The following is a 72,089-nucleotide window of genomic DNA, read 5'->3' as shown; positions in this document are numbered from 1 at the left end:
ATAGAAAACTTTAGCACATTAGATATAATCATTGTTTTGTTCTTTTCTCATCTTATATTTTAATAATAATAAACTCTCCAAAATCCATCAGCACAAACATCCATTTAAGCAAGAATACTTAGGAACCAAAAAATGGTATAAGAACAATTGCAGTAGACAACCTTGAAACTAAATAAATGTATAACATAAGCAAGGGAACTTAAAATTTTGAACAACTTCAGCCCGCAAAACATTAGCAGCAACCTTCACCCCAGGACAATTTTGTACTACAGTTTGCAAGTCGCAACAAATTTTTTTTAGTTGTACTACTACTTACTATATATAATATCACAGCCTAAGTGAACTTGACTAGCTTTTCCCAACATGATAAAAAGCTCTCCAGTCACAAGATTTGCAACCCTCATATGGAAGATAGTTCTATTTCAACTCCCATAAACTTGATACTAATAAACTTGATACTAACAAGTCACATGACTACATACATCTTTGTTAAACACATGCACAGACACAGAAATGCTTGATACTGTAGCAACCCTCACCTTACTCTTGCCATACTTACATACATTCATGCATGATCTTGTCTTGTTATGTTGTTTTGCAAGTTTTGTCTTGCCTTGTTTTGTTTAAGTATTGCTTGCATGGTTTTGTTCCTTGCTTGGTGTGTAGCCAAGGTCATCTTGAGCTTAGTTCACCTCTGAACCTTTGTGCTTAGAACTGTTTTGGAACCCCTTGGCCGACCCCATCTTCACCCGGGCAGGTTTGCCGAGATATTTTGCACTTAGTGATCCTCGTCCTTGGGCAGGTATGGCCTAGACCGAGGTGTGGCACACCCCGGCCAAGGTGTGGCACAGCTTAGTCAAGTGTCGTCCTCCCTAGCCGATGTCTTTATTACCCTGTTGCCGAAGCTTTGACTTTAGCCGATGTCATTACTTGCCAATGTGTCTTGCCTTAGCTTGCTGTGTACGCTTTGTCATAGACTTGTCTTATCAATCAATCACCTTTTGAGTTGAACCAACCCAGTAGCGCCATGTGTTCGAGCTGATTGTTAAGACAGCCGGCAGACCTAAAAACAAATCATTTTGTCTCAAATCTTTTCCTTTAGAGAGAGAAGCTCTAGAGAAAGGAGGAGAAGTTCTTGAGTGAGAATAAATCTTCCAAGCTTGATCTTCGAGGGTTGAACCGTTGGATTCGAGTTTTGAGGTAAGAATCTTGATCTACTCGTGTTGTTCTTATTGATCATCTAACTGCATTGCATGATCGAATCTGTTTAGCATGTCATGCATCGATTTGAAGTTGGTTTCGGAAGAAAAAGATAGTATTCATGTGTTCTTGAAGAAAGTCTCGTTTTGATCCGAAAGTTTGGAACCAGAACCATGTTTTGTGTTTGTTCTTGCATAACCTTCTTGTATGGGTACCCAGGTCCATGTTTTGAATTCATGGCATGAAATCTCAGATTTTTGTAACAGGTTATGATCTTGCATTCATCTTCTTCATGATCATGTTCTTCATGTTCTTCAAAGGGAAACCCAGGTTTTTCCCGACTTTGTTTTGAATGAGGCCATCGGGACCACACCTCGGCAAGGAGGTGTGGGACCTCGGCAAAGACCTGGTTGGTACTCAGTGTATTTTCATGAGACGGGAGCAGTGTTTAAACTCCCAGCTTGTTTTGCTTTGTTATTGACTTGGATTTGGGGAGAATGCCGAGATCATTTGCATGCAAATAAAGCTTGTTTTGAGAATGTGATTGCCATGTGATTGTAGGTCCTTGATCTTTGCTTTGAGCCTACACCTGAGGAGATCTATGTGAGTGGTATTTCTAATAAAGCTATGTTATACTGTTTTGATAAATCTTGCTTTGCTTTGTTTTGACGAAAGTATTTGTTAAGCATGAATGAATAGCTCCGTTTTGATGTATCAAGTATAAGCTTTGTTTTGATGTCATTCTTGAAAAGTCCCTTGTACTAGAGGACTCTAAACTTTCGCAGTACCAAGTATAAAAAGTCCCTTGTATTGGAGGACTCTAAACTTTCACAGTACCAAGTATAAAAAGTCCCTTGTACTGGAGGACTCTAAACTTTAGTACCAAGTATAAAAAGTCTCTTGTGCTGGAGGACCCTAAACTTTCGCAGCACTAAGTATAAAAGGATACGGTCCTTTCTTGGAAAGACTATCGTGTTAAAACGGGGTACGAGCCTAAGTAACACAAGACCATCGTGTTAAAAAGAGCTACAGGCTTAAGTAACACAAGTCCCTTGTGCTGGAGGACTATAAACTTTCACAGTACCTTTGACTAATCAATTACGGATCGTGCAGTCCTTGTTTTGCCACTGACGGTTTACCGCATGGACTTGTTTGTTCGAAAAGCTCGATTTGTGTTTTGCCGATGTCAGTAAGCATCCCTTGAGATTTGTAAGACTTGATAGATGAATACGGTTCATCTCTTGTTTTGATAAAGTTTTGATATGTTTTGCTTTGAAAAGATCTCGGCTAATATTCGTATGGTTTTGGCATGTTTAATTTTGAAAGACTCGGCTATATTCATGCAAAACCTTTATTACTAGTACCATTCACTGAGTATCCAAGCTCACCCTCTCTATATATATGTAGGTGATGAGCAGGACGTCGGCGACGCCTAGAATGTGTTTTTGAAAGCTTGTTTTGGATCCATGATTTTGTCGGCTTTGTTTGTATTCACGTCGGCGATGTCATTTCTTTTATGTCGGCGAATCTTGAATATCATGCTTCTTGGCTTGTATTCATTGTCATTTTGTATATGTCGGCTCGAGAAGTCTTTTGATCAAGATGTAATACGTATTTTGCTTTGTTGTATTCAAGCTGTAAAGATGTATGCCATTTCATTGGACTTATGCACTGCTCTTATGGACCACTTGTATTTTGATTTATTACTTCCGCATTTGTGAGCCCCGTTTGTTATACTCTGATTGTGTTAAACTTTGAAAGTTGGCCTTCGGTAATTACGGATTACTGGCCATCACGGCACCAAACTACTAGGGGCGGTTTGGGGTCGTGACAGAATGGTATCAGAGCACGCATTCCTTATAGTACGTTATTCACACACTTTGAGTCCTAAAGAGCATAGGATTTCCCTTAGAAAGATGTTAGGATTGCATCATGGTGCTTGCTAATTGAACGAGGTGTGCATTGTCTTGACATACCTTTTGTTACTTGCCTACGTGGTCGTTTGCTTATTTGTTTTAAAGTCACACTTTGCATGCTCATAGCATCATGAGGAGAGGTAGACCTCCAATTGGCCGGAATCAGCCCGAAGACAGATTGAACAGACTGGAAAGATTAGTTGAAGGTTTGGCCCGCGAGTTGAGGCAAACCAGACAGCAGTACGCTAGTGCTACGTCGACTCAGGCCGAGCAGACCAACGGCCGAAATGTGGTTCCGCCTCCACCTCCTCCAGTTCCGCAAGTTCCTCCGCAGCCAGCCTTATATGGGGATGGCACGATAGCTTTGATCAGGGAGTTCAAGAAAATGAAACCACCAAGATTCTCTGGGGGTATAGAGCCAATGAAGGCTGAGGCGTGGGTTTTGGAAATGGAAAAATTGTTCGAGATCTTCCCTAGCACCGACGCCCAGAAGGTGACGTTGGCAGCATTCACGTTAGATGATGACGCTCGCAGATGGTGGATGATGGTTCGAGAAAACAATCCAGATCTGACCTGGACTCGATTCTTAGAGTTGTTCTACAACAAACACTTTCCCCTAAGCGTTCGAAACCGCAAGGCTACCGAATTTCAGACCTTGACGCAAGGCAATCGAACAGTGGCGGAATACGACCGCGCTTTTACCGAATTGGCGAGGTTTGCACCTCACATGGCCAATGATGAATACATGAAGGCCAGGAAGTTCGAGAGTGGACTTCGCGGACCGATTCAAGACCGGGTGAACTTACACAATATGCCGACTTACGCCGAAGTGTTGGACAAAGCCATTCAGGCCGAAGCTAACCTGAATCGATACCAGAGCTCAGAGGAGAACCAGCGAAAGAGACAGAACTATGACAATCGCTGAGCACAGCTGGGCACCAAGAAGAAGACGAACCTGGGCAGTGCTGGTAACCTAAGGCAGGAAAGTAATGCTAAACCGACGTGTTCGGATTGTGGGAAGCCACATTTCGGGGTCTGTCGTCGGACGTCTGGAGCTTGTTATGAATGTGGCGAAATGGGTCATTATGTAAGAGATTGCCCTAAGACAAAGGCTGATAACAACAAGAAATGTGAGAATACCTCGGGTTCCGTCCAGAAGGGTAATGTTGGAAAAGGGCAGATGAGACAGGGCAGAGTATTTGCGCTAGTACCAGGGGACACTCAGAATGCTGAGACAGTGGTGTCAGGTATACTCCTAATTTGCTCCCAAAATGCCTATGTGTTGATTGATTCGAGTTCTACGCATTCGTTTGTATCTGCTATGTTTGCCGAGAAGATTAATAGAGAACTAGAACCCCTAGATTATGTATTATCTGTGTCTACTCCATCTGGGAGATCTATGATTGTTGCATCCATTTATAGAGCATGTGTCGTTGTGATTGAGAATGTTGAATTGCTAGTAGATTTAATGCCTCTGGACATAACTCATTTTGATGTTATACTGGGAATGGATTGGTTAGTCGCAAATCATGCATCTATTAATTGTGTTTCGAAAAGTGTCACACTGAGACCCCCAAACCTAGCCGAGGTTATTTTCCAGGGTAAAGGGATAGTACCCCCACCTCACTTGATTTCATCCATAAAAGCTTGTAAGTTAATTCAGAAAGGGTGCCGAGGATACTTGTGTAGTATACTGAGTGATCAGAATAGAAGTGTTAATTTAGCCGACATCCCAGTTGTTAATGAATTCCCTGACGTCTTCCCAAACGAATTGCCTGGCCACTTAGCCGATAGAGAGATAGAGTTTACTGTTGATATCACGCCGGGAACCCAGCCGATGTCCAAAACACCTTACAGGATGGCCCCAGCTGAACTTAGGGAATTGAAACTGCAATTACAAGAATTGTTAGACAAGGGATTTATTAGGCCGAGCACTTCGCCATGGGGAGCACTTGTTTTATTTGTTAAGAAAAATGATGGCACACTCTGGCTTTGCATCGATTACAGAGAACTTAATAAGGTCACCATTAAGAACAAGTACCCATTACCTAGGATTGATGATTTGCTTGATCAATTACAAGGAGCACGAGTCTTTTCTAAGATTGACCTTAGGTCTAGTTACCACCAACTTAAAGTTAAAGCTGAAGATGTTGAGAAGACCGCTTTTCGGACAAGATATGGCCACTACGAGTTTTTAGTAATGCCTTTTGGAGTGACCAATGCCCCTGCTGCATTTATGGATTTAATGAACAGAGTCTTCAAGCCATATTTAGATGAGTTTGTAGTTGTCTTCATTGATGATATATTGATCTATTCCAAGAGTAAAGCTGAACATGAAAGTCATTTGAGACTTGCCTTACAGATTTTGAGAAACCGGAAATTGTATGCTAAGTTTAACAAGTGTGAGTTTTGGCTTCCTACTATCTCATTCTTGGGTCATGTGATTAATGAAGAGGGTATCTCGGTTGATCCTAGCAAAATTGAAACCGTAGTAAATTGGCCGAGGCCAAGTAATGTGTCCGAGGTTCGTAGTTTTCTGGGTTTGGCAGGTTATTACAGGAAGTTTGTGAAGGATTTCTCAAGGATTGCAATTCCATTGACGCAATTGACTAAGAAGGGAACGCTGTATGAATGGACTGAAGATCGGGAGTCAGCTTTCCAAGAACTGAAGACGAGGTTAGTTACAGCACCAGTACTCGTACTTCCATCAGGTAATGAAGAGTTTCACATCTATAGTGATGCATCGCATAAGGGTTTGGGTTGTGTATTGATGCAAAAGGGTAAAGTCATAGCATATGCATCTCATCAGTTGAAACCCCATGAGAAGAACTATCCCACCCATGATTTAGAATTAGCGGTCGTGGTATTTGCTTTGAAGATTTGGCGTCACTATTTGTATGGAGCTTCTTGTCAGGTTTTTACAGATCATAAGAGTTTAAAGTACCTGTTCACTCAGAAGGAATTGAATTTGAGACAGAGAAGGTGGCTTGAGTTGTTGAAAGACTATGATATGCAAATTCAATATCACCCAGGTAAAGCTAACAGCGTGGCCGACGCTTTGAGCAGGAAGACAGATGGAAATTTGGCGTGTTTGACCATGATAGCAGTGGAGCCGACTATTGTTGATGAGGTAAGGATAAGACAGTTGGAGGATAAATTCTTCAAGAAGATAGTCGAGGAAATTGTCACAAAGCCGAGATCAGGATATACCATCGAAAATCAAGTGCTCAAGTTTGAAGGAAGGTTATGCGTGGCCGACATCCCAGAGTTGAAAAGGATAATTTTGCAGGAAACTCACGGTTCCAAGTTTGCTGTTCATCCAGGGAACACTAAGATGTATCAGGATGTAAAACAGACGTTTTGGTGGCCAAATATGAAAAGAGAAATAGCCGAATTCGTGTCCCAGTGTTTGCATTGTCAACAAGTGAAAGCAGAACATCAAAGACTGGCGGGACTTCTTCAATCTTTGCCGATTCCTGAGTGGAAATGAGAACCATGGATTTTGTGATTGGTTTGCCGAAGACACGGAAAGGTATGGATTCGATTTGGGTTGTTGTTGATAGGTTAACTAAGTCAGCACACTTTTTACCTGTTAAGACTACCTTCAACGCCGATCAACTTGCCTTGTTATATGTGAACAAGATTGTTAGACTTCATGGAGTGCCGATGTCAATTGTGTCAGACCGAGATCCTAAATTTGTTTCTAGATTTTGGCAGAGTCTACAGAGGGCTTTCGGAGCCAAGCTGAGATTTAGTACAGCTTTTCATCCCCAGACGGATGGGCAGACAGAGAGGACAATTCAAACACTTGAAGATATGCTTAGACTTTGTGTACTAGACTTCCTAGGAAGTTGGGGAGCGCATTTGCCCTTAGTGGAATTCGCTTACAACAACAGTTATCAAACTAGCATTGGCATGGCGCCGTATGAAGCTTTGTACGGGAGAAAGTGTAGGTCGCCGATATGTTGGACCGAAATTGGAGACAGAGCTCTGCTTGGTCCCGAATTGATTCAAGTAACAACAGAAAAGATTAAACTTATCCAACAGAGGATTAAAACTGCCCAGAGCCGACAAAAGAGCTACGCCGACCAGAGAAGGAATGAGTTAGAATTTGAAGTTGGAGATCATGTATTCCTGAAAGTTTCACCAATGAAAGGAGTTTCCAAATTTGGGAAGAAAGGTAAGTTAGCACCTCGTTATATTGGGCCATTTGAAATTCTTGACAAGGTTAACTCCGTTGCCTACAGACTTGCTTTGCCGCCAGATTTAAGCCAAGTCCACAATGTGTTTCATGTTTCTATGTTGAGGAAGTACATCCGAGATCCACTACATATAATTGATCATTCTGGGATTACGGTTAATGAGGATTTGGGCTACGAGGAGAAACCAATGAGGATTATTGACAGGCAAGTGACGCAGTTGAGAAACAAATCGCTACCAATGGTAAAGGTCGAATGGAAGGAGCATTATGGCACAGAAGCCACGTGGAAAAAGGAAGAGGATGTGAGAATCCGTTATCCGGAGTTGTTTATAGAGCAAGGTAATTTAAGTTTGGGGACCAAACTTCTTTAAGGGGGGTAGACTGTAGCAACCCTCACCTTACTCTTGCCATACTTACATACATTCATGCATAATCTTGTCTTGTTATGTTGTTTTGCAAGTTGTCTTGCCTTGTTTTGTTTAAGTATTGCTTGCATGGTTTTGTTCCTTGCTTGGTGTGTAGCCGAGGTCATCTTGAGCTTAGTTCACCTCTAAACCTTTGTGCTTAGAACTGTTTTGGAACCCCTTGGCCGACCCCATCTTCACCCGGGCAGGTTTGCCGAGATATTTTGCACTTAGTGATCCTCGTCCTTGGGCAGGTATGGCCTAGACCGAGGTGTGGCACACCCCGGCCAAGATGTGGCACAGCTTAGTCAAGTGTCGTCCTCCCTAGCCGATGTCTTTATTACCCTGTTGTCGAAGCTTTGACTTTAGCCGATGTCATTACTTGCCGATGTGTCTTGCCTTAGCTTGCTGTGTACGCTTTGTCATAGACTTGTCTTATCAATCAATCACCTTTTGAGTTGAACCAACCCAGTAGCGCCACGTGTCCGAGCTGATTGTTAAGACAGCCGGCAGACCTAGAAACAAATCATTTTGTCTCAAATCTTTGCCTTTAGAGAGAGAAGCTCTAGAGAAAGGAGGAGAAGTTCTTGAGTGAGAATAGATCTTCCAAGCTTGATCTTCGAGGGTTGAACCGTTAGATTCGAGTTTTGAGGTAAGAATCTTGATCAACTCGTGTTGTTCTTATTGATCATCTAGCTGCATTGCATGATCGAATCTGTTTAGCATGTCATGCATCGATTTGAAGTTGGTTTCAGAAGAAAATGATAGTATTCATGTGTTCTTGAAGAAAGTCTCGTTTTGATCCGAAAGTTTGGAACCGGAACCATGTTTTGTGTTTGTTCTTGCATGACCTTCTTGTATGGGTACCCAGGTCCATGTTTTGAACTCATGGCATGAAATCTCAGATTTTTGTAACAGGTTATGATCTTGCATTCATCTTCTTCATGATCATGTTCTTCATGTTCTTCAAAGGGAAACCCAGGTTTTTCCCGACTTTGTTTTGAATGAGGCCATCGGGACCACACCTCGGCAAAGGGGTGTGGGGCCTCGGCAAGGAGGTGTGGGACCTCGGCAAAGACCTGGTTGGTACCCAGTGTATTTTCATGAGACGGGAGCAGTGTTTAAACTCCCAGCTTGTTTTGCTTTGTTATTGACTTGGATTTGGCGAGAATGCCGAGATCATTTGCATGCAAATAAAGCTTGTTTTGAGAATGTGATTGCCATGTGATTGTAGGTCCTTGATCTTTGCTTTGAGCCTACACCCGAGGAGATCTATGTGAGTGGTATTTCTAATAAAACTATGTTATAATGTTTTGATAAATCTTGCTTTGCTTTGTTTTGACGAAAGTATTTGTTAAGCATGAATGAATAGCTCTGTTTTGATGTATCAAGTATAAGCTTCGTTTTGATGTCATTCTTGAAAAGTCCCTTGTACTGGAGGACTCTAAACTTTCGCAGTACCAAGTATAAAAAGTCCCTTGTGCTGGAGGACCCTAAACTTTCGCAGTACTAAGTATAAAAGGATACGGTCCTTTCTTGGAAAGACTATCGTGTTAAAACGGGCTACGAGCCTAAGTAACACAAGACCATCGTGTTAAAAAGAGCTACAGGCTTAAGTAACACAAGTCCCTTGTGCTGGAGGACTATAAACTTTCGCAGTACCTTTGACTAATTGATTACGGATCGTGCAGTCCTTATTTTGCCACTGACGGTTTACCGCGTGGACTTGTTTGTTCGGAAAGCTCGATTTGTGTTTTGCCAATGTCAGTAAGCATCCCTTGAGACTTGTAAGACTTGATAGATGAATACGATTCATCTCTTGTTTTGATAAAGTTTTGATATGTTTTGCTTTGAAAAGATCTCGGCTAATAATCGTATGATTTTGGCATGTTTAATTTTGAAAGACTCGGCTATATTCATGCAAAACCTTTATTACTAGTACCATTCATTGAGTATCCAAGCTCACCCTCTCTATATATATGTAGGTGATGAGCAGGACGTCGGCGACGCCTAGAATGTGTTTTTGAAAGCTTGTTTTGGATCCATGATTTTGTCGGCTTTGTTTGTATTCACGTCGGCGATGTCATTTCTTTTATGTCGGCGAATCTTGAAAATCATGCTTCTGGGCTTGTATTCATTGTCATTTTGTATATGTCGGCTCGAGAAGCCTTTTGATCAAAGATGTAATACGTATTTTGCTTTGTTGTATTCAAGCTGTAAAGATGTATGCCATTTCATTGGACTTATGCACTGCTCTTATGGACCACTTGTATTTTGATTTATTGCTTCCGCATTTGTGAGCCCCGTTTGTTATACTCTGATTGTGTTAAACTTTGAAAGTTGGCCTTCGGTAATTACAGATTACTGGCCATCACGGCACCAAACTACTAGGGGCGGTTTGGGGTCGTGACAGATACTAACAAGCATCTAGTAACTAGAAAATTCTACAAGGATGAACTGCATGTGACTTGATAAACTCAAGTGCACTTTGATTTCCAAATGGACATTGATCATTATTATTGATAAGTTAGTTATCAGAATCTTATGATTCACAATTTGATTCATGATTCATACTTCATACATAAATCGATACGAATCTATGGATGAATCTATTTTGGAATAGAATCTATAGTGAATCACATTATTCACAATCGATTCGCTTTTTATGATTCATACAATTCTTAAAACTATCTTGTCCAATAGATTCCAACCATTTTTTGCCTCTTTGTTTTAGTGAAAATGACATACAACTTCTAGGGCAGTTTGGTACAAAATAACCAATACCTATGCATTATTTGTTGTTATTTTGGTAATCATATAGGTTCTTAATAGCATTCAACCAGATCTAATTAGACCCAACATTAACCATTTTTCATCATTTTTTTCCTAAAACGAAAATATCATAATACATAGATGTTTAAGACTAAAATAACTTGCTCACATGATGAATTATCTATTTCTTTTTTTAGTAAAATAAATATAGATCAAATTCAATATTACGTTGGTCAGTTCAACTCAATGGTCCCACAACTTTTCTTCTTCTACTTTTTTTGCTTAATAATTTCTTATTATTATACTCTATATAGGGTTCTGAGGTGCATTTTTTTGAATGTCACGAGAGATTATATTATGATTTTTGAATAATTTCCAATAAAAACGAAAATTAACGTATAATTCAGTTGACTCAGACCATTCTTTATAGCACAGGAACATAAAATTACAAATTAAAACTATCATAAGGTCACAATGATCAAAACAGCCATGTATAGAATATGAAGGACAAAAATTCATACTGACCTTCGTACCGAAAGGACCATCTGGATAGTCGATATCTAGAATTCTTCGTCCCTAATCAAAGCAAACCAGTAAAAAAAAAAAAAAGAAAAAAAAAAAAGCATTAACTCATAATCACAAACAAGACCGATCAAAACGCCGAATTCAAATAAACACGTAATAATTCAAACTCACTTGAAGCTCGGCCTCAAGCTCCTCGCGCTCGTGTCCAGTAGCAATAGGCATTACTTCTTCAACTCTCTTCTTCGAAACAACATTTTCTGCTACTACAAACAGATATACACAAATCACTATCGTACACAGACATTACAGACATTCAGATCCGATAGGGATTACGAAAGAGAGATGAGAAATTACCTGAATCAGAAGCGAATTGGCGAGAGAATGGAATGACGGCGGACCGGAACGGCGATGGAGAAGAAGATAGGTTGGCGGAGGAGACGAATCGGTTGAATTTGGAGGAAGATCGGGATGAGGCTAGGGTTCGGAGCTGAGAAGAGAGTGTTCTCCACATAGTGTTTTTGTTTTTGATCGCTTAGGGTTTTTGGTTTTTCTGATCTCAGGTCGCCTCTGTAGTTTGCCTAATTTTTTTTTTTCTCTCGCTCTAGAATTTGTGCTCAACTAACGGTATTCGGAGTGAGTGTGGCAATGAAATGGGAAAAAATGGCAACTTGGGAAAGGCCAGAGTAGTGTAGGGTGTCGTGGCGGGCGGCCGTAGCAAAGTTGCATGGCATGTGTCATGCACGTGCAAACTGGTTTAATTAGTTACTATTAAAGCCCCTATAGCAGCTAATTTTTTTATTTAAAAAAAATAAAAAAATTAAATGACACATCACATATATTAATCAATTATTTTTGAATAATATTAGAGATATTAAATTTTCTACTAAATAAATGATTAAATATCTCACATGACTGTGGGATCTACACTTTTATAAACCTCACACCTATATGAAATATTTTATCATTTATTTGATCGAAAATTTAAGACTTATAATATTTCTCATTATTTTTTCTTTCACAATTTAGGGATGGTCATGGATTTAATTTTGGACGAGTTTGTAGTAATTTGTTCCCATCCCTTAGCATAACGGAGCATGAACAAATCAAGAGTGGTAAGAATTAGGTGGGAAGACGAGTTAATTTTGTAAATTGAAAATGAAAATATTAATAAAAAAATTATAGATAATATAATTGATTAGATATAATGATTTATATTATAAAATATGAAAGAAAAAATAATTGAGAAAAAATTAATACTAAATATAATATTTTAATGTTTTAATTTTATTATAATAATAAAATAAAATAATATATATTATATATAAAAATATATTTAATAAATATAATCTGAGTGAAAGTCGAATAGAATAGGGCCGAGGGAAGCAAAATATGTCCCCGCCCCGCTACGGGACAAAAAAAATCATGCCTAGTGGGGTGAGGGATATGGGGGCAAAGCTGGACGAGAGAAAATGATCAACCCCCGCAACTATGTATTCAATTAAAAAAAACATTCAAAGCACGTGAACTTTTTTCACTTTATCTTTTAACCTATTATTGAAAATCCAAACTTTTCATTTGATAGGATTTTCAATGAATATCATATATGAAAAAAAAATTAAATTAATCTCATAATTATAACACTTTTATTTTATGACATTCATCTCCAAAAAATAGATAATTTTTTTTAGACAAATACAATAAATAAAAAAATATTACGATTATTAGATTGATTTAATTTTTTTCATGGATATTATACACGGAGGTCTTACAAAATGAATAATTTAAATTATTGAAACAGATTTTGTAATAGGTCCGTTAGTGGTGAAACCAGAAAAATAGTTCAAGGGGACACTTATTAATTACATGACAACCTTGAAATTTTTTTTTCTTATAATCAACGATCATTGATAATAATTTTTTTAAATTAATATTAAGCACAACATCTTAAATATTTTTTTTTTAATTTTTTTTTTTTCACGATTATCATAATTGAAAAGTGTTATTGTAACTAGTATATTATAGGCAATGAAAAAGATTTTTGTATGTCTTACAATAAACTATATAATAATATACAAATAATAGTGATACATCATCATTGATATATGGCATCACTAACTAATAGATGGTTAATCTCACTTGTCATATATAATTAACAATTTAATAATTCCTCTACATCTTTGTAGTGGGGTTAACTATTTTACATATAAGTGATTATGTGATATTACTATTACATTGAATTTTTTTTTTCAAAATTTTCATACATAATAATGTGAGTTGTTATAATTTTTTTCATTTTCAATACCATTATTTTCATAACTTGAAAAATGCCATTAAAAAATCATTCTAAATGTTATTTTTATATAAATATTTTATTTGTTAATTATTTTCCTTATATGCGTGCGCACACAAAAAAAAATTTACAAATTTGAAGGGGGCATCTGCTCCCCTAGTCTTTTCAAAAAAAAATTTACAAATTTGAAAGGGGCATCTGCTCCCCTAGTCTTTTCATAGATCCGCCACTAACACTCATGGACCTCTCAAATTTTCTTAAATTAAGTGTGACAGCAATGATGATGTCGATGGAGGAGAGGGCTTTAAATTAGACAAAAATACTTAGCTTTGGCAACTATAGTAGTGGTGGTGGTGGTTAGGTACATAATGCACTTTTCAAGGTCCAAGTTGAATATACTTTAGTATTGCGGTGTGAACTAATTTTACAATTGTATCGGCCAATTCCGTTATATATGGGATCGTAATTGTTACGGTGAATTGCTACATGTGTAAAAATGACCCACAGTCTATGGGTAGCTTAAAACTCGCTTGCAGCCTGGGCTCAAGTCCAATCCGAAATCCTGGGCTTGGGTTTGGGCTTAGACCGTCATTTTAAAGTTCGGATTGGCCCGTGGGCCCAGTCAACCTGTCCCAGCTCGTGGCCCAGCCCATTAGTCGACTCAAGGCCCACTCAAAGCCCGGTCTGAGACCTGGCCTACCCAAGGCCCAGTGTCATTTTTGATGGAAAAAAATAAAATTTTGGTGAAAAAAAATAGGAAAAAAAAAATGTTCAGGTTCGACCTAGCCCAAGCCGAAGCTCAGGCCTAGGCCCATCGACCCGGCCCTAGGCCCGACTCGCCGACCTGCCAAAGGCCCAAACACCTCCTAGGCTTGGGTCTAGGCCTAATTTTTTGGCCTGTAGACTAGCCTGGTCCATCCCGAATTTGGCGAGAACCCATGCGACCCGACATGGACAAGCCTGAACCTGGGCTCAAGTGGACCAAGCCGGGCCAAATTTACACCCCTAAGTGCGATACCTCATTACAGGAAGATACATCCTATTAATGATTTTTAAAATTTTATGACATTGACAACTGAACTATGATATATATCTGCCAATACTCTCAATATTGATACATTGCAATTAATACACATATTTTAAAATCGAGATTTAGAAACATGGGGTCGTGGTGGCGGGAGTTGGGTTCGATGATGACAGTAGTGACAGTGGTAGTGGCGGAATGCAATTGTATTTTAAGTTACATCCATTTAAAAGCATATTAAAATTCTATTTTGAAAATACAAATTCCATCAATTTCCATGGTTCTTCCAATCAGGCTGTAAAAGTCCAGTCGACTCGGGGCCTAATGTATCGAAGTAGTAAAAACGCGTCATGCGTACTTCTACTTCATTAACATGTTTTCATTATCCTAAACTCTCTCTCGTTCTCTCTACATATTCACTTTCTCAAGAGCTTTAATACTATAAATATTTACAAAACTTTACAACGCATCCAAGAAACAAGTGACCACTTTGCGAGTTCGAAGAAGTAATCTCATCAGTCATCTCATTAAGGTTGGTCAAATATGTCATTCCCTTTAATCTTTTTCCTCATATTTATTAACTTGTTTATCATTTATTATTATTGGTTATAACGATATTGGTTTTGATCCTTCTTTCATGATTTGCCACTTTGACTGGGCCAGTCAAGGGTCGAGCTGCCCAACTAGCTTGCGGGGGTCCAGGGGCAGCGCCCCTTGGCGGGTCCTAGGGCAGCGCCTTGGCGGGGTTGAGGGGCAGCGCCCCCAAAACAAAATTGCAAAATGCATTCAAAGTTGCTTATCCGCTCGAGCAGCCCTTTATGCGCTCGAGCCGAGAATGTTTGGTTTTAGAAGTTTGACCTGTTTGCAAAAGTATTGGGTTAGTGTATTTGACATTCGAGTGGGGCATTCCACGCTCGAGCGAACAATGTTATATTAGTTCGTGAATCTGATATTTCATATCACTTTTTTCAATCCTCCCTTTCTCTAAAACTCTCCAGAATTCCAAATCGGGGGCTTCTCTCTCTAGAAGTCATCTTCTCTCTTTGATTTCTCCAAATCCATTGGGATTTAGACCTAAGTTCTTCACCAAAGTTGGTTATCATCTCGAGGGCTTCGTTGTGTGCGGTGAAGATTGAGTTTCGACACCGTTGATTTTGAGGGTTTCATCTCATTTCTTCTTCAAAACTTGAGGTAGGGATTTTCTTAGAGTTATATATATGTTTTTATAAGATCTATATGATTTTCGAAATCATCCTTTGATTAGCTTTGAGAAATTGATTGTTGATTTTAAAAAGATGAGTGATTTTGAAATAGGGTTTAATTTCTTTTCCTTTTAAAATAGAAATTGAAGGTTTTGAACCATATTGATTAAAGAAATATGATTTTGGGGAGATTTTTCTAAATATCTTGGAGATGAATGGTTTTGGTGAGAAAATCTAGAAATTGGGTCATTTCTTTGAAAGATGTTGAAAATCCTTGGAAGATGTTGTCATATTTATTTTGTGTACCAAAATAAATGGATGTTCTGAAAATTGTTTATTTATATATAAATGACGAATTTTGTGAAAAAAAATGAGAAATGTTGTTTATTTTGGAAATTGTTGTCAAAATGTTGATTTAGTCTTGAATTGACTAAATTGTTGAGATTGCTCGAAATGTGAGAATTACGTTATTCTCTTGAATGAATTGGATATAAAAGTATTTATATATATATATATATATATATTCATCTTGTGGAATTGTGTTGAAAAGAGGATTGAGAATTTTGATCACAATGATATATTGTGTGGAACAATTGAACATAGAAGTAATGTTGCATTGCATTATTAAGCATACGTTGGCATTTCAATTCATTGGACTATATTAAGCTTTGGAAATTTACATTGAGAAAAGAATGTTGGGAAATGGGTTTTCATAAAATGGTTTTGGGGTAAATACGGTGGTAAGTCTTGATAGGTGGTGTAGATGAAATTGTTTAAGTTGGCCTGAGTGTCCTTTATGAAAGACTAGAAAGTCGCACGGATAGGTGTCGAGCCTTCCGGTTAATGCCGGTAAAAATGACAATTGGTAATACTCATATAGTCTACTTGCAGACACCGACCTAGAGATTACCAGAGTTGTATTTACCGCCCCCTTTAATTAAATTGATAAATTTAGAGCAGTTGAAGTTGTATAACATCATTGAGCATGATGGTTTTTAAAAGATGAAGATGTGTTTTATTTTTTTAAAAAATGCATGGCATGGCATGTGCATTCATCTCTTGAGACTTGTATAAAATGTATATACTTTGTTAAGGATTTCTTACCGGGCTTTATGCTCACCCTACCAGATTTTTGTGCAGGAAAAGATGTGGTGAATCCGCCTAATTGAGAGCGTGGAAATGTGTGTTGAGAGCACTAAAGTTCTCATTTGTTGTGATCTTATTTGTAAGCCAATGGCTATGTATGTGTGGATTTGAATAACCATTTTGTGTACCGGACTTAAGCCTTGGAAGATTGTAAACCCTTCGGAGTGCTTATTTGGTTATTTACTTGTTGTTGAATCAATGTAATATCGCATGAGGAACTATCACTTTGTTTGGTTTGAGTTTTTTGAATTAAGTTTTTTGAAAACTGAGTTTTTTGATTTTCGTGTTTTTTTGTTTTTAGTAAATATTTTTAAAATTTTAAACATTTTTTTTTACTTTTTTAGATGCACCTTACTTAGATGTATCTAAAAAGTAAAAAATTTGTGAAAAAATATTTTTAAAAATTAATAAATACATAAAAATACAAAAAATATACTGAATTCTCATATTTTTTTTTTGTATTTTTGGTATTTAGTGAATTTTTAAAAGGTTTTTTTCAATTTTTTTTAAACTTTTTAGGTATATTTATGTTAGGTATGTCTAAAAATTAAAAAAATTGCTCAAAATATTAAAAAAATTCAGTAAAAACAAAAAAACACGAAAAATAAGAATGTAGAATTTTTTGAAAAGTGTTTTTGAAAAGTGGTAACCAAGCATAGTGATTATTATTATGTAATGCAAGTATGTGAAGTTATATTTGGTTTTCCTTTAAGAGAGCCATGATTATTGCATTATCATTTGGGTTAAAAATTTGGGGCGTTACATTGATCTTCATCCATGTTTCTTAAAAAGTATGGTCTTTGATTCATTTATATAAACACCAACGAGTTCGGATTTGTTAAAGTTGATAATCTCAACTTTATTGAAAAGTTTGTGTATTGTTAGACTAATTTATATTCGTGTCGTTAATTTGAACCATCCATCTCATATGATTAGTTGACAATAACATATGTATACCAAAAATTAGGTTGAGTAGATATAAATAATCACATAATCAAATTAAATATGTATTATATCATTTGGATAGCCTATTCTTAAAACATGTATGCCGTAAAGATAAAAATAATATAATTATATAACAATCGATATTGGATAAACTTGATTTTTAACATGAATAATTTTCTAAAGTTAGATCATTTGGAAGACCTATTCTTAAAACATGTAGCGATCACATAATCAAATCACCTACATATTATATTATTTGGACGGCCTATTCTTAAAACATGTTGGCCATATAGACAAAAATAATATGGGTTCGTTTGGAATGTGGGTTGGCTCTTTAGCTATTTTAGTCTGGGGCTAAAAAGCCTCGTTGGAGATAGGCTTTTTAACTTTTTTGACTTTTGTGAGAGAAAAAATGAAATGATTGTCAGTTAGATGTGATGTTTTGTCTTATTTGGTTAAAAAGTCTATTTTGTTTTTTTGTGGATAAAATAACCAAAAAGCCTAGCATGCCAAACGAAGGCATAATAATATGACAATCAATGTTGGATTAACTTGATTTTTAATATGAATAATTTTCTAAAGTTAGTTGTATAGAATAAATAGTTTAAATCAATGAAGAAGTGAGTCTAAAATAATGAGATAATAGATCAACTTCACCATGAAATTGAGATTTTTAACTTTATCAAATCCATAGCAAATCGAGACTCATATACCAATTGTCATAAGTGTATTGTTTGTTAATTAGTTTTCTTTGGTTGAGTTTTGAGAATTTGAAATTTTTTGAAAAATTAGTTTGATAAAAATAAAATAAAAAGGTTATTATTTTCATATGATTTCTTATTTTTAGGCAAAAATAAATTCACAAAAATGTAAAAATATTTTTATTTTGATGATTATTTTAATCAAAATATTTTTAAAAAAATATTTTTTTCCCTTAAAAACTCATCAATTTTAAGATTTTTCTTTTCATATGATGTTAGCATGATTTGATCCAAACGAAAATACATGTGTGTAAATATGTTTATTTATTCCTTTAAATCTGTTTAGTTTCAATTTTAGAATCAATTTTCTTAATTTTTCATTATATATATATATATATATATTAGTTTGACAAAAATTAAACAGAAAAAAAATATTTTTGAATTTTTAGAAATTATTTAATTATGCTCCCAAAAAAGTAAAACCATATGAAATATTTTTTATTTTTTAATCTTTTCCACCAAATTAGGTTTTAGTGTTATTTTATTTTTTTGAAATTAACCGAAATTTTGAAGCCTCAATTGTACTTTACCTAGCATATCTGCCACCATTAGTTGGAAGTGGGTATTTTTGTTTTCAAAAATGCTAGAGGCTCTAAAGTTTCTTTCAATTTTTTTACTAAACACTTGCATGGGTGTGGGTTCCACATCTATCTGAGTGTTTGGTTGAAAATTTGATCAAAAAATTTCATATTGGTAGCATTGCTCTTTTGTTTTTGCTTCATTCAAATATTAAAAAAAAAAAAAAAAAAATCACGCAAACATGTATTAATGTTTTGAATACCTGTACCCTGTCTGTAAATTTTTCTCATCAAATTCCTTATGAAGAATAATGACTTGGACTCCCTTTTTTTCCCACCCCCTTGACCCCCTCTTTACTTGATTGACTACTTTTTCTTTCTTTTTTTTTTTATTCATTCTCTTCCAATCACTACCTGCCACGTGTCTGTGGGGGGTGGTGGGGGTGGTGATTGGAGGGGGTCTCAATCATCACCCCTTATAAATTGCGCTCCATAATTTTTCTTTATATCAAAATTTTACACATGACGCCATTCTCAACACAAATTTTAAATGTCAAAATTTGAATTGAAATTGCACAAAAATGGAATGTAACACTACTCTCCAACTTTATTTTTCAGAATAGTACACAGAATGCCGGAACCTCGGCCTATTTGGCCCATTCAAATCATGGATGCCAAAACTATAAATAAATGTTTGGGCCTCATGTTGGCGAATTAGCTCTGAAAGACTCATGTTCAATTGAAAACGGTTCAATGAAAAACTCACTACTTTATTACGACTTATGAAGTTTTTCAAATAGATTCTATGGCTTAAAGCTATCAATTTGTGATTCTGTAGTTTTAGAAAAATTTTGATTTTACAATTTCTTTAAATTGCTATTAAAATTTTAATGTCACTGCATTGCTTACTTTCGATGTACCAAGTCCATGAAATTGTGTTATGATAGGTATTGAATCACATTGAAAGCATATTCATCATGTGATTCAAGAAAGGGAGTAAAGTGGAAGTACTTAGCAAAAAGGAGATCTCAACAGGTTCATGGCTTTCTGCTAAAATAATCTCTGGAAATGGCCACACATACAACATATGTTTCATTTCCAAGATCTAGTGAGGCGCTAGTTGAAAGGGTTCCTGGGAAGGCAATTAGGCCTTGTCCTCCACCGGTGAAGGGTGCTGCTGCTGATAATTGGGTTCCCAGAGATCGTTTGGAGGTATTTCATTCCAAGAACGTGTCTTCGAAAACAGCGATGATTGTGAAGGTTTTGGGTGGAAACAAATTCTTAGTTAGGCTAATTGGAAAGTCCGAGGAATTTGAAGTCCATGGATCTCATATCAGCAACACTGCTGGGACCCTTAGTGGGGGTGACCCCAGCACCCCCACCTCCACGTGGGGGGCTGTGATTGCAAGTCAAAAAAAAAAAAAAAAAAAAAAATTTCAACCAATCAAAAAACAATGGGAGTGATGGGGGTCACCCCCACTGGGGGTCCTTAGTCATTATGCCTCATATCAGAGTCCGACAGTCTTGGCAAGATGGCAAATGGTTAGTTGTTGGCAAGGTAATTTTTCATCCAATTCTGTTTTTTTTTTTTTTTTTTTTTTTTATGTAGCAACTGATTTATTTGTTTTATTTCTGCTATTTTATTAAATATTTGATATTTAATTTTCATTATGCCCATTGATTATTATTGTGTTAAAAGTGAAAGCTTATAACTACGTTATCTGAAATGTGACGGAATAGTAACGGGAGCATGGTATGATATGAGCAGACTAGTATAGCTTACACTAGGAAAATAAGAATTAAATTTTCTTTTAATAATTAGACATACATTAAAATGTAGGACTTTTTTTTTTTTTCTTTTCCAAAGTTAATCATGGAGCACCATATTTCTATTAGTATTATGACCCATTTTTATTTTTGTCTCCTGTCAAAAACTTAACTCACCTTTATATTTGATTTTTGTCTTCTTAAGGAAACCTTTAAGAAATATGTTGGAGAAAAGTTTTGGGATCGCTTTAGATCATTAAATTTACCCTTCTTGCATGAAAATGTAACCACATTTCAGAACATACACTCCAAAATGTAATTTGCTGGGATACTATTTAATTCCTTAAATAGATGCACCAAACATACAATAGTTGAATACCATTTCAGCAGTTGATTAGTTTCTTTTGTTTATGTTGCTGGTATTCTGTTGGTGATAATTACAAATAAAACATTAGAAAATACAAATAATAAAAATTACAATAACTATTGTAAGGGCTAAGGCGCAAGAAATTCGCTCTCTTTAAGGAGATTCAAGCCCTCTGCGGTTAGGCAAAGCCTCACACCGGTACAACAGAAAAAATCTTGACTTGTCCCCCCCAGGACACAACAGCCCGACTAAGTCATATGGTTCACCAATACTACACAATTGGTTGAACCCAAAGCTTTATCACATATACCATTTTTTATTTGTCTAATAATCTCACACAAAAGAAACTTGAGCTCCAATAAGAGAGGTGAAAGGCTCTATTTATAGGAGAGGTACCTTGGAGGGCAAATATTCTTGGTGGCCAAGTTTTCTTGGAGACTTGGTGGATAAGAATAGAAAAGGAAATTGGTGGGCAATTTCCTTGGAAGACTTGGAGACTTGACTTGACTTGGAGACTTGAAGAGAAAGAAAATGAAAACTTGGAGGGAAAGAAAAGAAAATCAAACCTATAACACATTATAATATTAAAATATCTACTAACATTCCCCCACTTATTTTAATATTATAGGTAACAAAAACTGAGATTATTAGGCAAATAAGGATATGATGCATCATGGTAGTTGTGCTCTGCATTGAACCTCCATTAGTGAAACAGTAATATCTACTCCAGAGCTAATAGTATGCTCAGCATTGAACTATGACTACTTAAGGGAAATAAATAATTATTGCACACACATAATACTCCAGGTGTTCACATAAACTTTAAGAGCCAACACATTACGGCCTTGTACGATACTAGGATTCATGAGTGTGTTTGAGAATTAGCCCAAATCTCATAGGTAACGGCCCCACTACCACACTCACATAGGTGAATTCTGTCAAGGGTGCTTCTGTAACTATGACACCCCACTCAATAAGAGCTGCAGAAATTCATTAAGAGTTTTTTTTAATAACTCAACCTCTACAACGTTACAGGATAAATGCACTTACATCATAGGGATGGGTAAAAAGTAATTTAGTGCATTTCTCACAGACATCATATGATCGTTTTTCTCATTGAACTCAGTTACAGGATCTCTAGTCCCTGGGTTGAGTATCCTCATACATGGCTCCTGCTATATTCCAGACTCTATCTCTTACTAAGGCCTTAGTTAATGGATCTGTAAGATTATCACCAGATTTAATATAATTCACATTTATGATGCCATTATTCATATGAGATCTCACAGTACTGTGTTTTCTTCTGATAGGTCTGGATTTACCGTTATAATAACGGTTATTAACTCGACCAATTGCTGCGGTGCTATCACAATGAATCAATATAGGTGGAATCGGTTTTTCCCAACAAGAGATTTCATTTAACAAATCTTTTAATCAATTTGCTTCTTCACTAGCAGTAGCTAAAGCAATAAGCCCAGCCTCCATTGTTGAATTAGCAATAATGGTTTATTTTTTTGATTTCCAACTTATAGCACCACCTTCCAATATAAATAAGTAACCAGTGGTTGATAATGAATCACCTGACAAGGTATTCCAATCGGCATCACTGTAACCTTCAAGTACTGCAGGATACTTATTATAAAAACAAGCCATATTTTATGGTACCAGATAAATATTTCATAATACGCTCAATGGCTAGCCAGTGATCACTGCCAGGCTTGCTAGTAAACCTGCTAAGTATTCCAACTGCATAGGCAATGTCCGGTCTAGTATAGTCAGTCGCATAACGCAAGCTACCAATCATACTAGCATGTTCCTTTTGATTAAATACATCCTTATCATTTTCAATAGGAAATAAACGCACATGAGGATCGAAAGGAGTAAGAACATGTTTGCACTTATAAAAATTATATTTTCTCAAAATTTTCTCAACATAATGCGACTGATCAAGAAATATACCATCACAAGTTTTGGTAATTTTCATTCTCAAAATATAATTAGCCCCACCAAGATCTTTCATATCAAAATGGCTACTAAATACATTTTTAGTTTCCACGATGATATGCAAATTAGAGCCAAATATAAGTAAATCATCCACATAAAGGCTAATAATGACATGCGAATTTTCTTCAGATTTATAGTAGATGCATTTATCACATTCATTTGTTTTATACTCATTCTCTATCATGCAGGAATCAAATTTCTCATGTCACTGTTTAGGGGCTTATTTTAAGCCATATAGGGATTTAACTAACTTGCACACTTTGCTTTCTTGACCAGGTTCCACAAAACTCTCAGGTTGATCCATATAGATTTCTTTACCCAGGTCTCCATTTAAAAAGGCTGTTTTAACATCCATTTGATGAATCTTTAGATCATGAATTGCAGCCACTGCAATTAATAATCTAATGAATGTAACTCTAGTAACCGGAGAAAAGTTATCAAAAAAGTCAAGATTTGCTTGTTGTTTAAAACCTTTTGCAACAAGCCTTGCTTTATATTTATCAATAGTTCCATCCAGTTTAAGTTTTTTTCCTCAAAACCCATTTACAGCTAATAGTTTTACAACCTGGTGATAAATCTACTAATACCCAAGTTTTATTGGATAATAATGATTCCATCTCATCATTTACAGTCTCATTCCAAAAAACAGTGTCAGGAGATGCCAAAGCTTCTTGTAAAGTTAATGGAGTTTCCTCCACATTAAAAACATGATAATCAGGGCCAAAATCTTTTTTCTAATCTGGCTCTTTTACTCCTTCTTGGTTCAAAAACTGCAGTATCTTGGTTTTGTAAAAGATGAGTAGAGGAACCGATTTCAGATAAAATATTTTCTTGATAATTTTGACCCCCACTATTTTTAGATTTAAAAGGAAATTTTTCTTCATGAAAAATTGCATCACCTGATTCAAAAATTATTTTGTTTTCAATATCAAAAAATCTATACGCTGTACTATTTGTTGCATATCCAAGAAAAGCACAAGTGGCAACTTTCACACCTAATTTAAGTCTTTTAGGGTCCACAAGTCTAACAAAAGCTAGACAATCCCAAACTTCAAATATCTCAAATTTGGCTTATGCCCTTTCCACAACTCAAAAGGTGTAACTTTTGTTTTTTATGTGCCACTCTATTCATAACATAACATGCACTTAAAATTGCTTCTCCCCACAAATTTGAAGGTGCACCTGCTTCAATTAGCATAGCATTTGTTAAATCCGTTAAAGTTTTATTTTTCCTTTCTGCTACACCATTATATGCAGTTGAATATAGTGGAGTAGTTTCATGGATTATTCCCAAAGACCGAGCAAACGAGTTAAATCCAAAAGATTTATACTCCCGGCCTCTATCACTTCTATATCTTTTAATATTTTTACTGAATTGATTTTCAACTTCAAGAAGCAATTCTTTAAATTATTCAAAAGCATCACTTTTATTTTTCAACAAGTATACATAAGTGTATTTTGAAAAATCATCAATAAAAGTAATAAAATATCTATTTCCACCACGTGTTAAAACTCCTTCAAATTCACATAAATCTGTGTGAATTAATTCTAATAATTCAGTGTTTCTTACCACACTTTTATGAGGCCTTTTAGTTATCTTTGCTTGACTGCAAACTTCACATTTCTCGAACTTATTTGTTAGTCTAGGAATTAATCCTAAACTACTCATGACTCCCACATATCGGCTATTAATATGACACAAACGAGCATGCCAAAAATTCATAGAAGACAGCATGAAAACAGAAATATGTGCTTTTTTATTTTCAACATTTAATTTAAACATTCCATCATAGGCATACCCTTTCCCCACAAATATGCCTTTTTTAGTGATTACACAGTGGTCAGATTCAATAGTCTGCTTGAAACCAACTTTGTTGAGCAAATAACTCGACATCAAATTTTTTCTCATGGACGGTGTGTATAACACATCTTTTAAAACAAGCACACGTCTAGAGGTAAAATTCAGCTCAACATCCCCACACCCGAGCACTTTGGTTAAACTGGAGTCACCAGGCAAAGCAGTCATCTCCTCATTAAAATGAGTGAAATCTTTGAACCAATCTTTATCATAGCAAACATGCCTATTGGCACCAGAGTCTGCCCACCACCCTTCGACAGATTGAACCATAAAAATATATGTAATCATAGCCACAAATGGTTCCTTGGTAACATTAGCCTGTGGTCGAGACTGTTGATTCCGAAATTTGCAAGTTCAAGCAATATGCCCACTTTTGCCACACACAAAACATGTCACATTTGTCAGATCTTGTGAAAGGGGTTCTTGGTTCCATTTCTTTTGCCTCAGGTAATTTTTATTTTGTGGCCTTCCAGTATTTTTTCAAATTTTCTTAACTGGCTTCAAGTGACTATTTTTATGAAATCGACATTTAGGTAAAATATTTCCAGAAGTTAAATTTACCTTTGCAGTAGAATGCTCTTGTGTCATAAGCGCATCTTGTCCTCGTGCTTCCTCCTCCACCCGAATCCGTGTGATTAGAGTCTCCAAGGATGTCTCATTTTGCTTGTGACGCATTGACTTCTGGAACTCCCTCCAAGATGATGGAAGTTTGTCAACAATACTTGCTATAACAAGATTGTCCCCAATTTTGATGCCTTTGGATCTAACTTCAGCCACTAGCATCTGAAAATCTTGAACTAGTTCCACCACTGATTTTCCATCTATCATTTGATAGTGGAAAAAACAGCTTGCAGCATATTTTTTAGCACCTGCCTCTTCAGTGTCATATTTATTCTGCAAGGCTTTCCAAATTTTCTTGGCAGTGGTGTAAGTAGTATCATAATAATCATAAAATTGATCTGAAAGACAATTCAAAAGATAATATTGACATTTATACTCATCTGTGTTGTATTTCTCAATTTTTTCAAGATGAGCGGCATAATCCTAGTCGGTCATCTCTTTAGTGGGGACTTCGTTCGGATTTTTCTCGGTCAGGATATAGGCCACCTTGAGGAGACTAAGGTAGAAAGCACCTTGCCTTTCCATCTCTTGAAATGGGCTCCCTTGAACCGAAAGGGCTTGTTGAGATCGCTGGTATTCTCGTTTGGCTTCTCCAATACTAGCTCCATGAATTTTTGCTATTTAAATCTCCTTAAAAATTATTGGTGATAATTACAAATAAAATACTGGAAAATACAAATAATAAAAATTACAATAACTATTGTAAGGGCTGAGGTGCGGGAAATTCGCTCTTTTTAAAGAGATTCAAGCCATCTGCGGTTAGGCAAAGTCTCACACCGGTGCAGCAGAAAAAACCTTGACTTGTCCCCCCCAGGATACAACAGCCCGACTAAGTCGTATGGTTCACCAATACTGCACAATTGGTTGAACCCAAAACTTTATCACATATACCCTTTTTTATTTGTCTGATAATCTCACACAAAAGAAACTTGAGCTCCAATAAGAGAGATGAAAGGCTCTATTTATAGGAGAGGTACTTTGGAGGGCAAATATTCTTGGTGGCCAAGTTTTCTTGGAGACTTGGTGGATAAGGATAGGAAAGGAAATTGGTGGGTAATTTCCTTGGAAGACTTGGGACTTGGTGGATAAGAATAGGAAAGGAAATTGGTGGGCAATTTCCTTGGAAGACTTGGAGACTTGACTTGGAGACTTAAAGAGAAAGAAAATGAAAACTTAGAGGGAAAGAAAAAAAAATCAAACATATAACACATTATAATATTAAAATATCTGCTAACATATTCTAATTTGCATAGGGATCTTTTGAGAGTATGGTTCATATGTAAGCCCCTAAAAATGCATGATATTAATGGTTCTTTCTTTCTTTTATGAGCTCTCCTGGCTTTACATTGGCTGATTATATATCTTTTATTGTGTTTTATACAATAGGGTGATGCACAATTTACAATGTCAATGAAGAAAAACCAGAAAGACACAAATACAAAGCTATTTGTGGGCAAAGATCATTTTCATGCTGTGAAAAAAATGGTAACTCAGGAGCCCCAAAATTCCACCAGGACACTCGAGAAAGCATTGCCTATTGGTGGGAATTCTGTAAAACATGAGAATGAAGACACTGACAGTTTTCGTAGTGATGTTGAACCCTTTCATGGACGATGGTAGGAGAAAGCAGCAAGTGACCTTGCGAAAAATAAGGAAGGATGTGACCTTGTGAAGGCGTTGTTTGCATCGGGTAATGCCCTGAAGGCGTTGTTAGAGCTACATGCCTATTGTAATGCCCTGAAGGCGTTGTTTGCATTGGGTCCTTTGAGTTGGGAAGATGAGATGGAGGTGACAGATCTCCGTCTTTCACTGCACATGTCGGATGATGAACATTTGGTGGAGCAAACAAACTTGATGTCTGCTAGAATTCCTATATGTTGAACACAAACTCAGGGTTTTTTTTAGACCATTTTTTGTTCTACCATTCTTTTCAACAATTATATGTAGCGGTTTGATTATGAGTTTGTGAAAGCCATTAGGGAATTTTGTAACATTATTTCAGACTGATGACTCTCAAATTTTGTTTTATAAGGTGCCGTTTGGTAACACTTACGTTTTCAGTTTTTTGTTTATATTTACAAAAATTTAAAAAACTCAAATAAAAACTTGTTTGGTAAATTTTTTGATTTATAAATCAGTGGTCTCAGTTTATAAATTTGGCCAAAAAATGTAAACTCAAAAAATGTGTTTCCATTTTGAGTTTTCAGTTTTTTTTTTTTACCACCCAACACTAGCCACCACCTGCCCCCATTTTCCACCACCGTTTTCCACCACCACCACCACCCACTCCCCACCAGCCACCCACCAGCCACCACCCACCTACCACCCACTCGCCACTACCACCCACCCCTCGCCACCACCACCACCACCACCACCACCACCCACCACGCGCCTGCCATCCACCCGCCACCACCCACCACCCGTCACTACCATCCACCGCCCCCCACCACCACCAGCCACCTACCCGCCACCACCACTTACCACCCACTTGCCACCACCCGCCACCCACCACCACCACCACCTACCACCCACCACCACCACCACTACCACCACCATCACCCACCACCCACCCGCCACTCACTGCCCACCACCACTACCGCCACCACCCACTCGCTACCACCCCCCACCCACCACCGGCCACCTACCCGTCACCACCCGCCACCTACCCGTCACCACCCGCCATCTGCCATCCGCCACCCACCTGCCACCACCACCCACCACCCGCCACCACCCACCCGCTACCACCCGCCATCGTCACCCACCCACCTACCATCACCACCTGCCACCTTCCTGCTTCCACCACCTACCCGCCACCACCCACCCCCACCCGCCACCCGCCACCCACCTACCACCACCACCCACCACCCGTCACCACCACCACCACCATCCACCCACTACCACCCACCATCCACCACCGTCACCTACCCCCCACAGTCACCACCACCCACCTGCCACCACCCGCCACCACCCACTCGCTGCCACCCGCAACCGTCACCCACCCGCCACCACCCACCACCACCCGCCACCGGCCACCCACCACCCGCCGCCACCACCACCACCACCACCACCACCACCCACTAGCTACCACCCACCACCCGCCACCGTCACCATCACCCACCCACCCACCACCACCCCACCGTCACCACTTTCCACCGCCATCTTCTGCCGCCACTTGCCACCACTTGCCATTTCTCACTCTTTTTTATATTTTTAAATTTTTTAAACATTTTGTCAATTACCAAACGCGTTTGTAGTTTATGTTTTTCTAAAAATAAACAAAAACCAGTTTATAAATTTTTTGTAAATATAAACTGAAAACGTAAATGTTACCAAACAGACCCTAAGCATTTGAAAATACTATCTTTTGAGTAGTTTATCATTTTAATTTTTTTTTTAAATTTAAAGATGTTTTTCACTATGGTCATGTTTGACTCACGAGATTAATAGTGAAATACTAATAATTCTATTAAATTAGTGTGGTATTCACTATCCAATTGGATTAATATCCGTTAGATTAATAATCTCACCCCTACCCCATTACTAATAACCTTACAAATTTATTAGATTAATTATCCATTAGATTAATAATCCTAAACCAAAATGTTAAAACAAACATAGGATAATTGGGCCCACAGATTAATAATCTCAATCTCATGCGCTAATCCATCCAATCAAACATGCCCTATATGTATGTGGGGTGAGTTAAATGATGTATTCTGATCTACTCTGGTTTCACTGTCTTTTAAGTTTCTTTTCAATATTTTCCCTTTAAATTATATTCTCTATTCTCTTTTCACTGAGTTCTTTGTTATTTTGTTCATTGTTGAGTGTTCTTTGTAATGGGAAAAAAAAAAAGGCCTCTTGCTTGATGAAACTGGAAGGTTTTTACTTTTATTTTTTTAGCATACAATAGGATATTAAGTTAAATTTTTTGTTTTTTGTGGGTTAATAAATTAAATTTAAAAGGGCCCCAATTCCTCTGTCAAGTCAAATTATGAACTTTTGACGTTCTTACTATCCCAATAGACAACTACATAGACTATTAAGCCAACCGTTTATCCGATGAAATTAGGAGTTGGAACTCTACTTTTCCATATCCTTGACTATCAAAAAAAAAAAAAAACAGAAAAGCTTGGCTTATAACCATTTCAATTCTAAATTATGAGATATATATATATATATATTTGAAATATTTCCTTTTGTCTACTTTTTTTTTTTTTTTTAGATAGGTTCAATTTGTCTACTTAAACTATTACACTTGTGTAATTTTTTTGAAATGTCAATTTTGACAGTTAATATTTTAAACTCTTAGAATTATTTCATTTTGCAAAAAATCTTGGATGAAATACCAATAAAACTCAAAATGTGATCTTATAAACTATTTAGTCCTCCTTTTCCCTTATGAACCTAAATGGTCCCATTAAAGTAAAAATTACACAAAATAGTAGTAACTTATATGTTTAGGTTCAATTTTTTTGGGATAAAAATGAGTTTATTCAAATGTAAAATTACACATTTGGAAAAAGAAGTTTTGGTTTTCCCTTCTTTTGGAACAATCTCACATTACGAATAAAAACATAACACTCTAATGCAACACTTCAATATAACACAAAAAAAAAATTCTTGGTGTACTTTTTCCAAACATAACAACGTAACATTAAAAAAAACTCTTTACTGTATTTTTTACAAATGTAACAATCCAATCAATGTAATCCTAAACGTAACAGTTCAATGTAACTCACACTAAAACACTAAAAACTCCTTAGTGTACTTTTGCCCAAAATTTACTAAAGAATTTTTGTACTTTTGGAATGTTTTGAAGAATCCCACATCATTTTTTTGCAGTGTTATATTAAAATGTTTCGTTTGAAAAAAATATACTAAGAAATTTTGTTGTGTGCTACATTAGAGTGTTACACTAAGGAGTTTTTTTAGAGTGTTACGTTTGGAAAAAGTTTACTAATGAGTTTTTTTTGTGTGTTACATTAAAGTGTTACACTGAACAGTTTTTTTGGAGTGTTACATTTGGGAAAATTATACTAATGTTTTGTATATTACATTACAGTGTTACACTAAGAATATATATATATATATATATGAATAAAGCTTGAGAGCTCGAAAATTTTCCCCCCCTAATCCCTCTAATGCCCAAAACGACGTCGTTTTGGACATTAGGTTTTTTTTTTCTTCTTATTTTTCTGCCATTTTCCACTATTTTCGAGCTCAAAACGCAGGAGGGAGAGGGAGAGAGAGAGAGAGAGAGAGGGAGAATGGAGAGGAGAAGAGCGGAGAGGAGAGAGGGAAAGAGAGGGAGAGAAGAGAGAAGAGGGAATGGAGACACACACACACAAATGGCCCCTGCATTCCGGCCGAGTGTCCGATCGTCGCAGCTCTGCCGATCGTCGGTCCGCCGTCTGCCTCCGCCGCCGCCGTCTGCCTCTGCTTTTGCTTCTTCCCTTCTTCCCTTCTTCTTTTTCTTCCCGTCTGCTTCTTCTTTCTGATTGAACCCAAAAAAAAAAAAAATTCAAAAACTCCGAAACGGCGTCGTTTTGGTTTCGGGGGATTAGGGAGGTCTTGGTTTCGAGCTACGTAACACGGCTCATATATATATATATATATATATTGTTATTTCAGAGTGTTATGTTTGAAAAAAATACATTAAGATATTTTTATTATTATTATTATGTTTGAATATTACATTAGAGTGTTATAGTTTGAAATTATACATTTGTCGAAAATTTATTAAGGAATTTTTGTATTTCTTTCGAAATGTTTATAGAATCTCATATCTTTTTGAAATGTTTGAAAAATTACATATTTCAAGTCATTTTTGTACTCCTTTTAAAATATTTTCTAAATAAAAAAGATTCTCATACAAAAAATTATCTCAAATTTAATATTCATGTATTGTGCACCTTACCTTTCTAGCGCAAAAAAAAAAAAAAAAAAAAATAGGGGTATAATCGTAAATTCAATTTTCAAATAATATATTAAATTTACATTTTCAAAATCAATGAGACTAATTAGTTTATAAAAAAAATCTTAGGGACTAAATGAATCACTATTACTCAAAATAGGATTTATAAATAAATTTTCCTAAAATCTTTAATGGCGTTTCAATTTTTTTGATGGTACATTGGGACTAAATGAAGCACTATTACTCAAAATAGGATTTATAAGCAAATTTTTCTAAAATCTTTAATGGCGTTACCATTTTCTGATGGTACAGTTCACTTTGTCCCTCGTAAAGAAAATGATACTCTTACAAAAAAAAATTATACAGATTTTTCTATCAAAAATGATATATCCATGGCATTTTGTTTAAATAAAACTACCCTGATGGTTGTTTTATTTTAAATTGATAGAATAAAAACTTGTCATACTATAGTAATTTTTTGTATAGCATATATACATATTTTTGATAAGTTTTTCTCCATATTTCATCTCTTCATATTTCTCCATATTCTTCTGTAGGTTTCAATCCGAATCCATACCGATGATCTAAACCGCCTATCTCGTAAGCCTCACAATAAAGGTTATCCATACAAAAAAAACAATTTTAGCAGACAATTATAAATACAAGAATAAATCATATTTTTTATTATAAAATGAATAATAAATATAATTAAATTTAAACTGTCAATTTTATAAAACAAAATACGATTTTTTCCATGTTTATAATTGTCCGATAAAATTAATTTTTTGCATGAATGACTTTCATTGCAGGGTCTACAAGATAGACAGTTCAGATCATAGATATGGATTCGGATTGAAACCTACAAGAAGAATATAGGAAAATATTGAGAGATGAAAGTATGGAGGGGAGCTTTTTTTTTTTATTTTTAAATTTGTAGGGAAGTTAGGTGTTGCTAAATAAATTGGTTTTTTTAAGCCTATGTGGTTTTTTTTTTTTTTTTTTTTTTTGGGGGGGGGGGGGGGGGGGGGGGGGGCGGGAAACAAAATGTAAGAACCTCATTAGACACAGCCCATAAAATTTTCCTGAATCTCCTGATGAAATTTATAAAATTTCATATTAATGAAGAGTTATTTTTCAAAGGTAGCAGCAATATGCAAACCAAAAAAAAAAAGTTATACAAAATAATTATATAATAGAGTGTGATTATTTGTGATTCTTTTATTTAAAAATAAAATTTTACATTACAATTATCTACACTCATTTTTAAGGGTATAAATTATGATAATTTTGACTTTGTCATAACTAAATTATTTTTAGTCATAAGCATTTATATACAAGTCTCATTTTGTAAACTTATATTCCATTAAGTTCTAGATAAGATTTTTTACTCCTTCAAGCCCCATTAATTTTTAATAGACGAAATTACCATCAAACAATGATTGTTTATCATTTGTAATTATTTATAAAAAAGTATGATGTAACATTTATTTTGATTTTCAAATTTTCAAATCATCATGTTTTTTTAATATAATTTTACAACTTAAAACCATTTTTAATAGTAAGTTTTCTTAACTTAACTAACAATATTTCCAATTTGTTATTTATTTTTTTATAGATTTAAAACTGAGAATATTCTCAATTTAAAACTAGAAAAACTAACTCAGTTTTAAAATTAAAATTTTTTTTTGAGAAATTTATCAAAAACTGAGAATATTCTCAGTTAATATAGAAAAAACTGAGAATTTTTTTTGTTTTATTGGATAGTTTTGCAATGTGATAAATTGTTAGTTTTGTTTAGCTAAAAAAAATAATATTTTATTTTTATAGAATTTTATATTCAATATTGGTCTTGTTTGACACCAAAAATATAAATTTTATTACAAATAAATCTGTATAATGAAAGTTATGAAGTTTTTAAGTTTTGACATAATAAAACAAAAATAAAATGCCACATCAGCAATACCACTTAAATAAAAGAAAATATCTAGTGTTTTTTGAGGTATGGTTAGGTGATTATCGAAACATTTGTGATTGGTGAAAATAGGGTGGGACACAATTTTGTATTGGAACATGAGACATAATGCTTGATGATTGGTAGATAATATTATCATGGGATACACTTGTAAATATTTTAAAATTAGGACTTTATGGTTTTTTTTTTTTTTTTTTATAAAAAAAGGACTTAATGGAATACCAATATTAACAATAAGACTTTTAGATAATCCCAAAAAATAAAAATAGTATCATAACTAAATGCCACTTGATATATAAACAAAGATTTTATCAGTCATAATCAAAATAATAACTACAATAAGTCATAATTAATATTATACTGACTCATAACAAAGTCATAACTAACACTGAAAAGTTCGACTTTGTTTATGCACTCAAAGAGGCTGTCAACAACACACACATTTTGATCGATTTAAAATAACGGGGCCTACCATTTTGGATAGAACCATTAGACCTTTTGGATATAGGAATCACATTTTTAGACCAATCATATTTTGTGTATTGTTAACACATTAACAAAAGTGTGTGAATAAATTTATTTTTTAAAAATGGGTCATAATTAAATATCATTTGAGATATAACTAAGGTCAAGTTTGGTAAGTTAGAAAAAATCAAAAAGTCAAAAATTTACTCAAAAAGTTAAAAAATTATCACTATTCACCAAAAGTCAAAAATTACGACTACACAACTCTCAATCCTAATTTTCCTCTACACACTAATTTATACAATTTACGCCCCAAACAACCCCTAAATACATTTTTTATCATAATCAAAATAACAACTACAACAAATGATAACAAACTCATAACTAATATCATAATAAGTCATAATCAAGTCCTAGCAAATATTATCATAAAAATCAGTTATATTATATATATATATATATATATATATATATTTGAGAGGTTGTATTATAGAATTTCCCACTGTATATATAAATTCAAGTAAATTACACTTTATTCCCTGTTTGGTCAATTTTTTCACTTGGCTTGTAATTTTTTTTTTTTTAACTTTAGCCTGTCATGTTTTAAGTTTTTTTTTTCAATTTACTCTGAAAATTAACTTATGTCTAAAATTAGATAACAAATGACACATTAACAACCATGTGGCATAAAAAATATTTTATTATATATAACTCACACATTTTACACAAATCTAAATATCAATATAATATATATTTTGTACCATGTGACAGTTAACGTAATAACGTGATATTTTTTTTATCTAATTATAAAACAGAAATTAACTTTAAGGGAATTTTTTTTTTTTTTTAATTGAAACATAAACGACGCAAGTATCAAACAAACAAAATTCAATGTATCAAAATAAGAAAATTGTCAAATATGAAAGAAGAAAAAGTTTGACATTGAAAAAAAAATTAATAGAGCGGAGATGAGCAATAATGTTCCCATGTTTGTTTCTGTTGCACCAAAAAAAGATAATTATAAATACACTTTTTTATATTTATTTAAAATATGAATTATTCTTTATAATTTGAAAAATTAAAAATACTTGTTTGTTAGAATTTTTTATTTAACAGAATTAATTAAAAAAATTAATATTTTAATTATACTCTTATATAATAATGAAATTACTTGAATTATTATTTAAAATAATTTTTGACATTATTAGAAACTATTAATTGACTTAATAATTTATTAATAAAAATAGCTACTTATTATGAAATTAAAAACTTCACTGAGTGGGATGTAATTTAAAAAATCACATGCGACAACTCGTATTTGTATTTTAAGCAAATTTTAAGAGATGTATTTATAATTTATCAAAAAAAAATAATACTAATGTTGGGTTGGGTTGAGTGTTTAAGAAAGTGAGTTGAGTGAGTGTTCAACTAGACTGGGTATTTAGAAAAATGAATTACGGTGTCCAGCCGACTCGGGGGCCTAATGTATCGGAGTAGTAAAAACGCGTCATGCGTAGTTCTACTTCATTAACATGTTCTTGCTATCCTAAACTCTCTCTCTATATATTCACTTTCTGAAGAACTTTAATACTATAACTTTTCACAAACTTTACAACGCATCCAAGAAACAAGAGACAACTTTGCGACTTCGAAGAAGTAATCTCATCATTCATCTCATTAAGGTTCGTCAAATATTTTCATCCGCTTTAATGCTTTTCCTCATATCTATTAACTTGTTTATCATTTATTATTATTGATTTTCATCCATGTTTCTTAAAAGGCATGGTATTTGATTCACTTATAAGGCATGGTCTTTGATTCATTTATACATATATATATACACGCCAATGAGTTCGGATTTGTTAAAGTTGGAGATCTCAACTTTGTGGAAAAGTTCGTGCCTTGTTAGACTAATTTACATTTATGTATGTAAATAATCTGAACCATCCATCTCATATGATAAGTTGAGAAGAACATATGTATGCAAAAAAAATTAGGTTGAATAGATATAAATAATCAATTGATCAAATTACATACATATTATATTATTTGGACAGTCTATTCTTAAAACATGTAGGCTGTATAAATAAAAATAATATAATAATATATCAACTTGATTCTTAACAGGAATAATTTTTTACAGTTAGATCACTTGGACGGCCTATTCTTAAAACATGCAGTAATCACATGATTAAATTATATACGTATTATATTATTTGGGCAGCCTATTCTTAAAACATGTAGGCCGTATAGATAAAAATAAAATAATAATATGACAATTGATGTTGGATCAACTTGATTTTTAGCATGAATAATTTTTTAAAATTAGTTGTATAGAATGAACAGTTTAAATCACTGAAGTGAGTTCAAAATAATCAGATAATGGATCAATTTCACCGTAAAATTGAGGTTTTTAACTTTATCAAATCCATAGCAAATCAAGACTCATATACCGATTGTTATAAGGTCTTTATTTGAATGTTAATTTGGGTATTATTTGAAGCCTCAATTGTTCTTTACCTAGCAGATCTACCTTCATTAGTTGGAGATGAGTATTTTTGTTTTCAAAAATGCTAGAGGCTCCAAAGTTTCTATCAATTTTTTTTACTAAACACTCACATGGGTGTGGGTTCCACATCCATGTGAGTGTTTGGTAAAAAATTTGATCAAACACTTTCATATTTGGGCCATTGCTCTTTTGTTTTTGCTTCATTCAAATCAAAAAGAAAAAAGAAAAAAATCATGCAAACATGTATTAATGTTTTGAATACCTGTACTCTTTGCCTGTAAATTGTTCTCATCAAATTCTTTATAATTGCACTCCATAATTTATCTTTATATCAAAATTTTAAACATGACACCATTCTCAACACAAATTTTAAATGCCAAAATTGTAAAAAAATGGAATGTGAATTACGCTGCTCTCCAATTTTATTTTCCATAATAATACACAAAATGTAGGAGCCTCAGCCTATTTGGCCCATTCAAATCATGGATGCCAAAACTATAAATAAATGTTTGGGCCTCATGTTGGCGAATTAGCTCTGAATAGCTCATGTTCAATTGAAAGCGATTCAATGAAAAACTTTATTACAACTTAAGAAGTTTTTCAGACAGATTCTATGGTTTAAAGCTATCAATTTGTGATTTTGTAGTGTTAGAAAAATTTGGCTTTTACAATTACTTTAGATTGCTATTAAAATTTTAATGTCGCTGCATTGTTTACTTTTGATGTACTAAGTCCATGAAATTGTGTTATGATAGGTATTTGAATCACATTGAAAGCATAGTCATCATGAGATTCATGAAAGGGAGTAAAGTGGAAGTACTTAGCAAAAAAGAGGTCTCAACAGGTTCTTGGCTTTCTGCTGAAATAATCTCTGGAAATGGCCACACATACAGCATAAGATATGTTTCATTTCCAAGTTCTGGCGAGGCCCTAGTCGAAAGGGTTCCTAGGAAGGCAATTAGGCCTTGTCCTCCACCGGTGGAGGGGGCTGCTGCTGATAATTGGGTTCCCGGAGATCGTTTGGAGGTATTTCATTCCAAGAACATGTCTTGGAAAACAGCGACGATGGTGAAGGTTTTGGGTGGAAACAAATTCTTAGTTAGGCTAATTGGAAAGTCCAAGGAATTTGAAGTCCATGGATCTCATCTCAGAGTCCGACAGTCTTGGCAAGATGACAAATGGTTCATTGTTGGCAAGGTAATTTTTCATCCAATTTTGTATCTATGTTTTTTTTTTTTTTAAGCAACTGATTTATTTGTTTTATTTCTGCTGCTTTATTAAATATTTGGTACTAAATTTTCATTATGCTCATTGATTATTATTATGTTAAAAGTCAAAGCTTATAACTATGTTCCTTGAAATGTGGTGGAATAGTAACGGGAGCATGGAACGATATGAGTAAACTTGTATAGCTTACACTAAGAAATTAAGAAATTTAAAATATTTCTGAAGTAAATTTCTTTTAATAATTAGACATCCAATAAAATGTAGGATTTTTTTTTTTCTTTTCCAAAGTTAATCATGGAGCACTATATTTCTATTAGTATTATGACCCTTTCTTTTTTTTGTTTCCAATCAAAAACTTTACTCACCTTTATATTTGATTTTTTTCTTCTTAAGGAAACCTTTAAGAAATATGTTGGAGAAAAGTTTTGGGATCGCTTTAGATCATTAAATTTATCCTTTTTGTATGAAAATGTAACCACATTTCAGAACATACACTCCAAAATGTAATTTGCTGGAATACTATTTAATTCCTTACCAAGATGCACCAAACATACAACAGTTGAATACCCTTCAGCAGCTGATTAGTTTCTTTTGTTTATGTTGCTTGTATTCTAATTTTCATAGGGATCTTTTGAGAGTAGTTCATATTTATGCCCCTGAAAATGCTTGATATTAATGGTTCTTTTTTGCTTTTATGAGCTCTCCTTGCTTTACATTGGCTGATTATATATCGTTTACTGTGTTTATACTATAGGGTGATGCACAATTTGCAATGTCAATGAAGAAAAACCAGAAAGACACAAATACAAAGCTATTTGTGGGCAAAGATCATTTTCATGCTGCAAAAAAAATGGAAATTCAGGAGCCCCAAAATTCCACCAGGACACTCGAGAAAGCATCGCCTATTGGTGGGAATTCTGTAAAACATGAGAATGAAGACACTGACAGTTTTCGTAGTGATGCTGAACCCTTTCATGGACGATGGTACGAGAAAGAAGGAAGTGACCTCGTGAAAAATAAGGAATTGGTGGCACGAGACCATAAGTTAGAGCTACGTGCCTATTGTAATGCTCTGAAGGCGTTGTTTGCATCGGGTCCTTTGAGTTGGGAAGATGAGATGGAGGTGACAGAACTCCGTCTTTCACTGCACATATCGGATGATGAACATTTGGTGGAGATAAGAAACTTGATGTCTGCTAGAATTCCTATATGTTGAACACAAAATCAGACTATTTTTTGTTCTACCATTCTTATCAACAATTATATATAACGGTTTGATTATGAGTTTGTGAAAGCCATTAGGGAAGAGTTCCAAAGGATCAGATCAGACCAAACGTTTTTAGCAGCTTAGTTGTTCAAGAAAAGATTATGTAGTTCTGAGATCAGGGGACTGGGGGAGGCCAAAGGGCAGGAGAAAATCACCAACCAAGACTAACATTACTTCCAGTTCTCTCAGGATGGCCTGGTATAATCTTGCAGTTATTCCATATGAATAATATTCTTGTTATTTTTCTTTTCTTTTCTTTTCTTTTTTTCCTAACATGCTATACTTCAGTTACGGATTGAGTTCTCTGTAATTTTATTGGTTATGATTACTGTATTGTTTAGCAATCTTTCATACCACCTAGTGCAGTACTGGTTTCACTTTTCTGTATTAGAATTATATTTGTTTTGTCCCTTTAATTGCCAGTTGATCCTCTATCCAATGGATGTCGTTTTTGCTTCCATCATAAGTAATAAAGTTCAGCTCATGCTCTTAGTTGAGGTAACCCAAGGAAGAAAGGAAAGGAGAGTTGTGAATCTATGTTGTGGAAAGAGGTAATTTCTGCCTCTCAGACTACTTTCCTTCAACTATTAATTAGAGTGTAGAGAGGAACAGGGAGAAGAATTGATGTAGTTGTTGCATTTTGTAATATTGTCCTGAAATATACCTTGCCTTAAGACCTCCAAATTTTCGCAGCCATGTGTGTGCCATTTGACCCCTTTCATGATTATACATTAAAATTTAAATAAATAAAAAAAGTACACCCAGTTTAGTTGGTCGCTATACTAACACATATTGCTGATAATTTTGGTGTTTTTTTTTTATTGTTCATTTTGTTGATTTTTGAGGACATTTATAGTGTCAATCTCAATAAACCTCCTTTCCCACTTAAGAAAGTAATCCATTCTATTATATGAAGTGTACACCCCATTTGGTGTGAACGTTGTTATGTTTTACATTTTCTAATAATGCCCTTCTTAACAGTCAATTCCAATCACTGTTGAAGTAGAGGAACTAACTGAGTTGACTAAGAAGCTGCCCCTCAATCATTAAGTCATCCAAAAATTTAAAAGTAAAATTGCAAACGCATTGCATTTGCATCCACCACTAGTTAAGTAAAAAAGTAAGTCTTTGTGCGTAATCCCATTGCTTAGTTTCCAATATTATCCATTCTGTCATATCCTTGAATTACATTGCAGATTCGAGAAGGGCTGGACTATAATCCTTACTTCCCTGGGAGCAATTGCTATGCCTAAAATGCTGAACGACGGTGCTGTTGAGTACGAAGATGGTACCCCTACAACAGTCACAGGCAACTGAATAGCTCTGTATTAATCTGTAATGTTGTGTGTTTGTTTACAAAGAGAATGAGCTCTCTTTATAGAGAGAAGAGGGATACAATGGAGCACCGAAAGCATAAAGGTTACATTAAACAATACAACTCTGCTGGGACCCCCAGTGGGGGTGACCCCCTGTGCCACGTGTCGGCCTGGGGGTGGCTGAAAACCAAAAAAAAAGCTCTGATTTTTGGGCCAATCACAGAGGACCCCCAGCACCTCCACTGGGGGTCTCAAGCTTTATTCTAAACAATATAAGCACTAATGCTAAAGTTGAAAGTGTGGTAGTGGGTGTTTGCCTTTACAGATAATTTACAGCTACAATGTACTATCTAATATCTAATGTATATGATATATTAACAGCCCCCCGCAAACTCAAGGAGGGTAGGCATCGACCAAGTTGAGTTTGGAAATAAGATCACGGAAGCGCCCAGGAGGATGAGCCTTGGTGAAAATATCAGCAGGTTGATCGGTAGAAGCAATAGGGAGAAGATGAATAGTACCACGTGTAACATGCTGTCGAATGAAATGACAATCAATCTCAATATGTTTGGTGCGATCATGAAAAACATTATTGTGAGCAATCTAAATGGCACTCTGATTGTCACAATAAAGAGAGGTAGCGCCAGAAGAGGAAACACCTATATCAATGAGGAGCCAGCGAAGCCAGAGAAGTTCCTGAGTAGTATCAGCAAGAGCTCGGTATTTAGCTTCAGTGCTAGAACGGGCAGTGAGGGATTGTTTCTTGCTACGCCAAGTAATAAGAGAATCTCCTAAGAAGAAACAGAATCCCGTGGTGGAGCGTCGATTCGTAGGATCCCCAGCCCAATCAGCATCAAAAAAGGCACGCAGGTTAAGAGAGGAGGAAGCAGAGTAGTGAAGGCCATGGAACAGAGTGCCTTTGAGGTATCAAAGGATGTGGAGTAGAGCAGTATAGTGGGGAGTGCGAGGAGCCAACATGTACTGACTAACAATGTGAACAGCATAGGCAATGTCAGGACAAGTCACTGTGAGATAGACAAGACTACCGACGAGCTGGCGATAAAGAGTAGCATCATTAAGGAGATCCCCATCGAGAGGAGTGAGACGAATCTGAGGATCAACTGGAGTAGAGGTAGTTTTTCAATCGGTAAGACCAGCACGAGCCAGAAGATTTGATGCATATTTGGCCTGAGATAAATAAGAACCAGTAGAATCATGAGAGACTTCGAGGCCTAAAAAGTAGTTAAGAGTACCAAGGTCCTTCATCTCAAACTGATGGTGGAGAAAACGTTTAAGGTGGAGAATACCAGCTGCATCATTACCAGTGATAATCATATCATCTACATACAGAAGGAGAAAAGTGGTACCATAAGGAGTAGTCCGTATAAAAAGAGCAGAGTCATAGGAGCTAGAGCTGAACCCGAAATCATGAATGGTAAAACTGAACTTAGCAAACCAAGCGCGGGGCGCTTGCTTGAGGCCATATAGGGCACGCTGTAGTTTGCAAACCTTATGAGGTGGAAAAGTGGACCCAGGTGGAGGTTGCATGTAGACCTCCTCAAGAAGATTATCATTGAGGAAAGCATTTTTGACATCCATCTGAAAGAGCTCCCAGTGGCGAGCAACAGCAACAGCAAGTAAACTGCGAACAGAGGTAAGCCGAGCAACAGGGGAGAAGGTTTCCTCATAATCAATCCCATATTCCTGGTTGAAACCCTTGGCAACAAGACAAGCTTTGTAGCGTTCAATAGAGCCATCAGAATAAGTCTTCATTTTGTAAACCCATTTGCAGCCAATAGCAGTTTTCCCAGGAGGAAGATCAACAAGATCCCAAGTATGAGTTTTGTCCAAAGCTTGGAGTTCATCAGTCATAGCTTGCTGCCAAAGAGGATTAGTACAAGCCTTACGATAGGAGGTAGGTTCATAAGTAAAAAAGGCAGCAGACCCAACAATATAATCACGAAGATGGATAGGAGGTTGAGTTACCCGATGTGGTCGACCCGTAGGAGGATCGGTGGGAGGAAGAACCGGTGGAGAAGGATGTGGTGCAATGAGAGGTGGACCTTCAGGGAAAGCAGTCTGGTCGGGAGCAGGAGTGAGCAAGGGCGTCTTAATGAAGGAGGAACCTGTATCAAAATCATCAGAGAAGAGATCTATGGAAGGATTAGTAAACAGGACATTAGTGGAAAATGCGGGTAAGTGAAAGGAGGATAGGGAGGAAAACATTTTGTGCTCCTAGAAAACGACATGGCGGGAGATACGAAGACGTTTAGAGAGAGGGTCCCAATAGCGAAAGCCTTTATGTTCAATTCCATACCCAAGAAAGCAACAAAGACGAGAACGAGGTTCAAGCTTGGTGTGTTCATGAGATTGAAGTAGAACAAAGCAGGCAGAGCCAAAAACCCGAAGATTAGTATATGGAGGAGGAGTGCCATGCAGACGTTCAAAGGGAGTTTGATTATGGATAACAGGGGTAGGAGCACAATTGATGGTGTAGACAGCAGTGAGGGCAGCTTCCCCCTAAAAGTTTTCAGGGCAGGAAGAAGAGAGAAGGAGAGCGCGAGCAGTGTCAAGAATATGCCTATGTTTCCGTTCAGTATGGCCATTTTGCGGGGACGTGCTAGCATAGGAACGATGAGGCAGTGTACCATGACTCTGAAGAAAATAAAGGAAATCTGAATCCCGATATTTCATAGCATTGTCAGAGCGAAAAAGTTTGATGGTTTTGGAAAATTGGGTGTGGATCATTTAGGCAAATTTATAATAAAGGGTTTTGAGTTCAGACCGAGTTTTCATTAGAAAAATCCAAGTAAACCGTGAAAAATCATCAATAAAAACAATAAAATAACGAGATCCCCCCATAGTAGTAATAGGGGAGGGGCCCCAAATATCCGAATGTATAAGATCAAAAGGTGTACAAGAAACAGAAGTACTTTTATTGAATGATAAAGCAGGTTGTTTGGCAAGTTGACAGGGTATACAATCGAAAGTATCTGGAAGTACATGACCCAATAGTCCACTAGAAACCAAAGACTTTAAGCAATTAACAGAAATATGCCTTAAGCGACAATGCCAAAGATGAAAATGAGATAATGAGAAAGCAGATGCAGGAGAAGCGATCTGAGGAGAGTCAGGAACACGAAGGTGAATGAGCTCATAGAGACGTTCGTGCTTACGGCCGATCCCAATAGTCTGCCCCGTCTGAGGGTCTTGCACCAAACAATGAGTAGCAGAAAATGTGACAGTTAGACCAAGTTCACATAATTGACCAATAGAAATAAGGTTTAAAGTGAGAGTAGGGATATGATAAACTTGAGGTAAAGATAAAGAAGAAGTGGAAACAGTACCAATATGATGGACAGTCATGAGAGAACCATCAGCAGTTTGAATTGAAGGAATATGAGGAGATGAAGAGATAGAAAAAAATATAGTAGAACTGGAGGTCATATGATTACAATAGGCAGAGTCAAAATACCAAGAAGAGTTACCTGGAATCACAGACAAAGCAGTAGGAGAAGGTGTACCGGAAGGGGAGATAAGGTGTTTAAACATGGCCTCTACATCCGTTGGAGAAAAGAGAGGGGTAGACGAAGCAGGAGACTCAGAAAAACCCTCAGAGGCAGCAGCAGCAGTGTGATAAGACTGATTCCCGGAACGATGAAAGCTCTCCCGAGAAGAACCACCGCGGGAAGAGTAGCTGTTGGAGGATGAGCGGGAGGGATTGCGAAAACAATCCTGGTGCAGATGACCAAGACGAAGTTTGTTGCAGTATCGGCAGGTTCTGACGGGGCAATTGACCAGGAGATGTGTTGAAGGAAGGCCCTGATTCTGACAATAGAGGCAGGCAGTGGTCCGCTGGGTAAATGATGGCCGGTACGGAGGAGTGGCAAGAACAGAGTCCATATGATAAGTTTGGAGAGTACCAAGACGAGTCTCCTCTGATAGCAGCTCAGAAATAGCTTGTTCCAGAGTGGGCAAAGGATGGCGATGAAGAAGAGAGGCACGTACGGGCTCAAAAGATGAAGTGAGAGTCATGAGAAAGTGCACCAACCTTTGCTGATTACGATGGGCAGTAAATAAGACAGCATCTTCGCGGTGAGGCCAAGTCGGTTCGGAAAGAGCAAGCTGGTCCCAAACGGAGTACATTTGAGAAAGGAAGTCATTGATGGACTGACTAGAGTCTTGGCGTATCCGATGAAGTTGGCTTTGAAGTTGATATTGATGAGCAAGACCAGTAGTCTGGTACCGTTCTTTCAAAAAATTCCAGATGTCTTTTGCAGGAGTAGTGACAGAGTCAAGCTGAAAACGACCAAACTGAAGATTGATAGAGGTAACAGAGGTAGTTCGAAACCAGGTAATGATTTGGTAATTTTTACTGTCCCATTCCTCAAGTCGGTCTTCATATGTAGTAGTAACAGTGGAAATAGTGGTTTCAGCAGTGTCTTTCACTGGTTGGGTCACATCCCCGGTGATAATTCGTCAGAGCTACTTTCCTTTGAGGAAGGAAGACATGGCTTGGGCCCATAGCACATAGTTGGAACCATTCAAAATAATGGAAATGGGATGGGAGGCATCATGACGATCCATAATAAAGGTTGAATAGGGTTAAAGCAATAGGAATAGACCTGTAGGAGCAAAATTAGGTAAAACAGAGTGTACCAGTGAGTCCGGAAGGTCGAAAATAGCAAGCAAAGGTATGCTGTGCAGAGATGATGTCAGCAATGATGTCAGCAGAGCACGTTAGCAGAGTGAAGGGAGGAGCACATTAGCAGGAAGGCGGCGGCGCACGGTAGCGGACTGGCGCACGAGCGGCGCACGGTAGCTGTTTTAGCGCATGCGGGTGCACACTAGTGAAGCGGCGCACGAGAGGCGTACAGTAGCAGGCGCGGCGCACGGGAGCGGCAGGGCTGACGTCAACCACGGACGTGTGGACGCGTGTGGGCACGTGGCGGATGTGAGCAGCAACAGATGGCGCGTGCAGGCGCGCATGAGAGTGGTGGCGGAGGTGGTGACGCGCCGAGGACAAAGGTGGCGCGTGTGGGCGCGTGGAAAGGTTTCTGAGGACGGGCTTGGTACCGTTGGAATCATGAGGAAATTCCAAGCGGTTTGATGTAGTGCCACTGTGTACGGGACTAAACACCAAAATCGAAAATTGCCAGAAATGTAACACTGGGCTTTGATACCATGAAACAATAGTTTGAGAGAGTGAGAGAGAGAGAGCAACTGAATAGCTTTGTATTAATCTGTAATGTTGTGTGTTTGTTTACAAAGAGAATGAGCTCTCTTTATAGAGAGAAGAGGGATACAATGGAGCAACGAAAGCATAAAGGTTACATTAAACAATATAAGCACTAATGCTAAAGCTGAAAGTGTGATAGTGGGTGTTTGCCTTTGCAGATAATTTACAGCTACAATGTACTATCTAATATCTAATGTATATGATATATTAACAGTCCTAATCCTATCTTTGTAGTTTAGTTTGTGTATCAGTTAACAAAACTTAGAAAGCTTATATTCTTTCCATCTGTTGGGACAGATGGGAAAAGACGTCGTGACATTTTTGTCATGGGCTGCTGAACCTTAAATGGAAGAGAGAAAGCTGGTAAGATGGGATGCAAGGATGTATCTCCTTTATAGGATTTGTAGGATTTGTTAGTGGGGTCAATTTTTGAAAATCTTGTATGTCCATATCTATTTTGTGTTATGTTCTGTAACTGATTTGTTATGCTCAAATATTCATCAGTTATAGACTGATGGCTAGAATGGTGATTCGGCTTTATTGTGCTTCCATTTGGTGGAAAAGTAAAAAATTGTTTTGGAAAAGTGGTCTCAACAAAATCAAACACTCCAGGTTCATGTGATAGGGATTGAGTTTGGTATTTACCAACTCAAAAGTCTATGAATGTAACCATTTCAAAACATTAGACCTTTTTTTTTTCTTCTTGATATGTACCTGTTTTGCAAAATATAGCAACTAGGTACTGTTTCTGACTTCAATTGGGCTTTTGGAAAAATTGCAGATGGGATTCAAATGGATTTTGGTGCTGTCACTTGCACTTCTTTAAGCTGCTTACTGTCGATAGGTAAGATGGTCTGTTCTCAAGTCTCATAAGCTGGTTCTTGATGTTGTCAACTGATCTCTTCTAAACTTGAACGATGCGTTGACAAACAACAGTTGCTACTAGGGGTGTGCGCGGTGCAAGTCGGTACGGTTTGAGAGAAAAATAGAAATCGTATGGCGGGTGGCGGATTGATAAAAGTGTTATTAGAATTTGCCATTTTCCTTATCAAAAACTGGCGGTTCGGTTGGTAAATAATGGCGGATTTGCCTTGGCGGTTCGGGCGGATTGGCGGTTTATAAAAAATATAATTCAAATTACAAAACTTAAATTAAAGAGTAAAAAAAAGACGAGAGATACCGTGATGTTAAACATCTTGCGAAGCTTTCTTCTGATGCAGCAAGTGTAGCAACAATATGATAATATCAACGACTATGCCATCAGTTCATTACAAGCATCTGTGGAAGTTACAATGATCAAATACAATACATAAAATTAATATCATTCAGGGTTTACAATATATTGAAAATGTTTACTGTTAAAAAGTATTTAGATTGAAAAGTGAGCTGATGCAAGTTTGCAACATAGCCAGAAAAAAAAAAAAAAAAAAAAAAAGATTGAAAAGTGAATTGAAATCCAACTTTATTTTGGATTACTGACATCTTGAATTCCCCTCGAACAGTAATGTAATACTATATTCTAAGGTATAGAACAACAAGCAAACTTAAGTAAAAAAGAATTTTTAGAATCTTATAAAACATGATTTAATAGCAGTGCGGGTCGGTGCGGTTTGGAAGAAAAATAGAAACCGGCAGATTGATAAAAGTGTCACTAGAATTTGCCATATTTCTTATCAAAAATCGGCAGTTCAACTGGCAAATAATAACGAATTTGTTTTGACAGTGCGGTTCGGTGCGGTTTTGACAGTATTATGCACACCCTTAGTTGCTACTGTGAAGATGTGAGGTTTCCACTTGACTTGTGTTGTGCTTCAACAATGTATCTACAACTTCATCGTTCCATTTGTTCTATAATTATAAACCTTGTAGGAATATCAGGGGTCGTAGTCTTTCTGAGGCAGAAAAATAAGGTGTCCTATGATACATGATATGTTATTTTATTGCATCATTCTTAAATTGTCTAGGGGATCTCATAAGTTGTTGTGTCCAAGAGTGAAAATAATGTGAGGATAAAACATGGGGTAACAACCAACTAATCAAAATACAACGTCAAGGTGGAGTGGAGCACTCCAAGGCACTGGCATGGTTAGGGTTGTAAAATGGTTGTAAATCAAACTAACCTGTTCATTCGAAATTATTCTTAAAATAATATTCAAAATCAACTTGTTATATAAATAAATTAACCTTTAACACATTGCTGAATTTATTATTTTTTTCTTAGCCCAATAAACTTTACGTATCAAATTAAACTTCTTGAACTCAATTCGATTAAAATTCTCATTTGAAATCAATTTGGATCTCTGCAAAATAAAATAAATCAATGAGTTCCAACTATTACATATTCAATCAAATCTTATTTTATTTTTTATTTTTTTTGGTCTGGGCATACTATACTTGGTTGATCCAAATTCTCCTCCATCCATTTCTTGCCTTCCAATTTTGGAGAATATTAATCCAATTCTTTCGGTCATCAACCAAAGATGAGTTGGACATAAAAGAACTTACTAAATTCTCCTACGTCCATTTTTTAAACATATCAAGTTCTCAAAAAAAATTAAGCAGTTTATTACTAGACATTTAACCCATACTTTTAAGCGTATTGATCTGATGAAGAATAATGAATCTAAAAGATATTCTGAAACCGACATCACAATGCTTCTGGAGTGAAGCCTTTATTTGATTTGAACTATGGACCACACTCCCAATATTTTGGTCAATTATCTGTAATGCCAATAAAGCTTTTTGTCATGGACCTCGCATCTCTTATTATCTGCTCCCAAAACAAATACACCAGGCATCTCTCTTATTATACGAAATACTTCTGTTCCTAACAGAACTACAACTAGGCATCCATCAATGTGGGCAGGTTTTAGGATATTAGTGACAAATATCACGAGATATATATATATATATATATATGTGTGTATCAATACGTAAAGCCACATAGGAATATGTAGGAAATACAACACAGTTTTAGCCATTGAAACCCCATCTGATCCACAAAAAGTGACAAACAAATGAAAGCATTAATTGTGGGAGAATATCATCACAAGCAAACTCCTGTGTCAAATCGAATAAAATGTAAAAGTCACTTAGTCAAATGCATCATCATCGTCATCAGGAAGGGGCTGAGCAGCAGCATCCCGCAGTTCAGCTTCATGCCTGCAACAAATACAAGTGCATATAAACATCATATAACACCGGCAAACTCTCCGTTGACCAAGGAAAATTCAAATTTTAGACACAATTTTCCATTTTGAAAATCCATGTCCAGCAATGCCAAAGCACTTTCCACATTATAGTCTCAAGACATAATATGCTCAATGAGTTTAGTTGCAGTACAAATCACATGAAAAAACTATACAGTATGATTCTGTGCTACCAATACAAGAATGACAGATGGAAAATTAAAGAAAATTTTCAGGGCAGACTAAAATGTGAATGTGTGTGTGTGTGTGTGTGTGTGTTTATATTTGGGAAAATATGAATGCTTACAATTGTTGTGCAGCAATGTCAATTTGAACTTCTGGAGGAGCAAGAGCAGGAGATTCAACAAAGTGAAGATTAGGATCCCTGCAAGGTGAAATAATCAATTCAGTAATACTCCAGAAACACAGATACAAAGTGAAGAACTAAAAACAATAAGCACAAAAAACTAAGCCAAGAAAGGAAAACAGCATCTTGTATATTACCCAGCAAGTTTTCTAGCAAGATATAGGAAAGGTTTCTCAAAGTTGTAGTTGCTCTTTGCAGAAATCTCATAGTACTGAAGATTCTTCTTTCTATGGAATGTGACCTGCTTTGCTTTGACCTGCCTGTTCTTTACATCAACCTTGTTTCCACACAAAACAATTGGGATATTCTCGCAAACCCTGATATTAACAGTGGAAAATAATTTAGAATTCACAGTCACTTATAAATTTAATTTAAATTTTCCATGTAAAAATCATAATTTTCGTCTAGTCACCTGCAGAGATCCCGGTGCCATGTAGGAACATTCTTGTAGGTCAAACGTGCAGTGACATCAAACATTATGATGGCACATTGCCCATGGATACTGCATAGATAATAAAAAAAAAAATGTACATGAAATATGTAAATATATGAAGCAAAATTTAGAACCAAAAAAAAACTTGAGGAAGAGTGGCAGATTACAGGTGCTGGGAATTTAGATAACTGCAGAATAACTGAATGAATTAAAGTTAAACATCTAACTAGAGAGGAAATTTAAAAGCAAATTACATCCAAAATGAGCAATTAGCTGGAAGATTTGCTCAAGGTCAGATTAAATTCTGGTTTGAGTTAAAAGTTCAATAGATAATTTTCTCCCATCATTGCTACCTCTATCCCAACAGAATTGTTTCACGCAAAATACTGCCCTAGCAATTTGTTGTGTTAGAATTGTTCAATGGATAATTTTCTCCCCATTGCCACCATTATTGTTTGATGCCTCATTTGATTAAAGAAGTAATAACAGAAAGTCTTTCAGGTTTAGAACTAATCTTTGTTAGGCAATATATTTTAACAATTTAAACTCTATTTCTCCTCTCAAATGCTTTGTAATTGTTCCAGAAAGTGTTCTAAATGTTGTATACATAATTTAAGTTCTATGTACAAGGATACTAGGCTGTGGATTTTGATATGTTTAGGGTTTAATAAGTAAACTACGGCTTAGACAATAACATTTTTTCAGTAGATAGAAATTATCGACGAGAATAGATGGATATAATTACTCTGTGGAGCAGCAGGTCAGTAATAAGATAGCCTCACAATTACAATCAACAGCATGACGACCGCTTGGTTGTTGGTTTAGAATTCCAAGAAAAAAAATAAACTTGACAACAAATAACCAACAACAGTAATCTTCTTAGATAATTGCCGGCATGTCTATATTTCGCAATAGCACAAGCGATTTGGATTACAAACCAACAACTCTAAAACTATACAAGGTATATTGAGTAATGCAAGAAACATTGAGATTTAACGGTCTGTAAACCATGTAAAACTATACAAGTCAATCAGCACCTCACAAAGACAAAGTCCCATTAAAGTTTGATGTTACCATTGACATGACCTACGCAAAGTGCGCAGTGCAGAAGCAGAAACATAACAAATGTTAATAACGTCAACTCACGTGCGCACCTCAACAATTAAAAGATATCCAGGATGATATAACATCTTAATAAGTACCAACATTTCTGCACTAAGAAGCACGTACACAGACAAGTGACACGACATGTGTCGGACACCCACACCTTGCAGCCAGAGAGGTGTCTGTGCTTCATATTGCAGAACTAAAGGTTTCATAATCCTCATAACACATGAAAGTGAAACATGGCACAATCATTTCTTCCATCAAGATAACTTCTAAGCCACACTGTACTTATCAAAAAGGGAAAAGGAACTAAAACAAAGAAACAGACAAATGAGACCTAGGCTGCAAAAATGCACCCCTCTAATAACTGCCTAAGGTGCAACTATTGGCACACTTCCAGTGAAAGAAACTTGATGGACAGAAGCACAAACCTAATCAATTTATATATTGAAAAAAAATCCAGCAACTTTTACACCATAAAATGTTGGCAATAAACACATTTTATTCCATTTTGTAATTGAAAATCATCATAACACTCTGATGCCAAGATGATGACAAATGCTGTAATACCTTTAATTTTTTGGCAAATGCATGAATAATAATGATTTCTCAAAATGAGCACATCAGCCATAGACAACTAAAATAGGATATCTCTAATCCTTCACCAAATCCTGATGAAAAAATTGGTGAAAATCAGATTCAATCCATTTACCAATCTTGTATCAAATCAAGTTTTTCATCAAATGAGGGATGAATCAAATCTTTCATCAAATTTCAAACAACCCTTTTTTCACTTAAATTTGATGAAATTGTTTTTTTTTTTTTTTTTTTAAAAAAGAAAAGAATTTTTGATCAGTTTTGTAGTGAGCTATATCAAATCAAACTTCTGAACTATAACAAATTTGATGGGGAAATAAATGAAGGGTTAGACATGCTCTTATAAATCAATTGAGGAAAGGACACATCAGTCCTTAGGAAATAATATTGTTTTACAATGAAATAAACATCTAAAAAGCAACACTTGCTATGCCTACAAAATCAAACAAATGATCACGATTATAAACAGCTAATTTCTTCATATATACCAAAAATCACCAAAAACCACAAAACTGAAAAGGAATAACTTACTAATAACCATCTCTGAGTCCACCAAATTTCTCTTGCCCAGCAGTATCCCAACAGTAAAACCTTATCTTCCCACAGTTGGTGAAGAAATCCAGTGGATGAACTTCAACACCAATCGTAGCTGCAAATCAAAAATCTCCTCAATCCATATCTCACTACACATATATCTATACTATATTTATACACGAATATGCATCTATATATGCTTACGTTCGTATTTCTTCTCAAACTCTCCCGTAAGATGGCGTTTCACGAATGTCGTTTTTCCTGCACCATCATCACATCAGGATTCAATTGAAGATCAGATCTAAACTGTAAAGCATTTAATTGAAAATCAAGATCCAAAAAAATACCAGTGCCGCCATCACCAACGATCACGAGCTTGAAGCTTGGATAATCCACAGTTTGTTGATTAGGAAGTGCCTACAAATACATCACACGCGGATCAATCACCAAAAACCCTAACCCTAGAGAGAGAAAAAAAAGAGGAGAGAGAGAGAATATACCATTGTGGAAAGCAGACAGGTATGGAGGCTGTGAATTTTGAATGGAGAAGGATAGAGAGAGAATGGGGGTATATATGGTGGAGTTGGGGGGTTTGGAGATGGGTTTTTGGCTTTTGATTAACGCGATTGTCTCAGCCGTTGGACCAAAATCCCGCTTCAGATATCCGCTTGAATGTCGGCCGTACACGTGGAATATAACTTTGGGTATCTGTACGCTTTCTGTGGGCTTGTGGTTGGTACGCCAATGGGTCAACTATATTCTCTTGTTGGGCATAAAGGGAACCATATTTACGACAATTGGGCTTTATCTGCATTATATCCTTCTTTTCTTTAATAAGTTTGGGCCCTTTTTTAAAGAGAGAAAAAAAATAGAGATTTTTTTTTAAGGTTTTTGGTATTAAAATTTTATAGTATAAAGGATATTTAATATTTTCATAATATTTAAGGTCTCTCAATATCGATCTTGAGAAAATTCATCACAGAGAAAATTTCAAATTTCTCTAAACAGCTTATAGAGAAAATTTTAAATTTCTTTGGACAACAATAAGGACTAGTGCTCTACTTCAGATAAAATGAGGTTAGTCCAGAGAAATTCTCTAATTTGGATTGAATTTTCTCTAGGTTGAACTCAATTTTCTCTGGGTTGGTCCAGAGAAATTCTCTGGTTTGGACTGAATTTTCTCTGGTTTGGTCTAGAGAAATTCTCTAGTTTGAACTGAATTTTCTCTGGATTGATTTGAGGAATCTTAGACATTCTCTCCTTGGCATTTCATCAAACACCTTCTTTGCTAAATCTATGTCCCAAGCTCTGTGCATATTTTGCATATTTTCAAAACAAGCTTGGACAGAATCAGAATCAATCTGCAGTGATGTCATAGGAGGTTAGTTTTAATTTGGAAGAAGAAAAACATGCAAAACAGATATAAATAAATTCTCAAATATTTACCTTCCCATATTTGGATCATATCCAGTGACATAGTAAGTGAAGAACACCCAAAAAGCAACCTTGACACATGTAATGGGCATCTTGAGAATCCATTTGGGAAGAGCATATGCCTATGGGGGATAAAATAGAAGGTCCCTTTGCTTATAAAAGACGGGAAGCTTCACAATATTGCCATGGCCATTTCCCCGAATCCATTAAACATGATCATATTCACAGTGAAAAATAAAGAACCGATATATATTCCTCCATCAGTTATTGAATTTCGAACTGACTCATCGGTGAAGTAGGGAAAAGTGCAATATTCACGAACCCTCGAAGCTCAGATCGCAGTGGTTCAACTTAGATCGCAGCGTTCCAGTGACGGCGTGGTAGAGACAGAGGCGAAGGTGAAGATCAGAATGTGCACAAAGAGAAAGGGTTTGATTTGGATAGAATAAAGATCAGAAAGAGAGAGAGTGTGTGTCAAATTTCTCTGATATGATATATGGGTATGGGTTTAGGGACCTTGGACATCAAAAAATAATATTGTGAATCTCTTCCATTACTAAAAATGGGAGAAGGATCTTAGACTAATTTTCCCAAAAAAAATTATACAGCTTGTTTTGTTTCGGTATCCAAAAAATATTTTTCAAAAAATTTTATTTTTTTATTTTTCGTATTTTTTTTTATTTTCAATGAATTTTTTTAATATTTTCAATAATTTTTTTAATTTTTATACATGCCTAACATAAATAAACTTAAAAAGTATAATATTTGTGAAAAAAATCTTTAAAAAATTCACTAAATATCAAAAATACAAAAAACATCAATACATTTTTCATATTTTTGTGTATTTATTAATTTTTTAAAATATTTTTTCACAAATATTTTACTATTTAGATACATCTAAGTAAAGTGCATTTTAAAAAGTTAAAAAATTGCTTAAAATTTTTAAAATATTCACTAAAAACAAAAAATTGAGAAAAATAAAAAACTCAATTTCCAAAAATTTGAATTCAAAAAACTGAAACCAAATACATTGATAGATTCTCACTCTCGTTTAGATGTTAGGAATAGAAGATTTGGAATGAAAAATGTGTTATTAATGATCCTTTTAGCGAACATCACTTTATTCTTCCCATGAATTCATCCATTTTAACTCCTTTAATTATAAAAATATGTTACTTTCAATTCTTACAGACGCATTCTAAATTATTTTGAAAATAATTATATTTATATAATTTTTATAGTTGAGAGATTAATGTGTTTGGAGTCATAGATGAAGAAGATAAAATTATATTTGCTAATGGTTGAGAAAATCTTAGGTCTCGTTTGGGAACAGGCTATTTTAGTAATTTTTAGATTTTTTACAAAAAAATGTACAAAAAAATAAAGAGAATGATGTAACAATTTATAATGACTTTTTGACTAAAATGTATAGTTAAAAAACAAGACCTTAGTGTAATTAATTCTTGAAAAATTTATTTTTAAGAAGAATTTTGTTAACAATTTTTTTATGGCATTTGTTAAAAAATGAAAATAATTATAGATTTTTAAAAAATATGTGTAATAAAAGACCAATGACTTAATGTGATGGATGAGGTACATCTTTAGTTGTGACTAATCTTGGCCTTCAAATCTTGTCATTGTCTCGTAGAACTTTCCTTTCTTTATTTCACTCCCTATGAAGAAACAAAAAATACATTTAGCAATAATATAATTTTACATGAATTTTATTTAAGCATTTAAAATAGTTCTACATTACATTTTGTACTTCAGAGACTATTAGATCTGTTTGCTCATGATTTAGTCTTTATTAAAATAAAATAAAAAAGGTTCAAATTTAAAATTTGAATTTGAAATAGTTTGAGGGATTCGTGAAGGTTATCACGGTTCCAGTTTCAATGATTCAAACTGTTCATTTTATAAAATTCTCCATATTTATCATCCATAAAAAAATAAAAATAAAAATAGATTGATTCGTAAGAGATCAACACTGACGAGTGATGGCAGTAGGATTGTGACAGTGGCTATACTTTGTTCATCCATGATGGAATAGAATGGTGAGCGGTGATGGTGATGCTAGTAGTAAGAGATCATCCATGGTGTGGTAGTGTAGTAGGATTGGGGTTGTGGTGGTGATAAACGGTGTTAATAGGATGGTGATGGTCGTAATTGTGACATCAGTGGTAGTGGTGGTAGATAGGTTGATATTGGTAATAGATAGGTGGTAATAGCGGTAGTGATGGCAACAATGTTAGTACCTTGTTAGTAAGATAGTTGTGGGCAATGGTAGTGATACGATGGTTATGGCAGAAATAGTAAGATAATGGAGGTGGTTGGTGGTGATAGTAGTAGAGTAATTATTGTAGCAGTGGTGGTTGGAGATAGTAGTAAGCGAGAGTGGTTGGATAGTGGAAAGAGGTGTGGTGGTGAAAATAGATAATGGTAACAGTTAGGACTGGGCATAGGATTTTCTGATTTGCGAAAACTACCCAACCCGAACCGCCCGTACTTATTTGGGCGGTTTCACAGAAGCGTTAGGGTCAGATACAGATTAGAATTTTCCTATTTTACGAGTTGCGGACGGGTCGTGAGTTTTACCTGCACCCGCACTCCTATATATTTATACATTTTTTTATAAAATCTAAACCGTCAGATTTTTTTGTAAGTTTTTTAGTAGGAAAAGATAAAGTTGGTGGCAGGTTTTTTTTATCTCAGAATCCTTCTCAATATTTGAATTATCTGTTGTCTTTGGACAAAGCTTCAAGGTTTGTTTCACAAATTATTTTCTTTGTTTTCTAAACCACAAAACAGAGATATAAAACCTTTATTTTTTTTTTCTTTTTGTTCTGAAGAAAATTCTTAGAAAGAATACTGAGATTTTCTAGGAAGATTGAAGATTAAATAAATGATATAATTTTCATTTTCTATGTAGTTTACGAGTTTGCAAATATTTTTATTTTATTTTATTTAATGGGTTTGACAACAATTTATTTTAGTTCTCAACTAGTTATTATTATTGCATTTTGGTTTTTGGATGAATGTAAATGTTAATGAACAATTACTTTTAGGTAAGTTTAGAATTTTGAATGATTTTACTATAATTGTGTTGTTGGGTACTAGATAGTGAATAAATTTTTAAAGGAAAAGGTTTAATCAGTAAACTGATCGCAACCGCCTGCTCATTCGAGAACTCTATCCGCACAAATCGCAACCTGCACTACGGACAGTTATCAATTCAGTTTTTCCAAACTGCAGACATGTAAGTAGGTCCAAACCGTAAGTTGAACCGTAAAAAATCAATCCCCGAGCACCCCTAATAATAGAGAAAAGTTAGGGATCATAAAATATTTTTCATGAAAATGATCATAAAAGATTTATGATCATTAGATTACCTTGATTAGTGTGTGGTGGTTTATTCTAAGTGTAATTCAAGGGTCACAAAACTTTCTTGATTATTTTCATGAAAGATTTTTCATGATACCTAGCATTGCTGCTAATAATAATAGTCAAGAGATAACAAACATAGATTAGGATAATTTCATGACAGAATTGAATGTCCCAAATAGTAAAAGTGTTCACATTTTTTTGTTGAAAATTATAATGGTTATTCCAACAAAAACTATAACAAATAAAGGAAAAGAAATGCAAAGTTAAAATAGATATTTTATTTTAGCCCATTGTATCAAACATGCGCTCAATGATTACAATATGGATAAAATTTTGTTAATATTGCAAATCAACTATGCATCCTTGCAAACTTTATTCATTCATATCATTATAATCATACGAAGTATTACAATTTTTGAAGTTTTACGACATTTTTTTATATATTTAGGCCTAGTTTGGGAAGACTAAATAAGTGCACTTTTTGACTTTTTATGAAATATGGGTTGGGTTTGGGTTGGGTTTGAAGTGATGTGTTAGAGAGGTGATGTGACTTAAATAAGATGATGTGACTTAAATAGGATAGTGACTTTTTGACTTTTTGTCTTTTTGTCTCATGCCAAACTTGGCCTTAAAATCTCTCATCAAGTAATTATTATATTCTTTTATTTTAAACAACTATAAATAGAAAAGTTATAAAACAAAAAACAAATAAGACAATAGATAATTTATCAAATTTTAACTATTCCAAACTTTTATCAATTATAACAATTGTTTTAAATGACACACCTAGTGTAGTGTGTGTTCTTACTTTTAATAACAATGTATACATAAACAAACATCCTGATTTTTGTTAAAGAAGTAAAAGGAGGGGGAAAAAACGCCATTTTAACCATCTCAAAATATGCAAAATGAATCTCACACGCACACAAGCAATACAGCGATCTCTCATCATCAACTAATGCCATATTTTTTTTGATAATTCGATATCCGATCTGAAGAATCGACTAATCTGGGAGCATGAACAATTATATATATATGATCAACCACGGAGCGAATTACGAACACCAAGCAGCTTCACATCATCGATAACCGGACCACAAAGCGAACCAGAATTATCGTTCTTCATAGTATAAAACGAGCTCAAAAACCTAACCCGGGTCCGCGGCGACACAGCCGTGAACTGGAGCTCAGCCCGTTTGAACCCGCCTTTCCCCTTTGACTCGTAGGGAATATTAGCCGTGACGTTGCCAGAAAATGACTCGACCACCATCGACCCCTCGCAGGAATTGCTGGCGTCTCCGACAGCGAAGGTAAGGGAATAGAGCTTTCCTGGCTCGGTCCTGACGACCTGAGCAATGGCGCTTTCTCTGCCGGCGATGAGCTCGATGGCTCGGCGGCCGACGGGGACGGAGAAGTGGTCGGAGTCGATGTATTTGACGGCTTTGAGGGACTCGATTATCCAGCCGGGGAGTGGGGAGTGATCGTCCTCGATGTTGGGAGGGATCAGGACTCCCGATGATGCGTTGGGGAACACGTATGGACCTTCTTCGAAGTTCCCATTCTTCAGCATGTTCACTGCAATTAATAGACGCAGAAATAAACATCGAGGTTTTGCAGCTTGATTGAAATAGGAGGCTCAACTTGCTTTGCCAACATGTTCATCTCATTATACATAATTCAATTACAAAATTCAGGGATTGTTTGTAAATGATCTAAATAATTTACTTTTTTTTCATATTTTTTTATAAAAAATTAAAAAATACACTAAGGCCTCGTTTGGGAACAGGCTAATTTAATAATTTTTTGACTATTTAGTTAAAATATGAGTAAAAAAAGCTAGTATGTTTAGGATGATTTTTTGACTTTTTACGAAAAGATATACAAAAAGTAGAAAAAAAAGAGAATTTTTAATTTTTTAATATGAATTATTAATTTTTTAACTAATTTAATAAATTTTTTTAACTTTTTAACTAAAAAAAAAATTTCAAAACGAGGCCTCAATAAACAATCGCCAAATAACCCCAAAATACAATTTTCTTACATAAATGTGGGCTCCTGGTAGGTAAGGCTCACCAAAACATGTGAAAAGACAGTGAGATCCCGAACGAGACAATGTATAGTTTCCGGTAAGATTGTTTTGAATATAATTTATAAGTTTACTAAAAAAATATGTCCAAAAAAAAATAAAGAAATGAGGTGATCCAAATAAGTTAATAATTTTTTTTTTTTGTATTCAAAAGAGGCCTAAAAAAATTTTCAATTGTATTTGGACAAGTTAGAGATGATCATTTTAATCAGATCGGTAGAGGCTGCTTGTATCCACTAGAATGGGATGAATTTTACTCATCCCGACACTTATGTGGGGCGGAGGTAGATTATACTTTGGTCCTCCGCAACGGGGTGGAATAGAGGCGGGTATTGCCTCCCTTAATTCAAATCGGACCCAATGTAATTGATAATATATAAATAAATAATATATATGTATATATAATATAATTAGATATAAGAAAATAAAATTAAAAGTTTGTGATTCTGTTTAAATATAAATAAATAATAATTCTAAAAATCTCACTACTTATATATATGAAAACAAAGAAAATTATTTAATATGTATTCAAGTATCCACACGGACAGAGATGGAGTTGAAAAATTTTACTCATAACAGGGGTAGAGTTTGTCTGCAAGAGCGGAGAATAGCAAATTCGTCCCAAACCCCCCCGTTGGCCATCCTTTAGGACAGGTACCCAAGAGCAATTTCAATACTAATAAGTATTTTGTCTAACAAAAATACAGGTTGCGTTTGGTAGAGTTTTGTAACTATAATTTGAGAATATGAGTTGTATTTTGAGTTTGTGAGATTTGAAATTATGATTTGAGTATGAGAAAATTTGTTTGGTGAAAGAATTTTAAAAATAGTTTTGAATTGAGTGGAGAATTTTTGACGTGATATTTGATATTTAATACAAAAACTTACAACTCATAACCAAACATACAACTCAAAATTATTTTAAAGCACATAAAAAATTTTGAAAAAATCAGAAAATATTTTTTTCGAATATATAAAAATTAACATATCAATTAAAAAAAAATCACTGTTCCGGTCAACCGGCCGGACGACCGGTTAGGCCAAATTTTGAAAAAAAAAATTGAAAATCGCGCTCTGTTTGACAGAGTTTTCTGCAGAGTTGTGAAAAATTAATTCCACAACTCTATCCAAACACCATATGCTAACTCAATCGTAGAAAACAATTTTCAGAATCGTTCCAAACAGAGCCACAGTATTTTTGTTTATTTTTTCTAATTTAATATGGTGGTTGTTTATTTTTTTTCTAATTGCTTGTTTCGTGGATACTTTAACAATCTCCACTCCTAAAACTAGTTGCCTAGCCTTTATAGGCTCTCTAAATTGGTTAGAAACAAATCAAAAAGTTTAGGACTTAAATTTTGAATTTTAAATTTGTGTCAAAAATGATAATGTGTGGTGGCGTTTAAAAGTTTAAATTATAGAGTTATATGTATAATGAATTTAAATCATATATTAATATTTTTTAATAATTTTTGGATAAATGTGAATGAATAGATAATATTTGGTTTTAACATGTTTTACTATGGACAAAATTAAAGATTTTTTTATATGTAAAATTACAATTGTAGTACATGCATACACAAATATTAAATAAAAAGTTATTCGCATAAGTAATTACAAATATGTTATCTAACATCTGTGCATTTTATGTTTATTTTTCTTTGTGCACTTAATTTTATTTTTTATTTTTTTGGGTTAAAATTACTATTCTATATCTTTTTATCAATGAATTAAAAATCTTAGAAGTTGGATTGGATGTATTGAGAGAGAGAGAGAGAGAGAGAGAAATGACCTCCAGTTGTTTGAGGGGTAGACAAAGCCTTCAAAGCAACAGAATCAACAAGAGGACCACAAGCCGAGTCCACCTTATCCAACTCAGGATTATGAATAATAATCTCCAACTCACTCGCCTCCGCCAAGAACCCCCACGAATACGAGTCCCACCCATCGCTACTATACATCGTCTGTATCGGCAACATCCCCCAATCCTTCGCCTCCGTACTTGGCCACACTGACACGTTCAACTTCTCCTCTTGTCCGCACGTTCTTCCCGCACTCAATGTTAGAGAATAGAACATTCCGTTCGCGACTCTCACTTTCTGTTTTATCGATGCGTCGTTGCCGAGTCTCACTGCGAAGTTTCCTTCGGGGACGACGAGTAACATATCGCCTTGTTTTGTTCCTGATTTGATGTATTCGACGAATCCTGAGGATTCCCAGTTTGGGATGGCGTTTCGGTCCATCACTTCTGTGCCGTTTAGTTGGGAGGGTTTTGGGCCTTCCTCGAAGTTTCCGTTGGGCAGTAGTCCTGGAATTCAAAAGCGTTATCAAACAATATGTTATTTTAATAATTTTTAAATTTTTTATATAAAGATTTATAAAAAAATTTAAAAAAATAATGTAATAATTTATAATATTTTTTTAACTTTTTGATTAAAATATATAATTGACAAATTAGACTTTAAAGTTAGAATTAGCTTATTTTGGTCATATTATTTTTGTATTTTTTTTTTACACTTTAAAAAAAAAAAGTTGACTTTTTTCTATTTTAAGCTTAAAATGCACTCTCATTTTCATCTGTAAATAGAAAAATAATAGGTTCGTTTGGTTTGTATTTCTGAAAAATTTTTGAAAAATTTTCTCTACAAATAAATTTTTAAAAGTAATCAAACCAAACAAATTTTTCCAAAAAAATTTCTCAAAACTTGTAAACCAAACAAGTTTTCTAAATAAATCTCTCTCTCACACATACATCAAATCAATCACTTTTTTTCAAAACTCTCTTTCAAAATAATTTTCCAAAACATCTTTTGAAAAAAACCAAACCAAACAACTTTTCGTACTTTTTATCTCTAAAACACATCTCTCAAACACAAACCAAACATATTATCATTTATTTTATACTAAGGCCAAGTTTGGCAAATCCAGAATAAGTCAAAAAGTTAGTCAAAAAGTTAAAAAGTTAACACTATTCACCAAAAGTCAATAATTACAGCTGCACAACTCTCAATTCTAATTTTCCCTTAAAAACTAATTTTTATAATTTTTTATTACACATTTTTCCATAAAAAGTCAAAAAGTTAACCCAAACATCTATATTTTCCTCCTCAATTTTTTAGTTCAAAAAGACAAAAAGTACACTTATTTAGGACACCCTAAACAATTCCTAAATGTAACACAAAATTTGCATTCAACACTAATTAGGGTTATGGTTGCCCTGTCTCAATTGCGAGAATAGATCTAGGAGTTTATTAAATCCTGAATTTGATAAGTTTTCTATCCTAATTTTTTTTTTGGGCACATCGGAATAAAATTTTCTATCCTAATTTGAATGGTTCCAAAGTTTGCCCTGGAAGCACTGAATAATTTCTCTTAAAATAATGTGGTAATAATAAATATTTTTAAAATTAATATTGGTGGATGAATCAGTATGAATGGACTAAAAAAAAATTCAAGAACTACACGTCATTCTTGACAAGAATTTTATAAAAAAAAGTTATGATTGTGTAATGTTTAATCTAAAAAAAATGGGAAAGACTATATGTATGCATTTCTCAAATGGTATGTACCATATGCACCTTATAATTATAAAAAAAAATGATTTAACTCTATACTTTTTGAGTCATAATTAAAATAAAATAAAATAAATCATAACTAATCTCAAAAAATCATAATCAAATATTTTAAAATAATATTATAGAAGAAAATGACGTAAGTAAAAATTTATATAATAGATGGTTGTGTATAATAGAATTCTAAAATAAATATAAATATGTTAGAAGTCTTGTGCCACCTTTCATCACATGGTCTGTGCTCTGTCCATTATCAACCTAGATGAGTTATTTTGGCGTTTTAAAATTATGGTAGACTATGTATTTTTTTTATGATTTGATTTCTTTTAAATTTAAATTTAATTATTATATTCGAATTCATGGGCTTATCACAGATTTAGTTTGATAATTCCAATTATTGAATTTTGTATAATTCTTTATGTATATCATTTATAAAAAAATAAAAAATAAAAAAATCAGTTGATATGACAATTTTAATATTTTCATTATATCACTTTTGTCTTTGAAAAAATATATGATAAATATATTTTTAAAAATAAATTATTTATCTTTTGAAAAGAATCACAATAAAATAAAAATAATATAATTATCAAATTGACTTAATTTTTTTATAAATAATATATATATATATATATATATAAAATTACAAAATAAATTATTTAAATTATCAAAATTTTCAATATATATATTTTATGTGTAGTTTGTGCCACAAATTTTTATTTGAAGCATCATGTGGACACTGTTGATGACCACGCAGTTGACCTGACAGAGATCGATGCTTTTGAGTTTATTATTAATGAACAATTGCTATTATGCGGTGGTAATGGACCTCCTTTTAAGAGATATTGCGAAGTTGATCTACTTCGAGAAATAGATTAAAAAATTAATTTTTTAATTTTTTTTAAAATAAAAAAATAAATAATGAGATTTTAAAAAATTAAAAAATTAACTTTTAATGATCTTGTCTAATGCCCAATATTGCCCTATGCTGATCAACTGGCAACCATGCGCCCACAACTGAGATTCTAATCATAAAATTTTAACAATAATCTTTATACTTAGGACAATTTTAAGAAGTGGATTAAAATCTCTTACAAAAAAAAACTAAAAAAAATAATAAAAAGTTAAAAAAGTTAGGCTCCGTTTGGTAGAGTTTTGTAATTATGATTTGAGAATATGAGTTGTATTTTGAGTTTGTGTGTTTTAGAATTATGATTTGAGTGTAGAAAATTTGTTTGGTTATGATTTTTGAATAAAGTGTTGAATTGAGTGTGGAATTGAGTGTGGAATTGAGTTTTGAAAGTTTGATTTGACATGTGAAGTAAGAAAATTTGTTTGGTTATGAGTTTTGAAAAGAATTTTCAAAACTTAATTCAAATTGTTATAACCCATAACAAAACACATTACTTTCACATTATTGAAAATTTTGATCAACACTCATAACCAAACTCTTTTTAAAATTCAATTAAAAAAATTTATTATTAACAAAAAATAACATTAATCAATTTTTTAATTGAAAATACTACAAAGGAAATATTTTTTTTAAAAATAAATATTCAAAAAATTTAAATCATAAATATTTAAATAATTTAAATAATCTAAAAAATTTAATAAGTAAAAAATTAAAATAAATATTCAAAAATTTTAAATCGTAAAAATTTAAATAATTTAAATATTTAAAAAATTAAAATAATTTAAAATTTTAATATTTTAAATTTAAAAACAACTCTATACTCAAATCGTAACCAAACACATAAAATAAAACTCAATTACAAAATTATTTTTAAAACTTATAACCAAACACATAACTCGAAACTCCATACTACCTTCACAACTCTACACTCAAATCGTAACCAAATATATAACAAAAAAATTAAAATATTTAAAAATATTTTTATAAAATAGAGTTTGAATTTATTTTTATAAAATATTTTAAAATTAAAAAAATTAAAATCGTAATATTTAAAAATATTCAAAAAATTTAAAAAATTAAAAAATTAAAAAATTCGTAACATATTTAAATATTAAAATATTTAAAATCTTAACAAAATTAAAATATTTTTAAAATATTGATTTGAATGGAGTTTTGAAAAGAGTTTTGAATTATGTGTTTGGTTATGAGTTTTGAAAAGTAATGATTATGTTTTGAATTGAGTTTTGAGAAATGAGTGTAGAATTATGATTTGAAAACCCTAAACAAACACCACACTCAAAAGTGAGTGTGGAACTAGATTTTGAAAACTCCACCAAACGGAGGCTTAATTTTTAACCATCATCTCAAAATACCTTATTATCATATTTTTATATTTTATTACACTAATCAATTTAACTGTTAATGTGGTCGTTTGACAACCTTAGTAAAAAGCTGCGTTTGCAGCTTAGGAAAAAAAAAGGCACGTTAGGTTTTTTTAGCAACAAATCATTTGGCACGGTAAAAAAAAAGCTACATGAAAGATTACAATTATACCCTTTATATTATTTAGGGTTATGCATAGGTGAACATGTAAATTTTTTAAATTGGGTGGAATAGTTTGGTCATTTTATTGTAATGTGATATCATAAATAAATATTAACCAAAAAAGCCAAAAATAGCTTTTTACCATCTTTCCAAATCACTTTCTAAAAAAGTCAAAAAATTTGATAAAAAGTCAAAAATTAATTTTTTACCATTTTTTCAAAACACCCCAATATAATAGTAGCATAATTAGTCCAAAATGAACATATTGTACTGATAGTTAGATTCACACATCAAATATAAGATAAATAGATAGAAATAGATAGTTATTATCGTATCATATCTTAAAAAATAGAAGTGGATATTATCGTATCATATCTTAAAAAGTCTATGTTCATTTGCCTTAAAAGTTAGGAAAATTTACAGCAGAGAAGGAACACTGAAATTTGTTTATAGATTCATAAATTTTATAATTTTAGTTTTTAACATTTGTAAAGTATACCATTAATTTGAAAATATTTTTTCAAATATCAACTAAATTGAAATTATTCCTAAAAGTTAATCATGCATGTTCATATAATGTGATGATTGTGAGTGAATTAAGACAATAACAAAGGATTTTTAACATAAAAGATCTATAGACCCTATAAGCTAGCAACATAAATAATGTATTTTAAACACCAAGAGTTTTCTTGGTTAGAGATAAATTGCCGAAATTTTGTTTTGTTTAATTAGTTTCCTAGAAACGAAAACAAAAAATGAAAACAATAACATATATGGAAATGACACATTTCTATGAATCATTCTGCATATGTAATTTTTTTTTTTTTTTAATGTGTACTTAACATTATTGATCCTTTGGAAAATGAAATATAGTCAAAGAATATCTAGTTAGCATAATCAAGCTTTAAGATTATCTGTGTCTCATTATTTTGTGTGCATATGTATAGAGAAATTTTCCACTATGCAATGCACGGTAATGTAAGTTTATCACAAAAATAAGTAAATTGAATACAAATTCAAATAATTTTTAAATTTTTACGAAGCATTGCGTCCTAAAGCATTGCATATGGAAGCATTTCTCATATGTATAGATATAGTTACCAAATCAAGAAAACTTCACTAGCAAAGCAAAGGGCCAAATGCAGATGAGACATGGCTCATAATTACGGTGTAAAGAAAGCAGATCATAGAGAGAGCTCAGATAGCTTACCGTCTGTGATGGACAAGGCACCATGGTATGTGGCACAAAGTAACACTAACACCACCTTCATCCTCAACATATTGTATGAGAGACAGAGAGAGAGAGGGGGGGGGGGGGGGTGTTGGCAATGAAATCGGAGTCCTGTGCTAGTGCATTATATGTATTTAGGTTTCTGATAAAACCCCAAGATTTTTCGAAATTCACGTATATACCACTCAAATTTTCTAAAGGATCAGATTCCATTTGAAGGGTTTTTTGTATGACTTATTTTTTTATTTTTTATTTATTATAAAAAAAATGGACCAGTAACATGACAGAAATAAACTAACAAGTAAGTTATTTGGGGTGTCCCAAAAGAGTTGATTAGGATCGTTAGGTTGTGTCTAGTTAACCAGTAAATTGTTTAAGCTTGATTTGAGAATTTAACTAGTTTTAAAAGAAAATTTTAATATACATTTTTTTAAAAATGGTATATCATATGCACCTTAATTATATTATTTTCATCTTTAGTTATGATTAATTTTTTTCTTTAATTATGACAATTTTAGTTATGACTCATAAATTTTTAAATTATGCCTCGTATTGTGTTTGGTTATGACATTTTTTATTTTTTTTTTTAGTTATGATTCGAAAATTTTAAATTTTTAAATTTTGTCATTTTTCTTTTTAATTATAACTTAGAAGGTACATATAGTGCACACTTTTTGAAGGGTGTGCACCATAGTGTTTTTTAATTTTAAAATATATTCAAGTTTGCCTTATTATTTAAAATTGATTTGAAAACTTTACGAATTTAAAAACATATTTAAGTTTTATTTACCTTTTAAGTCAATGTCAAATTAATTTTAATCGAACAAATCATTAACTAAGCTCGAGTTACTGTTTATGTGGATGATATATGAGAGGGAGGTTTACAACCTAATATTTGGCCGAGCTGGTTTGGGCCGGATTCAAAGTCCCTTGCTCGGTCAGACGTTGAGTGTACACTGGACCGAGGACTCAGTCCGGTCGACTTGGAACAACTTTAGATTGCCAGTTCGGAGGAGATGTGCTTTACAGAGTTGGACGGGATTAGTCCTCCCAATGTCAAGAACGACCGAGCTCTTGCTCGGTCGAGACTAAAGAGCTCAGCTAAGCCACGATGTGGAGTTATCAAGGAAACCAGACAAGTAGCACAGTTGTGAGGTGATGGCGTGGCACCGCGCTAAGCGTAGTTTGGTGGGGAGTACTACGCAGCGCCACGAAACTGCTAGAAGGAGATTCAGCGGTCCGTACGCGTTAATACCATTTGGCGATTTCGCTAGGTGGTGTTTAGCTATATTGGTGCTGACACGTAGGGAAACGTGAGAGGAGAGAAAGTCCACGCGTAACGTGCGCAAAAACTATATAAACGATGTTGCGCCTCTATACTCAGGACCAGAACATCCTCTGATCAGAGCTCATCTACCACTTTGTCTCCTCTATTTTCTCTCTCTCTCCAAGTGTGCTAACTAAACCCCCGGAGTGAAGCACAACTTCGACACGAGGAGTACGGATAACGTCGGATATTTGGTTCCCGTACAATTGGCGCCGTCTGTGGGAAGGCTCCGACAGACAAAATCTTGTTTTCCAAGCTCTTCTGATCATATTCCATGGCGAATAATGACGACGTTCCACTGTCCGTCATCGACGGCATCACTCCAGAATCCGTTTGGAGAAGAGATGGTCTTCTTGCCATTCCTGCCATGGCTGGCTTGGATACCTTTCCTAAAGGGCTCCCCAGAGATGCGCGAGACAAGCGCGCGAGGAGTACTGATCACTCGCAAAGTCCCGACGGGCACCGGCAGCGAAGAGAATCGCACTCTCAATGCCTAGAGCATAAGCTGCGAGACCAAGACGCCATCATTTGAAGGATGGCAGCGGAGATAAAGGCGTTGAAGCGACAGGTCAAAGGGAAAGGTGTTGCTAGAGTAGGTAACCACAGTGAACACACCCAACCCCGTCACTCAGGCAGCCAGAACTAGCGGTGGACACCCTCCATCTCCTTCACCAGAAGTTATGGGGTTGATGACTCTTATCCGCCAACAGAGAAGTCTTGCGCGCGAGACAGCAGTTACCATCCCTCACATCCGTCGACGATGTCGAGATATTCATACTCCACTCATTCGAAGGACCTGAAGGACGTCTTGAAAGAATGAGCGTGCCGGCAGAAGGCGCAAAGGGTGCTAGCGCTGCAGCGGTTATCCCACGGAGGTCGCACTAGTGAAGAAGTCGTAATGCCGCCGCCACGTCTAGCTATATATGTCCCTTTGGACAGAGACTTGGCGAGGCTGAGCGCCACCCCCTTCTCCCTCAAGATAGAGACCACACCACTCCCTGCGGGCTTTAACCAGCCCAAGTTTACACTCTATAATGGAAAAATCGATCCATACATGCATGTGAGCCACTTCTGGCAAGTTATGGTTGGCTACAGGCGTAATGGGGCGCTTATGTGCCTTATTTCCCTGTCAAGTTTGGGTGAGTTGGGCCTAAAATGGTTCGAGAGGGTACTGGAAAAAATTATCGAAAGGTGGCAACAGTTAGCGAAAGCATTTGTGACGCGATTCAAAACCAACACCAAAATGCCGAAAGAAGTCGACCATCTTCTGAGCGTGAAAATAGAACCAAGTGACTCACTCAAAGCATACAATGCCAAGTATTGGGAAACCTTCAATGAAATCCTTGATTGCCCAATCAACTTGGCAATCACACAATACAAGTGCGGTCTCCCGGTTGGACATAGACTGAGAGACTCGCTCATTATAAACCAACCAACAACCATGGAGCTACTAATGCAATGAATCAACGAGCACATCCGAGTAGAGGATGATACTGCCGCGGCCACCGCAAAGATGAATCCGGTGACAGCGGACAAAAAAGTGGCTGGAAAGGCTTACGTTGTCGGATAGGAGGCAAATTGTCTAAGTAATTGCGAAAGAGAGTTAGACCACGATACAGACTGCAACAATCGGGGTAAGGGTCGTCACAATGACCAAGCTGATTACCCTCGGGACGCCGTGGAAGATGTGAAGAGAAAGTTGAATGCCCGAACCCACATCACCACGGTTTTCAAAATCCCAATCTACCGTATCCTTAGCGAAATTCGCGATGAGATGTACGTTCAATTTCTGGCTAAGTTGGGTGATGCACAGAGGGGCTTGCTAAGTTGAATGACGCACAGAGGGGCTTCAATCCGCGGTATCGCTGCACCTTTCATGGCGAGCGAAGGCACTGTATTGAGGACTGTTTGCCTCTGAAACAAGATTTGGAGGAATTAGTGGCTGCTGGTCACTTGGACCATTACATTGACAAAGTCATCAAGGCCGCGCCCCACGCTCCAGCTGAGCCAAACAGTCTGGCCGCCTTAAAAGCACCCCCCCAAGGTGTGATCAATGTGATCCATGGTATCATCAAGCCAGTGCGGGTATGCGAGCTCCAAGAGATGATCAAAAAAGCAAAGTATATGAGGGAAATCCTGTTAATCCAACCCACTGTCAAAAAGAGCAAAACCAAGGTGAGAGATATACTAAGCTTTTCAAGCCAAGCTCTTGAACGAATTCAAACACTGCACAATGACGCGCTGATGATCACCCTTCGTATCAGGGACTTTGACGTAAGGTGCATTCTGATCGACCCAGGTAGCTCAGTCGAAATAATGTACTATGACGCCTTCAAGCAACTCAAGCTAAGTGATAAAGACTTGGCCCCAGCAACCTCGCCATTGGTCGACTTTAACTCGCAACCGGAGTGGCCCATGGAAAAGATCATCTTACTAGTCAAAGTCGGGTCCGTGGTCAAGCAGGTGGAGTTCTGGGTGTTGAAGGTGCCTTCCACATACAATCTGATCTTGGGCAGAGAATGGCTTTACATCATGCAAGCGATGACTTTGACTTACCACCAAGTCATGAGGTTCCTCTCTGCTACGGGGATGATTGAAGAAATTTGGGCCGCTCAAATAATGGCCAAGCAGTGTTTCGTGATCATAAATGGGAGTCGAGCTGCCAAAGGCTTCCTGCTTATGATCGAAGGACTGGAAGATCAAAGTGTCCTAGATGATGTGGGTATCAGGGCCGAAAAAAAGACTGTTGAAGACTTGATGGAGGTAAGGACCAACAAGGATAATCCTGAGAAGTTCTTTTTGTTGGGATCCAGCCTGACCGCCCAAGAACGGTTGGAGATGGTTGAGTTTTTGGTGGCGAATATCGAAGTGTTTGCATGGACGCCTTACGACTTGCCTAGCATCAATCCAAACCTTATTTGCCACTAACTCAATGTCTTTCATCATGTCGAGGTAGTGGTAGAAAATGTCAAAAACTTGCTTGAAGCGAGGGCAATCCAAGAAGTGCACTACTCTCGGTGGGTTTCCAACACAGCCGTGGTGCCAAAGAAGAACAGGAAATGGCAAGTTTGTGTTGACTACAAAATGGTCAACTGCGTCTTCCCCAAAGATAGTTTTCCCTTCTCCAGAATCGACTAACTAGTGGACCTTACAGCCGGTCACAACCGACTTAGTTTCTTGGACGCTTACCGCGATTTAAGGGTGTACACGGTCCGGATTGGTTCGATTCTGAGAAAATCCAAGAACCAAACCGATTCTAACGGTTCTGTGATTTTGAGAACCAGAAAAGACCATTACACTTGTAAAACCGAACCAGAACCAAACCGAAATAACAGTTCGGTTTCGGTTTGGTTCACGGTTTCAAAATTTTCTATTTACAAGAATAAATTGTTAATATAAGCAAAATAATTACTCAAACTAATTACATTTAACTCATGATAAAAACTAATAATATTAAGGCATTACTCAACATTACATATCTATATCATCCTAATATCATTAAAATTACAAAAAACCAATTAATAAAAATAAAACTTGGTATTATATATATATATTTTAAAATTCAGTTCGATTCGATTCGAACTATGATTTTTTCATAAAATCCATTAGCCAAACCGTTTTTACGGTTCTCATATTTCTTAAATCGAAACAGAACCAATTTCTAATAGAACTGAACCAAACCGTACGATTTGGTCTGGTTCGGTCTGGATTACCGGTTTGAACAAATTTTTGAACAGCCCTACCATGATTATTATCAGTTTGCCATGCATAAGCCTGCCCGGGAGGTTACCTCTTTCACTACGCCAAAAGGGTTGTTCTGCTACCTGGTTATGCCTTTCGGGTTAAAGAATACAAGGGCAACCTTTCAAAGGATGGTCACGAAGATGTTATTTCCCTTTCTCGGCCGAACAATGGAGGCCTATATCGACGACATGGTCGTGAAGAGAAAACGTGAGGCCGACCACATATCCGACTTGGTAGAGATGTTCGCCATTCTCAAATGACACAAGTTATGTCTGAACGCATTGAAGTGTGCCTTCGGCGTTGGGTCGGGGAAGTTCTTGGGTTTCTTGGTCATTAACTGAGGGATTGAGGCGGATCCCTCTTAAATCAAGGCCATACAAGAATTGAAGCAGCCCAACTCAACAAAGGACGTGCAACATCTTGCCAAGATGACAGCCGCGTTTAACCGATTTATAAGCCGGTCTTCAGATCATTGCTTCTCTTTCTTTCGACCCTTGAAGCCCAAGTTTTCCTGGGATGAGGAATGCGATGGAGCCTTAGCCAAGCTAAAAGTATATCTCTCATCTGCTCCGCTGTTGGTCACGCCGAAGCAAGGCGAGGAACTTTATCTTTACTTGGTTGTTTCTCACCATGTTGTGAGCGCAGTGCTCGTTCGGGCAGAAGGCATCCAATATCTACCAATCTTCTACGTAAGCAAAACCTTACTCCTGGTGGAGTCAAGATACTTGCCGCTGAAAAAACTCGCCTTGGCACTAATGATGGCCTCAAGGAAATTGGCACACTACTTTCATGCTCATACTATCGTAGTGCTGACCGAATTCTCTTTGAAAGTTTTATTTGAGCAGGAAAACTTCTCCGGCCGAATACTGAAGTGGGTAGTTGAGTTGGGGCAATTCGACATCAAGTTTCAACCACGAACCGCTATCAAAGCCCAAACATTGGCCGACTTTGTTGTAGAATTCTTGCCCGGAATTCACCCGATTTGCTTGGTGGATCTTACCGACATAATTGGGCTGCAGGGGATAGGCACGGTGAAAATTGCACAGCCTCCCATCCAACCGAACTTTGAAGGTGACGCGAAAGTTGCGCGCTCGTCTATAGACCCATCATTTGATGGCCCACTTCAACATAGCAATGCATCGTTGGATTTAGGAATAACAAGACAACCTATTGGATCAACCGTTGCATCGGCAA

The 72,089-nt window shown here is 35.4% G+C and overlaps 3 protein-coding genes and 1 long non-coding RNA gene across 6 annotated transcripts in view; all 4 read right to left on the bottom strand.

Moving 5' to 3' along the window:
- The window catches only part of LOC114293533 (cytochrome c oxidase subunit 5b-1, mitochondrial), a 16,946-nt gene extending 4,833 nt beyond the window's left edge, over positions 1–12,113 (bottom strand). The window contains exons 1-3 of one of the 3 annotated variants that reach the window (XM_028237613.2): positions 11,373–12,113; positions 11,190–11,281; positions 11,019–11,069 (exon numbers count right to left, since the gene is read on the bottom strand). In XM_028237613.2, coding sequence (XP_028093414.1) covers positions 11,019–11,069; positions 11,190–11,281; positions 11,373–11,529 — 300 coding nt within the window. In that variant the 5' untranslated portion in view covers positions 11,530–12,113. The remainder of the gene's footprint in view (positions 1–11,018; positions 11,070–11,189; positions 11,282–11,372) is intronic. The other 2 variants (XM_028237615.2, XM_028237614.2) reach the window with 2 other exon arrangements.
- Positions 12,114–24,778: 12,665 nt separating this feature from the next.
- LOC145813480 (uncharacterized) lies at positions 24,779–26,459 on the bottom strand. Its single transcript, XR_014356579.1, has 2 exons — positions 25,462–26,459; positions 24,779–25,270 (listed from the first exon to the last, which is right to left on the bottom strand). It is a non-coding gene; the product is annotated as an uncharacterized LOC145813480 (long non-coding RNA).
- A 21,851-nt stretch (positions 26,460–48,310) lies between these two features.
- On the bottom strand, positions 48,311–52,445 carry LOC114291894 (GTP-binding nuclear protein Ran1A). Its single transcript, XM_028235780.2, has 8 exons — positions 52,160–52,445; positions 52,007–52,076; positions 51,864–51,920; positions 51,657–51,774; positions 49,401–49,490; positions 49,126–49,305; positions 48,929–49,006; positions 48,311–48,595 (listed from the first exon to the last, which is right to left on the bottom strand). The coding sequence occupies exons 1-8, from the start codon at positions 52,160–52,162 to the stop codon at positions 48,526–48,528; spliced, it is 666 nt and encodes a 221-aa protein (XP_028091581.1). The 5' UTR covers positions 52,163–52,445; the 3' UTR covers positions 48,311–48,525.
- A 4,756-nt stretch (positions 52,446–57,201) lies between these two features.
- Positions 57,202–65,917, bottom strand: LOC114291885 (BIIDXI-like protein At5g11420). The gene is made up of 3 exons (XM_028235764.2): positions 65,804–65,917; positions 60,356–60,871; positions 57,202–58,052 (listed from the first exon to the last, which is right to left on the bottom strand). The coding sequence occupies exons 1-3, from the start codon at positions 65,871–65,873 to the stop codon at positions 57,517–57,519; spliced, it is 1,122 nt and encodes a 373-aa protein (XP_028091565.2). The 5' UTR covers positions 65,874–65,917; the 3' UTR covers positions 57,202–57,516.
- Between the last annotated feature and the right edge of the window lie 6,172 nt (positions 65,918–72,089).

This window comes from Camellia sinensis, chromosome 15, assembly GCF_055761805.1.
Source record: "Camellia sinensis isolate YWXY chromosome 15, ASM5576180v1, whole genome shotgun sequence".
In the NCBI taxonomy this organism is placed as follows: domain Eukaryota; kingdom Viridiplantae; phylum Streptophyta; class Magnoliopsida; order Ericales; family Theaceae; genus Camellia; species Camellia sinensis.
This window is presented reverse-complemented; position numbering and strand designations above follow the sequence as displayed.

Bases quoted from the DNA above. Each gene is read 5' to 3' on its own strand.
- LOC114291885 (XM_028235764.2), bottom strand. From the start codon at position 65,873: ATGTTGAGGATGAAGGTGGTGTTAGTGTTACTTTGTGCCACATACCAT. The intron at 60,872-65,803 runs GTAAGCTATCTG...TTTGAATTCCAG, and splicing joins TGCCTTGTCCATCACAGACG to GACTACTGCCCAACGGAAAC. The intron at 58,053-60,355 runs GTCATTTCTCTC...TATTAATTGCAG, and splicing joins TACCCCTCAAACAACTGGAG to TGAACATGCTGAAGAATGGG.
- LOC114291894 (XM_028235780.2), bottom strand. The intron at 51,921-52,006 runs GTATTTTTTTGG...ATGATGGTGCAG, and splicing joins CGTTGGTGATGGCGGCACTG to GAAAAACGACATTCGTGAAA. The intron at 48,596-48,928 runs GTAAGCATTCAT...TATTTGTTGCAG, and splicing joins GACATTGCTGCACAACAATT to GCATGAAGCTGAACTGCGGG.